The 70,899-nt window shown below is 30.2% G+C and overlaps 7 protein-coding genes across 8 annotated transcripts; 3 read left to right on the top strand and 4 right to left on the bottom strand.

Annotated features, from left to right (window-relative positions):
- The first annotated feature begins 7,117 nt into the window (after positions 1-7,117).
- LOC125856830 (F-box/kelch-repeat protein At5g43190) lies at positions 7,118-8,474 on the top strand. The gene has a single exon (XM_049536474.1). It carries the CDS (start codon positions 7,213-7,215, stop codon positions 8,320-8,322), a length of 1,110 nt encoding a protein of 369 aa, XP_049392431.1. The 5' UTR covers positions 7,118-7,212; the 3' UTR covers positions 8,323-8,474.
- Positions 8,475-16,752: 8,278 nt separating this feature from the next.
- LOC125856319 (U-box domain-containing protein 4-like) lies at positions 16,753-19,214 on the top strand. Its single transcript, XM_049535833.1, has 2 exons — positions 16,753-17,884; positions 18,855-19,214. The coding sequence occupies exons 1-2, from the start codon at positions 16,904-16,906 to the stop codon at positions 18,942-18,944; spliced, it is 1,071 nt and encodes a 356-aa protein (XP_049391790.1). The 5' UTR covers positions 16,753-16,903; the 3' UTR covers positions 18,945-19,214.
- Positions 19,215-30,046: 10,832 nt separating this feature from the next.
- On the bottom strand, positions 30,047-34,753 carry LOC125856380 (probable strigolactone esterase DAD2). Its single transcript, XM_049535912.1, has 2 exons — positions 34,310-34,753; positions 30,047-30,898 (listed from the first exon to the last, which is right to left on the bottom strand). The coding sequence occupies exons 1-2, from the start codon at positions 34,678-34,680 to the stop codon at positions 30,466-30,468; spliced, it is 804 nt and encodes a 267-aa protein (XP_049391869.1). The 5' UTR covers positions 34,681-34,753; the 3' UTR covers positions 30,047-30,465.
- Positions 34,754-48,000: 13,247 nt separating this feature from the next.
- On the top strand, positions 48,001-55,479 carry LOC125854259 (calcium-transporting ATPase 1). The gene is made up of 7 exons (XM_049533755.1): positions 48,001-48,598; positions 49,440-49,494; positions 49,576-51,515; positions 52,088-52,246; positions 53,930-54,101; positions 54,196-54,494; positions 54,824-55,479. Exons 1-7 carry the CDS (start codon positions 48,422-48,424, stop codon positions 55,070-55,072), a joined length of 3,051 nt encoding a protein of 1,016 aa, XP_049389712.1. The 5' UTR covers positions 48,001-48,421; the 3' UTR covers positions 55,073-55,479.
- A 455-nt stretch (positions 55,480-55,934) lies between these two features.
- On the bottom strand, positions 55,935-61,984 carry LOC125856333 (cyclin-D5-3-like). Of its 2 annotated transcripts, none has more exons than XM_049535850.1 (5): positions 61,702-61,984; positions 61,246-61,332; positions 60,858-61,158; positions 60,632-60,765; positions 55,935-56,014 (listed from the first exon to the last, which is right to left on the bottom strand). In XM_049535850.1, exons 1-5 carry the CDS (start codon positions 61,960-61,962, stop codon positions 55,967-55,969), a joined length of 831 nt encoding a protein of 276 aa, XP_049391807.1. In that variant the 5' UTR covers positions 61,963-61,984; the 3' UTR covers positions 55,935-55,966. The 2 variants fall into 2 exon arrangements, with proteins under 2 accessions (XP_049391807.1, XP_049391806.1); XM_049535849.1 differs by lacking the exon at positions 55,935-56,014 and adding an exon at positions 60,470-60,556.
- A 2,303-nt stretch (positions 61,985-64,287) lies between these two features.
- Positions 64,288-65,516, bottom strand: LOC125854728 (cyclin-D2-2-like). Its single transcript, XM_049534310.1, has 5 exons — positions 65,283-65,516; positions 65,122-65,208; positions 64,746-65,043; positions 64,457-64,593; positions 64,288-64,359 (listed from the first exon to the last, which is right to left on the bottom strand). Exons 1-5 carry the CDS (start codon positions 65,514-65,516, stop codon positions 64,288-64,290), a joined length of 828 nt encoding a protein of 275 aa, XP_049390267.1.
- Positions 65,517-67,339: 1,823 nt separating this feature from the next.
- LOC125856888 (uncharacterized) lies at positions 67,340-68,573 on the bottom strand. The gene is made up of 5 exons (XM_049536541.1): positions 68,301-68,573; positions 68,144-68,227; positions 67,782-68,070; positions 67,524-67,660; positions 67,340-67,405 (listed from the first exon to the last, which is right to left on the bottom strand). Exons 1-5 carry the CDS (start codon positions 68,571-68,573, stop codon positions 67,340-67,342), a joined length of 849 nt encoding a protein of 282 aa, XP_049392498.1.
- Between the last annotated feature and the right edge of the window lie 2,326 nt (positions 68,574-70,899).

Here is a 70,899-nt window from a genome sequence, read left to right as displayed (position 1 = left end):
GCATTGATCCAAAAATATATGTTTGAGGATACTCTTGCACCGCCAAACGAGGTTGACAAGGACCATTCAAAAGGTATGCTCTTCTAATAACATCACGGTGGTTTGGATGATAGTTCAATATTGATGTTCTTTCACCAGGATCAAACTTTAAAGAACTCAAATCAAATTCTTGAGAAGAATCTAACGACACTTCTGAATGATTAGTATTTTCTTTTTGATTAGATTGACTATGACTTTGAGAGGCTAAAGTTGATTTCGGTACTTGTGTAAAATACTTCTTCACTGAATATTGAGACTGAATCGTAATAAAAATTTAGTGAGAACTTACAAAAATTAAATATGCAATAAGGACCAAAACAAATTATAAACAATGAACAAAAGTTTGAATCTCATAAATAAAAGTTAATATCCATTTAAGAAATGTTGAATGTCCATAATAAACATATAAAATCAACAAATAAGGCCAAACAAATAAAATTACAACTTTCATAATCAATGAATAGAATTGAAATTTTTATATGAAAAATAAAAAATTGTTAAGAGAAGTGAATATCTAAGTTCAATTAGCTAAATAAAATAACACATCAATAAATACCATAATCAAAGCATAGAATTCTGAAAAATAACAATTAAAAAAAAAAACGAAAAAGAAAACTTACAGAGGTTGCCATCACAAATGGAGCTTGAAAGAGAGAATATGAGAATGAGAGTAAGAGGACCACCACTCCTCCACCAGGGCAGCAAGCAGCAGCAACAGGCTTGGTTTTCAATGTCTCTAAATTTTCAATGGTTGAAAATTTCTCTGTTTTGCTGACTTTCTTTGCTAGGGTAATTTTCTATTTTGTAATTAGAAAGAATGATTTAGGGCTTTAATTTAGGCTTTGTGGACATGGGCTGATCTGGGCCTTTTTTTGCCCCTTTTGTTCAATAAAAATGGGCTGGCCTATCTTTAACTTTAAAAAAAAAAAAAAAACAGCATGTAAAATGGCTACAAAATTACAACAAAAAAAAATGTTGTTGCTTGGACTCGATCCCGCGACCCAACGCTCACTTGAGCGAAATCTTGAACCCCCTCAACCATTGGGCTACTCCTTTGATATATATTCAGGTGGTTCAATTTTAAATATATACATGTACATAAAAAAATCAATCTTATATATATAGTGTAATTTTTTTACCGAGGGAGGTCGGATGACCCCCCTCGAAGCACTGTACATCCGCCCCTGTTCCAAGACATTGGCTTGCATAAAAATTATATTGATAAAATTAATATTATATAGATTATTGATTTTACATATCTTTAATCTAAGAAAAAACGATTTCAGAAGAAAACCTAAAGAAAAAGAAAGAAATAGAAAAGCTTATATTTAAGAAAAAGAAGAAGAAAAAGATCGACTATACCTATTTTTTTTTATTGCTGGTCTCATCATAATCCGGTAGTTTTCCTGTTTGGAAAGAGAAGAATGCTCTTTGTTGCGTTTTGTTTGTTTGTTAGAGAGACGTCCTATTTATGCTCCTCAAAATGATGCAGTTGTGTTTTTGAAATTTAAAATTATATCTCATATCTCATTCTAACAGTATAAAAAAACTGACATGTGTTTTTTTTTTTTAAAAAAAAACATATTTCTTTTTAAATTTGATTTTAAATTTTAAATACTGAAATTTGAAGATTAATTGTGGTGATGACACATATGCCATTTTTCTTTATATATATTGATAGATGTGGATGAGATGGTCTATTATCAATAGGTTTCTGTATATAGAAAAAAATGGTTCTATTTTTTTATATTTATTTATGTAAAATTTATTATGCAAAGGTTTTATTTTCTTCAAATAAATTGGCGGTTTATATTTTTTTGGTATTTGTAATTATGGTGCAGAATGATTTTTTTTTTCAAATAAATGGCAAATGAATTTGAGTATATTTTAATATTGTTAAAAGTTATGTCGTAGAAGTTTTTTAAAGTTCCTATTTTTGGTCTTTGAATTATTTTATTTTATTTATTTTATGTATGAAATATAGTCTATTAAAAAAAAAGGATTTTTTTAAAAAAAAAACTGCTCATTTTTTAAAGGAATTTAATTTTTAAGTATTTTGTTGTTACTTGAACCTAAAATTTAGCATCATTATCTATATATCATGTATAATTTTAATTTTAGTTTCAATTTTAACTTTTATATTTTTAAAATTTATTTTAAAAAAAGGCAGTTAGCATTTTATTTGGAACAAAAATATTAATTTTAGTTAAACAAAAAAAAAAGATTACGTTAAAACAGTTTTTAACGTAAACAATTTTTTAAAAACTGTTTTTAATTTCTGTTTTTTTAAAAATGTTTTGTTATTTAAATTGTTATTTATTATTTAATATATCTACAAATTTTGTGGTGCTGACACGTGTCACTTTTTCTTCTCCTTTTATATATAGATAGATTCTTTTGTTCATTTCTTCAGGCGTGAGAAAGCACAAAGCTACGGGCATACGTTTTGTTTTTTGAGAGTCAAATTTTATAGCGTTCGACTAACTTCTACAGATATATTTTTATCATATTTATATGAGAATGATTATAATTTATAGTATTTTTTGTATAATTTTCAAAGATCTAAATTTAAATTTTAAATATTAACTTAATCTACTCTAAATTTCAAAAATTAGTCAAATTTACTTTCCTAAAACAAAACATGACAAGTAAAAAGAAATATAAAAAATATTAGTTATGCTATTATTTTCTATCGTTTGTTTGATTTTTTTTGTATAAATTAAATAAATAGGATGTATTATCAGGAATAAACTCATGTATTGTTAGTGCCTTACTTTATTATATATAAAAATAGAGTTGTCAATATGGGCTAGGCCGGCCCAGCCAGCCTAGCTTAATCCGTGATTTGATAGGGTTGGGCTACGATTTTTGGAGCCTATTTAATAAAAGGGCTTTTTAGCCCGGTCTGAATAAGCATGTCGATTTGTGGGACTTGAGAAATACGGATAGGGCCGGTGGGTCAAATAAAAATTAATTAAAAAATAAAAATAAAATAGGGTATTAAAAATAACAAGAGTCTAAACTCAAAATCTGTTTAAAGTTTGAAATATTACAATTTAAATACAAATTATGTTTATAATTTATGTACTACATAAAATAAAAATTCCCTAGAATTTCTAGATAATCACTACATTGGTCGTAGCCTATGGAATATTGTCAAATTTTTTGTGTTTTATTATGATCATTGGAAAATAATTCGATTAATATTTCTATTTAGCTATTTATGTTTTTACTTGAAATCAAACTTAATAAATATTATAAAGATAATTTTGTTTGTGAATTTGACCAACAAGTAGTAACAGTGACATTATGTAATATTGTCTTGTCGATTTTTATAATAATATTTTTAAATTATAATTTAATTTAAAAAATTATTAAAAATATACTTTTTTTAAAAGGGTTGGCCCGGCAAAGCCAATAGCCCACGTACTTGTGAGCTGGGCCAACTATTTTCTGGCCCACCCCAAAAATGGGCTAGCCCGGCCTGACCCATCAAATTTCAAAGCTTGTATGGATTAGCCCGGATGGGGTGGATCAGCCCATATTGACAGCTCTATATAAAAATAGTATCATCAAATAAGATATANATATATATATATATATATATATATATATATATATAAACAAAGATATGGCATATATTAACTAAAAATTGCATGCTCATTATACTTGTTTGTCTATCTATATCTTCCTCGCATAGCCTCGGCTTCATTTCATTTATTAACAATTAATTGGTTATGTTGGTTGCAATCCATCACTTATAGCCTAAAATCTCGAGTTCTATTTTAGGGATGAAAAACAATATTTTTTTGTAGTAAATAATATATATCCCTAAATGAGTTTATTCATGATGTCAAAGGAAAATGGACCTCGAATTTAACTTAATTGTTAAAAAACTAAATAATGAGATGAAGACTAATTATGATATTATAATAAAAGAATAGATTTTAAACTTAACTCTATTATAATAAAAGAATAGATTTTAAACTTAACTCGATAGTCAATACTAAAAATTAACTCATAAAGTAAAGATGGTTCGAGACTATACTAGAAAACAAATTACCAAATCCATGCTCAATATGGGATACTAACACGATGTGAACTCAAACTAGTCAAGGTAATATATATCTAGAATATCATATGGTTAAATAAAAAGAATTTATTAAGGAAAAAAAGGATTTATGCTAGCTTCCTCTTTTGCTTTTATCCATATTCTTTTGTTCATTTCTTCAGGCGTGAGAAAGCACAAAGCTACGGATATACGTTTTGTTTTTCGAGAGTCAAATTTTATAGCGTTCGACTAACTTTTACATATATATTTTTATCATATTTATATGAGAATGATTATAATTTATAGTATTTTTTGTATAATTTTCGAAGATCTAAATTTAAATTTTAAATATTAAATTAATCTACTCCAAATTTCAAAAATTAGTCGAATAAACAAATGTATTGTTAGTGCCTTAGTTTATTATATATAAAATAGAGCCGTCAATATGGGTTAGGCCCGTTGGACTGGCCTGGCCTAACTCATGATTTGATAGGGTTGGGCTACGATTTTTGGAGCCATTTAATAAAAGAACTTTTTAGCCCGACCTGAATAAGCCTACCGATTTGTGGGGCTTGAGAAATACGGATAGGACCAGCGGGTCAAATAAAAATTAATTAAAAAATAAAAATAAAATAGGGTAGTAAAAATAACAAGAGTCTAAACTCAAAATATGTTTAAAGTTTGAAATATTACAATTTAAATACAAATTATGTTTATAATTTATGTACTACATAAAATAAAAATTCCCTAGAATTTCTAGAGAATCACTACATTGGTAGTAGCATATGGAATATTGTCAAATTTTTTGTGTTTTATTATGATCATTGAAAAATAATTCGGTTAATATTTCTATTTAGCTATTTATGTTTTTACTTGAAATCAAACTTAATAAATATTATAAAGATAATTTTGTTTGTGAATTTGACCAACAAGTAGTAACAGTGACATTATGTAATATTGTCTTGTCGATTTTTATAATAATATTTTTAAATTATAATTTAATTTAAAAAATTATTAAAAATATACTTTTTTTAAAAGGGTTGGCCCGGCAAAGCCAATAGCCCACGTACTTGTGAGCTGGGCCAACTATTTTCTGGCCCACCCCAAAAATGGGCTAGCCCGGCCTGACCCATCAAATTTCAAAGCTTGTATGGATTAGCCCGGATGGGGTGGATCAGCCCATATTGACAGCTCTATATAAAAATAGTATCATCAAATAAGATATATGACTAAAACATATATCAATTATATCAAACGTAAATTTACAACCAAACATTATATATGCTACTAAAAACTAAGTATCAATATTATTTTTATACACCATATCAAACCAATAATAAATAAGCAAACTGAGATAACGTGTGTTACAATGTTAATCTTGATTCTTGCCGTCCCAGGAAGTAAGCATCCAGCAAACCAAGTCCTCTCATCACTTTTATTTTCTTTCCCACTTGGTGTTTAGAAGTCCATATTAGAGATTTGATTAAATTTGAATCGCATATATTCAGGGATGACATTTCGGGGTGACACTCTCAACATGATTTTCTCTATATTCAGGACTTGAATTCGAGACCTCTAATTAAGAATAAAACAATCTCACCATTACACCACAATCCATGTTGGTCTCCTATCACTTCTGTTTTGCCTTTCTTTTACTCTTCTAATCTCAAATGCTTAAAAAAAACATAAATTATCTACTGATATTAAAAACTAAATTCGGAGGTAATGAAAGGAAAAATGGGGGAAAGACTATGAGGTGAAGAATTGAATCGTCACTAACAAAATAAAAATGTAAATAATCAATCAATTGAGCTACTGAGATTCTCCTGCTAACTTAAATTTTATATGAAGTTTGTCCTTAGAATAATCATGTTATAGCTGATCATATGTTTAAATTATAACTTCAAAACTAAAGGTTGTTACAGTTTGTGATTTTTTTTATAATTTAAGCTGAATATCTTTTATTTTTATATTTACGTAATAAATAACTAATTTATTTATTTTTCCAATAGGTACAGCAAGGATCACGACCTATTTGTCCTGCAATAACTGCTATTTTGCCCTTTTTCCTATTCAATATTTGATCACATAAATGAAATAAATTTATAAAATTTTAGGTGGTCAAAATCAAACAAATGGTCAATGTGATCTGTTCAAATTTATCGAACTTTGGCATCATCATTTCAAACTTTCATTTTCAATCTTCAAGTCAACTTCAACTTCCCTTTACAATTTAAAAAAATAGTACCAGCATCAGTATCAATTACTATTAAACTAAAAATAAATTTCATCTTTTAATTTGTTTATGATTTTACAAAGTTTAGGAAAATAAAAGAATTTTTAAATTTTAATTGTCTTATATTAAAGATATGCATATTTTTTTACTTTAATTTAATTGTCTGTTTTAAATTTAATACGATATTTAAGAAAATAATAAAAGTTTTTTGATCTTCTGATAATAATGTACCAAACTGTCATTTATTTTTATAATAATATATTAAACCTATCATACAAAAAAAAAATTAAAAGTTTTCAAAGCAAATAGATATTTTTTTTAAAAAACAAACTAGAAAAAGATTAAGAAAAAATAAAATTCAAACTAACATAGTAGTCTATATCTATGTCACCCCACATACAAAATTAAAATTAAAAATCATGAAAAGACATAATTATTTTTAGATTAAAAAAGAAAGGGGGACAATCACTAAAATGGAGAATGTATTAATCAATGAGATAATACACATATATTATTTAATTTGATCCGATATACACAACTAGATACTTAAATTTGTATAAAATCAAATATTAGATACACATATTCTTCATAATATAATACATAAAACATGAATTGCCACATAAAACATCAAATAAAACATATATCTAGACATAAATATTAAATAAAGTCAAATTAAATTACACGTTATTCATGTATTATGTCATTTATTAATTGTCCATTTGTGTTCTAAAACTTCTAGTTATCTTGTTTAGCACCTCGAAAATCACGTCAAAATCCAAAACGAGTTGCTTACCAAATCACAAGAACTTAAAAAAGCGTCCAAATTTGTTCTTCATAAAAACAGAGCATTACGACAAAAAAGAACTACAACAGATATTCACTAACAATGGAAAACAAGAAAATGATACAATCAAATCAAATGGATCCCAAAATATGGAGTCGATTACCAGAAGATGTATTAGAGCATTTGCTTTCATTTCTTCCATTAAAAACATTCTTGAAACTCAGATCAACTTGTAAGCATTTCAAAACTCTTCTTTTTTCACCCCCTTTCATTTCTAAACACTCCCCTTCTTCTTCTTCTTCATCTTTTTCTTCATTTTTCTTACTTTCACATCCACAATTCCCTAGACAATACCCTTTATTCGATACTGTTCATAACAACTGGCGGAATTTATCTCTGTGTATTTCCCCTGTTTTGCCATCTTCTTCCTCTGTTCTTTTATCTTCTTCTAATGGCTTGCTTTGTTTCAGTCGTTCAAGTTCTAGTTCTTTCATTATAACTAATGTTTTAGCTAGATCTTCTAGGGTTGTAAAATACCCAAATTTGCCTTTTTCTTTTGAGTCTGTTACTTTGATTTCTTCAGCTAATAATGGGTATAAGCTGTTTGTGATGTCTGCTTTTGGATCTTCAAGTCAAGTTTTTGTTTATGATTCTTTGGTTCATTCTTGGAGTCAATTTGGTGGATTTGATCTGATTTTAAATGAGAATCATCATCAAGAAGGGGTTTTTCATGATGGGTATTTGTGGTTTATTACACCAGAGCCTTATTTTACAGTTTGTATGGATCTTGATAATGGGATGTGGAAAAGATCCAATTTTGAGCTGCCTAGTGAGGTTACTTTTGCTAGATTGGTGAGTGATGGGGATAAAAAAATGTTCTTGATTAGTGGAAATGGGAGTAATGGGATTTCAAGAAGCATGAAGTTGTGGGAATTGAATGGGGATTCTAAGATTTGGGTTGAAGTTGAGAATGTGCCTGAATTGATTTGTAGGAAGTTTTTATCTGTTTGTTATCATAACTATGAACATGTTTATTGTTTTTGGCATAAAGGGTTGATTTGTGTTTGTTGTTATTCTTGGCCTGAGATATTGTATTATAAGGTTTCTAGAAGGACTTGGCATTGGCTTCCTAAATGCCCTTCATTGCCTGATAAATGGAGTTGTGGATTCAGATGGTTTTCCTTTGTTCCTGAGCTATATGCCTTTGTGTAATAGTAACATCAATTGACCAACTGGGTTGTGGTGCAGTGGTGGGACTGCTCCACCCTTTATTAGAGGTCTCGGATTCGAGCTCTGGGTATGGAGAAAGTGTCATTCCTGAATGAGCCCTGCAGTGTGTGGTCTAGATTTAGTCGTGGCTCTAGTGCAGGCTCTAGACATCGGGTGGGGAAAAAAACTTAAATTGGTTCTTGAAGTTGAAATCGTGTACTTCTGAGGAGGTCTGACCGGCAGTGTTTGGTTTTTGTTTCTTGACTCTCTTTATAGTATTTGTTTTGTTTTGGTGTATATAGAGTAGCATTATTTGTGTTGGATTTGTAACAGTTAGCAGTTATCACATATCTATGTAGGAAAATAAACCTTGTAGAAGCATTGTTTGTTTGAAAGAATTTGAGTGTTGTTGAATTTTGGTGTACTTTGAGAAGGAACTAAAAAGGCAGTTGAATTTCTTGTCTTGGTTTGATAACTTCGTATGACTTTATTGATCTTCGAATGTGATTGATGTCTCCATTTTTGTGCAAAAAACTTGTTATGAACGTGGAGTGCTACTTGCGCGATACTTAATTAGGAAATCTACCCAATTTTGATTACATTTGGTGGTCATTGGATCTTCATGAAAGGTTCTTTAGAGAAACCTCAGAGCTCAAATCCTAGAACTATAGTTTCTCTATAGTTGAAAGTTGAAGCTGAAATCACTGAATTTTAATGAATCAAAAATATCAGATAATGACACTTGAGTTTTTTTTTTTTTTTTAAATCAAAATATGGCAAAGCCTTTTATTAAATAGCAAAGTAACTACAAGAGAAACAAAGCAAATTTGGGCCTATTACCCAAATCCACTAATGAAACAACAAAAGCAAAATAAGGGCATAGGAATCCATCCCATCAGATTCCCATCCTTTAAACACATCCCTCAAATATAGGGTTTCCTAAAACAATCCACCTCCACTCTTCTTTCCTTTCAACCCTTTCCATTGTTGCTGTGTTTCGTCTTTGGATGATCAAAGGATTCCGTCTCCTGTTGCTGTGGATCATTTAACATTATGTTGTGGGATTCTTGCAAAGTTGGATTTGGATTTCAGCTTAGTAAGTGTGTCCTTTTCAGCTCTACTCCCTTTCCATTTGTTTTTGCTTCTGTCATCTTTGTTCATAGCTGAGTTCTCCGGTCCAATGAGTTGCGTTCTTCTAGTGATCCGTTGAAGCCATTTGGATGACTCATTCACTAGGTATTTTCACCTTATTAAACTCCTTTGTTGCCTTGTGCTTTACTAATTTGGTTCACTTCATTTCTCCAGGTGATGCTCGCCTGGGGTGCCTTAGTAACTGCCTTCCGTCACTTCCAAATGGTTAATAAGCGTTTCTTCCAGGTTCACTCGCCTGAACCTTGTACCCCCAAATTGCCGAGTCCTTATTGTTGACTGAGATAGCCATGTATATTTAGTATTTCACATCTTTTGTCGTAGCCTCCCCTTCCCCATTATCTCCTTAAGGAAGATATCCTTAAATATGGGCTTTGACTTTTATCACTATTTAAGATTCTCTTTCCGTGTGATTCAAAGCTATTGAAATCTTCATATCTGCAGGTCCCCTGTTCTATTGCTTTGTTTGCTATGTAGTCAGCAAGTTGATTTCCCTCTCTCAAAATGTGTTGAAATGTATATTGTTTATCTTGTAAGCATGCTTTGATTTCTTCCACAATATCTGAAAGTGCCCATGGGGTGACCCATTTTCCTTTTAGCACTTTGCACAGTAACATAGAATCAGTTTGAATAATGACCTGATTATATTGAGAGTTCTTGCAATGTTTGCTGGCTTCTAAAATTGCAACTGCTTCTGCCATAGTACTTGTTGTATTTTCAATCCTGGCACCTTTTGCAAATATAATGTCTCCATTCTCATCTCTTAGACAGTAGGCATATGAACCCAATCCATAACATCCTTTAGCTGCACCATCTGTGTTATATTTGATCCATCCAGCCGGTGGGCTTTCCCATTTAACTTGAATGGCCTTAATTTTAGGCCTATATTCCTCTAGTTCCTTAAGCATTTTTGGCCAGCTTCCTCCTCTCATGGTAGACCTGTTCACTTTAGCAAACATATTCATATGACACTTGAGTTGATGGTCTATCAGAAACAACCCTTCTATCTCCACGAGGTAGTGATATAGTTTGCATACACTCTATCCATTGATGTCATATTGGTATAGGGATCTAAGACTGTAAGAAGATATAAACCAGATGTATGATTTGATGAAATGCAGATCTGTCCATACTCATGCTTAACGTCTAATTGTAGTATCAGAAGCTTTTGAATGACGGTCAAAAGAACTAAACAACAACAACATATCTAGTGTAATCCATAAGGTAGGATAGAGTGTAAACAGAACTTCCCCAATCTCCATACCTTGTGCAGGTAGAGAAATTGTTTTTGATAAACCCTTGGCTCAAGGTCACAAAGTAAGCCAGCGGCATCTGTTCCTACAAATGAAGATCACAAATAGTACAAAGCTGTTCTTGCTGGGATGGAACAAAATGAGTAGCACCAAAAAGGGCAAGTGACATTCTTCTGGCCCCTGTAGTATATGTTGCAACACAGACCACAAAAGGATTTCTGTAGTCATAATTCAACTGTGTAGCATCCCGCAAATCATTCTCAGCTGCTTGCACAATACCCCCTTGTCCACATGTGTCTGTAGCGTCCAGACGACCTTCAATTCAAATATCTCTTTTGTCACCTGTTTTAGAAATTCTAAATTCGCCTCTGCGTGCCTTCAAATATCCTTCTTTGTCACCCAAGATGGGAGTTGCCAGTAGGGGCAGCAACACAGATGCTTTCTTTTCCTTTGGCAAAGTCACCCTTTTCATTTCCTATCCATCATTTTAATTATTTCACTTCAATAATCGAACTATTCAAGATATTGCCTATACCACACAAGTACTATTCCATCTACTGGGTAACTAACCAAAAGAAATAACAATGTTCATAAAATCCCCCAAACGTTTGTTCAACATCATCATCAAATATCCTCAAAAAGCATCATTGAGTCATCACCTAACTCAACCACTTCAAATTACTAAACATTTCAAATCTGACTACACATCATTTTCACAAGTCTATCACTTTCACCTTAGTACTGTGTCTAGCATCAAAGTCATATACGAAACACCAACTGCTCACATGATGAACTACGCACAAGTCATCATTATAAGTGAGAGTGAATGGAGTGAAGCGATAAAAATCAGAACGGACAAAGGATGCACGATAGAGATTCAAGAAGTGATTTTTTTTTTCTAAAAGTCACTATAGCCTCTCGAAGATAAGTACAGACGTCTCCGTACCGATCCTCGAGACTCTACTTAGACTCGGCTTGTATACACGTGAGACCTATGAACCNCCCCCCCCCCCCCCCCCCATCCCAAAAAAGAAGTTTCATTTTTTTTTTAAAAAAAAGACTTTCTTACTACCTCGTCCTTTTATCATTTTTTTTTTGTTTGTGTGAATGCACATCTTTTACCCATTTTATCCATTTAACTACCACTTTTAAATGGATAATACGAGTATTATTCGTTTTACCCACTTTTAAATGAGTTGGATATCCAACCTATTTAAAATGAATAAATATGAGTGAATATCCATATTAATTATCCATTCTGACACCCCTACTCAACACTATGGCTTAAATCATTCTATTTTACAAGAATATTTTCCTGATGCTTAATAAATGCATCAAATGCCTTAAACCATGTATTTTGCACATGTTTAGATGAATGCTCTATGTTATGCTGTGTTACGGGAAACTTGGGCAAGCAATGGCATTGAGTGTTTTTTCTATGAGGATATAGGTTTGGAGCATGACACAGAAAAACAATTTATTATTTGCTAGTTCTATCATGAAGACAAGACTAATTGTTTTAGTTTAAGCTAATGGAAAAGGGAATTGGCTTAGACATATAAATTATCAAACACTTCGTGTCACAAGATTATTCACTATATATAAAAGAGATTAATTTATATTGAAAGAAATTATTTTTTTGGTAGTTTTTTATTCTTCAACTAATTTGGAGTTGTTATATTATACGGCGTTGTTGCATCTTGGAAAGGACAAGTCTAAATTATAGTACTGGATCGGTAACGATTATTCCGCGATGGACTTGAAATTTTTTTAAAGAGTGCAAGATATTTGGATCTCAACTTGAATGTTTTTATATTCAATTTTGTTCCATAAATATTTTTTTTCATCCGTAATTATTGTATTATAACCAGCAAAAAACAATACCAAGGCAAAGTTAGTGTTTTAATTAGTATATGTTAAACCCCATCGTTTGTTCGGATATTCTTGATTGTTATAGCGAAATGTTATTTTTATAGAAAACATATCATATAGCATTTTAAGAAAATTGATTACATAAAAAAACATAGTAGTTAAAGGAAAATATTACTCCATTGATTTCAATTTGTTTGTCTTACTATTCTTTTAAGTCCGTTTAAAAATGATATCACTTTTCTTTTTTGACAGCTCTTTAATTTTAATCTTTCATTTACATTTTTTATACATTTTAAATATTTTTCATTTAAAATTATAACATTTAAATGTCTTTTATATTTTCTTCTTAAACACCAACTTATCTTACAAGTAGAAAGTAGAATGTAAGAGGGACTAATCATCTCTTTGCTTTGTGGTCCACAATATATCTACAAATTCATTAAAAATTAGCCTAGCTAAGATCTTGTATTGACTTTTCTTGAGATCGATATGGCTAATGTACCATCATGACTTTAAGACAACTTAAACATCTATTCATCCAATATTAAACATCTATCCATCAAATTTCATCTTTAATTATTTTCAAATCCAAAATTTTTGCATTCAATTTTGGGTATGTATACTTAGCTTATGACATTTGTGTTTTGTCACTTTCAAGGCAATTAAAAGAGAGCAGAAAACAAAGACTACTCTCTCTAGTTCAAAATAAATATTTTTTTATGGATACGAAAACTTTTGATCGTCCTTGATATATTGGTCCCCTCTCTTGGGGTCTTTGTACGACATTAACTTATTTTAGGGGATTTGGAGATCTTTGTTCGATATTAATGTAGTGGGATTCGAACTTTATTACTAATAGAGTGAAGGTTTGGACAGCTCTTTAATTGAGTTATATCTTACATATGTTTAGCTTTAATTTAGTTAATGTGATATTTTCTTTGTGAAATTACTTTTAAACCCTTACTTCAATATGTTCTTCTAAATTATTCTTCCTTTCTCTTTTCCTCTCCATCTTCGAGATACAAGAGTAACAAAGTGAATTGTACTTTATTTGTATATAATATTTTTTTAATTTTTTTAATTTGTATATAATATATACGTTATTCGAACCAGCTATAGGAAAATGACCTATACATTATATTTCTTCATTCGGCATTATATGGACTACGTCAAGCTGAACACGCATTGTCTACGTAGTATTTTATAGATTTAGTAAAGTACTCACAAAATATATGACGACAATTAGGGGTGTGAAAAAATTAAATCGACCAATAAATTGAATCGAAAAATATTATTGAGTCATTGCTATTGGGTTAACTGTTTTATAAAAAAATTATTGGGTTATCGATTCGGTATCGATTTGATATCGGTTGTTAGCATGCGGTTATTGGGTAAATCGCTAACCCATTAAGGCGATAGACAGGGAAGCTGTAATATTTTAAAAAGCATTACCAAAGAAAATGAACAAATCACAAAGGGAGTGTTTGGGGTGAAAGGCAATATTTTTGTGAAAATTAAAGGGTCTTCTCTTATGTAGTTTTAGTGCTTGGTAGATCATAAATAGAAAATATAAATGTACCAAAAATTATATAATTTAGATAAACACAGTAAAGATGGAGTAGGGCGAAGAGTGGAGGTGATTTGGAGTTGGTTAAATTAGCTAGGACACTATGTTGTGCTTAATCAAATAACGAACATTTTATTATTACTATAGTCAATTCTTAAATACGACATTTAACTAAGCACGTGAAAATTGAAAAATATTTTGCATCATGCCAAACAAATTCGTACATGGTGAATGATGCAAGTAGTAGAAATAAACCAAATCTTTTATTTCTTATTTTATGGGTCAATTCAATAGCGTCGATCTAATTAGAGGTCGTTTTTCCATTACAGCAATAAATATTAATTTGTTGGCACTAAGATATAAATAAAATATATAATCGTGTTTGGCCACTACTTCTCTCTTTTTCCGTTTTTGGGTTTTGCCTTTTTGCTTTTTTAAATTAATGATACCCACTAAAAAAAAAAACTAATTTTAGAAAGAAATTAATATCTCCATAGGCCTAAAATTTTAGTCCATAATTTCTTCACATGTGAACACAGATTAACATAAGCTTCTATCTATCCACGTGGCAATTTTTAATACAGTGATAGACCTGTAATTTCTATAATATCATCGTTGATGAAGCGGTAAATACTTATCTATCGTTCTTAATTAAAGATTTCGACTATCGAGTTCAGACCTTGAATATAAAGTATAGTTTTTTTTTGTAAAATACATTGTACTTCTCAAAATGAGATTTTTTATGGGAATTTGAATTTATCAACGTAAACAAATAAATAATGTGTACTTTATATTCTTTTTTTTTTATCATCATCCATTTAACTTATAGTTAGACTTTGATAAAGTCAATAATAGTTTTATCGCTTTCTCTCGTCTACCGTTCGTAACACGCCTTTAGTTGTCACAACAGTTAATTATAATTAATTAATATACTTTTTACATCTGAATTTATGATTTAACTATGCGATTAAGTTTTTACTTATTCTTTCACCGTGTCCCATGAATTGTTCGATAATTATTAGTCAATTACTAATTATTTTTGTGACATAAACCTTATAATAAAAATAGTTTTGCCAAAAAATTAGACCGACAGACAAGGAAACTGAGTGTTGGTTGATGAAAGATCATTTAACTACTTCGTAATCATAAGTTAGGTACAAAAGAAGAAAGTTTAATTATCATCATAATTATATGCCACGTATGCATGAAAAGTACTAAATCATAATTTAATAAAAAAAAATACCACATTAATAAAGAATAACAAATTAGCTCTTTCTTTAATTATTTTCTCTGTTACCAAAAACTTATGTAGGTCCTTTTATTAAATTCAATAGGCATAAAAAGGGAATCTTCATAAACCTGATAATATCAGCTGACCAATATTTTTATTTCCTTTTTATACCCACATTTAATGTGCTAAAGCAATGATTTATCAAAACAAATCTTTCTATCAAGAAAATAAAAATGAAAAAAAAATTTCTATCAACGAAATAAAAGTAAAATATGTACGTACACTCTATGATCTCTCCAGGCTGTGTTAGTTTTAAAAATGGATATTTGGTATGGACTGAGAAAAGAACTTGGGAAGGGTAAGAAAGCGAAAATAAAAAAAAATAGTTTATTATAAAACGAGGATAGTATTAGAATATTTCTTTTATCTTAATAGTATCAGATAAATAACAATTGTTTAGTACAGATTTTATTTCCATTTGGAGCAAAACAATCAAATTTCAACGTATCAATTATCATACTTCTATTAAATCGTACATAATTTTGCATTAAATTAATTGAATATGTTTTTGTACTATATTTTATTTCTATGAATAGTAAATTAATGGAACTTCAATCTAGGCATTGATGTATCTTAATTGACATATACTAAAACAGTTTTTAATCAGATTTAATTTCAATAGACGTATTAATTTATATCAAACTAATAAATACAATTGTTAATAAATAAAAAGGCAAAAATAATCAGGCGGAACAAAAAAATCTCAAATTGATAACTTGAAAAATAGAAAAATTAAGATGAAATTATGTATAAATCTCAAATTGATAACTTGAAGCTATGCATATTTTTGTTAACATGAGACCGATCCTGACTATCTTGGCTCCAAAAATTTTGTGAACATGATCGCTATCATTGATCACACTAAAAAGACAGTACTTGACGTTATTCCTACAAAGATGATACAATTTTGTGAACATGTAGAACATAATTCGCGACAGATGATTAATTTGAGGCTAATTCTATTTAAATAAAGATTTTTATGCGTGCTATTAAACTTTATAAATTCTCCTAATAGTGTGTACATTCTTTTTTTTTATAAATGATATATATAAATTATCAAAGTATTATAAATCATAATAATTAATAATTTAAAATATATTAAAATTTACAATAAAACATAAATTTAATTAAATTTTAAAATTTAAGAAATTCACGTAAATTAGAACGATCGACGAGTCTAGTGAGCACCTTCCAGGCACGGTTTTAAAGAGACTTTCACACGTGCGGTCACCCACGTGTCTTCTCTTTCTCCTAACCCTTAATCCACTCCCTAATATATTCCTCCTCTTCCCATTGACCAAAAAACATAACCTCTTTCCTTTTTCTCTTTCACGCTTTCAGTCACCTAAACGTGGTCGTTTTAAGCCTCTCATTTTATTCCCCACACACTCGCCGGAGATTATTTAACGGCGACGACGAATAGTTGATTAAGTGAAAGCATAATCTCCGACGATGGAGACTGAAGTTCAATCGAATTTCACATATATGGGACGGACCTTCACCAATCTCAGTATCAATGGAAGTTCCTCAGCTTTCAGCGATTGCAACAGTGATATATCCGGTGAGTTTCCAGCCGCTTCTTCTCAAAGCCGGCGGTTGTTTTTGTCTTGTGCGTCGGAAAATTCTGATGAATTAATCGAACAACTCGTTTCCGATCTCGAGTCTAGTTCAATCGATGAACAAAAACAAGCGGCGATTGAAATTAGACTCCTCGCGAAGAATAAACCGGAAAATCGTATCAAAATAGCTCGAGCTGGAGCAATTAAACCGTTGATTTCGCTTATCTCCTCCACCGATCCTCAGCTTCAGGAAAACGGCGTTACGGCAATTCTCAATCTGTCTCTTTGCGATGAGAATAAGGAGCTTATCGCTGCATCAGGAGCGATTAAACCACTAGTTCGAGCGCTTAAAGTTGGAACCTCAACAGCCAGAGAGAACGCCGCTTGCGCTCTTCTCCGGCTATCGCAAGTTGAGGAGAATAAAATTGCAATCGGTCGATCAGGTGCAATTCCTCCACTAGTGAACCTTCTAGAAACTGGAAATTTCCGCGGCAAAAAGGATGCATCAACTGCTCTGTATTCTCTATGTTCCGTGAAAGAGAACAAAGTGAGAGCAGTACAAGCTGGCGTGATGAAGCCTTTGGTAGAACTAATGGCGGATTTCAGTTCAAATATGGTGGATAAATCGGCGTTCGTTGTGAGCGAATTGATATCAGTGGCGGAGGCAAGGCCGGCACTGGTGGACGAAGGTGGAATTCCGGTATTGGTGGAGATCGTAGAGGTCGGATCACAACGACAGAAGGAGATTGCCGTTGCCATTCTGTTACAGGTATGTGAGGATAGCGTGGCGTACCGTACTATGGTGGCTCGCGAAGGAGCCATTCCTCCCCTCGTCGCTTTGTCACAGTCCGGAACCAGTCGCGCCAAACGAAAGGTAAAAACAAATATATTACTATATTTAAAAAAATATCTATTTTCTATTGCGTAGATTCGAGTATATCAAAAACGAATATTGAGAATTCAAACATATCTTTAAGTGGCTTGAGATTATTAGATTAAGATATTATTAATTGTTAATTGATTGCACTTAAATGTTAATCCATTTGTTAACATTGCCATATAATAAGTAGTTATTATCACGGAGACTCATTTTATTTGTTGAAAAAATAGAATTAAGAAGAAATGTGACTTCGTGAGATTGCGAAAAAAAGTTATTGGTGTTGGGGAACTGAACTGAACATGGACATATCTTTACTGTTAGGTGGATGAAGTAATCGTTTCTGAACAATGTATTCCCATTTGTCTATAGCTTTTTAGGGAAGAAATTATTGGTTAAATTTCGTTCATTTGTCTAATAGCTTCTTAGTTTTTGATTAATACTCCTATCTAAAAGTTCAAATTGTAGTCCTATTACTTGGCCTTCTCTTGGCCACACGGTTAGTGACCAAATTAAGACTGATTTATGTATACTCCTAACTTTTTCTCACACATATATTAATATATTATAGTATAATAAATATAATGAAATGTATGGCTGACTCTTTCTTTTATCCCAAAAGTACATCCTTCTACCTGTTACCTAATGATTAAGAAAAGGAAAAAGAGAAGACAAAACATAAATAAAAAGAGTAAAATGTACCCACATTATTTAGAGATTGAAAGTAAGTGGTATAGGTGAGTGTATAAATAATTTGATTTATTTGCTTAAACCTTCGTTGTCTGGTCAAGTTGTCCCAAAACCTCATGAATGTTTTCTCGGCTTGTCTAGTGTTATTTACCTCTTTGGTATGATATGCGATTTATAATATTGGAACGGTATTTTATTATATTAGATTAACAAAATTGTTATTTTATTATAGTATACTTGTATAATGAGTGTTTTTGTGTGTTGTAATTGGGGACAGGCGGAGAAACTGATTGATCTTCTACGGCAACCAAGATCCGGTAACGCCGCTGCAACAGCAGTAGCAAGAACCTCTGGTGTGCCAGTCTGAACTTGTGTCCCTACATGTTTCTCTCTTTTGTTTCTTTCTTTGTATCATACCAGTCCAACAAAAGCACAAATTATCATGGACAATATACACAAAAAAAAATATTAAAAGTTTAAAAAAAAAAAAATGAAAATTGTAAATGCCTTCTGTTAGTTGTAGTAGTGTAGTAAAAAGCTTTGTAAATTTGGTGGGTTTTGATTTATGGCCACGGCTTGTGTTTACTTCTTTTCCTTTCTTGAAATTGTGATATGAAATTCTACTTTTTTGTTTGTTTGGTTGGTTGGTTGATTTATACTTTACCTTTTACTTGTATCCAGATTGTTCCTTTTCCTTTTGATAAGTGGCGTATTGTTTAAACAAATGAAGGTCTGCTACGTGAAAAGCAAAAGTAAAGTCTTTGTTACACGAATCCTTTTATATAATGCCAATATAAACAAAGCGTCTCGAAGAATCTCTTTGGTTTTCTTTCTTCACAATTAATCGACTACTTACACCACCAGCCCCATGAATTGCGTCAATTGACAAGTTCACTCCAAAGCCTCTATATATAAATTAATTATATTTTTGGTCTGGACCAATTATTCTTTTTTGCGTCTTGCAATGATGTCTTACCAATTGCCGCCGTTGACATAGCCACACAAGTGTGAGAGTAGGTAAAAGTTCACTTACCATCTACTTATCTGAATTTGGACAATTTTTCTCTCACGATCTAGCTTTTAGGGTTGAGTTACATTCATTATCTTATCTTTATTAACAAGTATATTTTTTCATCACTAATTAAATTTTATGTGCTAAGAAATAATTTTTTTTTATATACAACCAACCTATCTAAATGTATGAATAGTTTTTCACATGAATAATATAATAATATCATTTCCTTACATTTTGACCCCGTTTTATTGGTCGAGCTATTGGCAAATTGAAGTTTTACTATTAATTCAACTTTCAAATAATATTAGATCATTCCTGTTTTCTATGCATCGGTCGGTTCGGTTCGGTTTTAAGTATTATTAGCTCGGTTTATCGATTTTTGATTTTTAAATATGTTAAATCAATAACCAAACCAATAAGCTATTTTTTATCAATTTTCGGTTTATCGATTTTGGTCCTTAACGATTCGGTTTTTGGTTTAACCAATAAGAAAATACTTATAAAACAAATATATGACTTTTCCAATAAATTTGATGCGAAAACACAATAATGTAACTTTACAAATGCTCATAAAATAGAAACAATAATAACAAACATGAAAAGAGCTATACAAGTGTAACACAAAGAGAAATTAAGAAGAATAGGGTTCTTACTTTATATTTTAACATTTTGGATAATGTGAAATTGTGAAGTGTGAATTGAAGGCTAAAGGACCAAGATAGTTACTAGCAAGATATTGAGATAATATTTATGTACAGGTAAAGGTAGTAAATTACTAGTCTTAATGGGTTATCGGTTTACCCAATAATACAATATTAAAAATCAATACCGAACCGATAATCCAATAAAAAAAATTATAAAACCATTAAAAAACCGTTAACCCAATACCCCAATAACAATAAATCAATAACACTTTTATCGGTTCAATTTATCAATCGGTTCGATTTTTGCACACCCCTAGGACATAGGAGAAAATAAAATAAAGGGTAGAAATTAGAATATTGATTTGGACTTCAAACAAAGATTTCAAAGTTAGATATGTAAAGATAGATCTTGGGCCTAACTCAACCTCAAAAGCTAGTTTATGAAGGGAGGATTGTCCAAGTCCATAGAGACCAAATGCCCATTTCTTTTACGATGTGAGAATTCTTAACAAGATATACTTTTAAATGTCACTTTGTTCGACATAATTTAAAGTTTACGAAAGAAAGAAATGTCTTTTTTTACTTTTGGCAAATCGAAGTTTTACTATTAATTTGCTTGCTTTACCTTCTTTTTTTTTCATTTAAAAAGGATTGTCTTTTTATTTGGCAACTTTTTAATCTTTTAAATGCATCACAGAAAGGTTTGATGATTAACTTTTTAATTCTAATTTTCCACATGAATTATAAGGTTAAAAAATATTTTTATATATTTTACGTATTTTTATCATCAAGTTAAAATCAGACAAACAAAAATTAACACGGACGGATCATAATATACCAAAGAGTATGTAAGTCTATTCATCACATGGGTGTGCAACATTATAAATCTATATTATTGATTGGACATAAATTGAAAATTATGGAAACATGTTTTTTGTTGAATGAAGCTTGGTGTGTGTATGTATTTTAGTGTCTTCTTTGATTCGAAATGACTCTTCATTGGGCCCCTTATATTAACCTATCTTCGTTGGACATGTGAACAGATCAAACTTAAATCAAATGTATCTATGCCTTCTTTAATTTTTCTTTTAAATCTTGGGAACATTTGCAATCTATTATCATATTTGTAACCATACTAGATCAAGAACGTGTTTGTGGATCTTTGCACCCTTTAATAGAAACATATTTCTCTTCCCGCTTCAATTCGTTTGTCCTATTTTTCTTTCTAGTGTGTTTTAAAATTAATGTCTTTTTTTCTTTTTCGGCAGTTCTTTAGTTTTAAATTTCTATATGACGTGCTAATAGAACATTTTGATATATTCTATGTACCTTTAGTTTGATACCACAAGATTTAAAGTTATTCATTTTTTTTACTTTCTTAAATTTTGTGTTAATTTAAAATCAGATAAACAAATTATTTTAGAAGGAATAATAATTATACTTAGTGTACTCGAATTTGAAATATGAAAAGCATATACAAAAAGAACTCATTAGAATCAGTGATCGGTCAATGGAGGGATTGAGGCGTTAGGTAATTTTTTTCGAGTTAGGAAGCTTCTGGAATGATCGATTGTAATATCTTAGATATTTATCTTGAAGACAAATTTAAAAATTCTAGAATCTTCTTAAGATGGTTGAAAGATAAAGTTATCAAAAAATTTCTTGTAGATATATCTAGAAGCATCTGTAGACGCATCTGTAGACATGTATAAATAGGGGCGACATTAGACTTTTGTAATCAATTCAAGCTAACTCTGGTTCTTTTCATTACAAAGTTCTATTGTCTCAAATCCTCTTTCTCCTTTCATGCCTCCTCTTCTTTAGTTAAATCTTCCGATCCTAGTTAACAATCTAGAGCTTCTAAAATCGTTAGCAAGATCGAAAAATTTAACTAAAGAGAGGAATCCATGAAGGAAGAACGGGGATTTTGGATAAGAAAACTTTGTAATTTTTTTTGGCTATGAAGTATAGGTCTTATCAATTCCGTCGAGTTTTGTTACTCTAAAATGGCTGTTGAAATTCGCTCGAGGGAGTTTCCTTCTTTATGCTCTGGCCTAGTCTTCACGATAGAGGAGGAATCAAAATTTTATTTTTCTTGATTATAATTAATAAAGTTTTTTCGCATTGAATTTATTTTATTTTTAAAATTATGAATTTATCATTTATTACAAAATTTTGTTTATATTACACATAAATTTATCCTTTATGTTAAAAATACCGTATTCAGAGAAACCGATGTCACCACTCTCCACCTGCCACTGGTTAGAAATGTACATATATCTCATGATGATACTTGCTACTACTTTTACAATTTCTTAAATTCTCATTTACCATGATTGCCTTGTTAAAGCTATTTCATAAACGTCAAATATCATAGTATAAGGAGTTGAAAAAATGCAATATTTAAAGCTTTAATTATGGCATAACATGTTCAAGTTGTGTAGACGTTTTACCTATTGAAATTGAAAAATACACAATTGCGGAGAAAACGCCTTGATTTAAACAAGTAAACTACTACTATAGATTACTACCACTAGTGCTACGATTTGACTCTATTGACAATAAGCAACTACAAACAAAGCTAAGGGTCCCCTTTTGAAAATTCGTAAGTGATTTTTTTCCCTTTCTTATTCGGTGTATGATGTCCAGTATTCACATTGAAATATGAGAAAATATTCTTAGTTCGCACGTAAGTGGTATTTTTTTCCTCTTATCTGGTGTCTAGTACTTGCATTGCAGTCTAAGTAAATCCGAATTCACATCAGTAAAATATTTCCTAACAAAGATGACTCAGTGTTTAGCAAGATTCAAATTTAAAATATCTGATTAAGGACGAAGAAATACATATTATTCACGACACCCTTATTAGTGTAAGTAATGCACTATACTACTATCACTTCACAACTATTGGACCACTCAAGTATTTATTTTGAGTGATATTTTTAATTTAATATTAATAATAAAAGAATAATAAGTACAAATAGGGAAAGTTAAGTTTTACCTAACAACAAATTTTAACGAAGTCAAATACCTCTACTATTATTAGCATTTAGCAAGCATATAATAATTAATAAGAACTTGGAAAATCAGAAAACCAGATACTCTATTGATCACAATGTTTATATTACACACTATAATAATATTAGGGAAAAGGGTCTGAAAAATACTTCAACTTTGGCCGAAATTGCTTTTACGATACTAAATTTTATGGAGAACCTTTTACCCCTGCACTATCTAATAGTGTATTTTTAAGGTATATATGTGTCCACGTGGACACGTTGCTATTTATAGTGATGCAATATTTATGATGTCCACGTGGGCACATATATACCTTTAAAATACACTATTAAATAGTGTAGGGAGGTAAAAGGTCATTATTTCCAAAGTTCGGTATTGTTACAGCAATTTCAGTCAAATTTCGGATATATTTTAGACCTTTTTCCTATAATATTACAAATAAAATGTTGATAAAATGGTATTAATATTGCCTTTTTTTATCTTACTATTTTCTTTTATAAAATATTTTAGGTGTGCGTTTCTCAAACTAATAAGTGATAGTTTAGGTATGAAACTTACATTCTCAATAGTTACAATATGAAACTAAAAAAAAAGATAGTTTAAGTGTGTTTTTTATCCTCATCTCTTTATAAGTGTCAAAAACACACCTAAACTATTCTTTTTTTTTAATTTCATACCTAAACTATTGGGAGTGTGAATTTCATACATAAACTATCACTTATTAGTTTGAGAAACACACCTCAATGATGTGTGTACTGTGTAATAGTTTAGATATATTTTTTACCCTTGTCAAAAAAACATATGGATGCTATTATAATCTAATCGGTACATTTTTATAACAAAGAAGTGGTAAACTCTTTTGATTGATCCGTAGCTTGTTGGGTGAAATATAGAAATAGATAGCCATTACGAAAAAAATCAATGAAGATTGAAAAGTAAAAGACTTTAAAGGCTTTTTCAAAAGTTTTTTAAAAATATACTTTTTCCTTTTTTTTTTTTTTTGAATAAAAACACAAGGCTGTCCTAAAACTTTGTAGACAAACAATGTTACACGACATCAAAATGCTTCACTAGATATCCCACATGCTTCATGTCCTATACAATCCCAATTTTATTTGTCCCTACTAGGATTTCTATGTCGTTAACTTTATCATATTTTGTTAAATTAGGCTTGGGCCTAGCTCATTCATTTGTCATCGATATGGACATCCCCCTCTCCTCTCCTCCTCTCATTTTCAAATTCGATTTTTTTTTCATTTGAGATTCCATTGTCCGGTACGATGCATAGTATTCATTCATTTCCTCTCCATCTCTTCTCCCTTGTGCTTGTATCTGGATATTCTTTTTATTAATACGTGATATTCATTCATCACCATTCACCCCTCCCCTCCTTCTCCTGCATATTCGGATCCAAACATTCTTTTTATTCTAAATTCTACTGTCTGATTCAATGTGTGACATTTATGGATCGAAGATATTTCCACCATCGCAATTATCTAGAGGGGAGGTTGGGGTGGGGGGATGGGGGGGAGGGGGCGGTGGACATCAAATATGGCTCTAATACTATGTTAAATTAGACTTGGACCTAACTTACATTGTAAAAACTATATCTTAAAGAAGAGAATTAGTCAAACCGTCAAAAAATAAAACCTAAAATTCTTTTTTTTCCCATCGACGTGGAACATTTCATTCATCATATTGTAAAAGTAAAGAAGGTAGTGGGGGAAATTTATGTCAAATTGACAAGACACAATATAGGGAAGGACATTACGTTAATTGGTGAGGCCACACGTACATAGTTAAATATGGTGTTGTTAATTCCACGTTAGGGTATTTTAAACAAACACTTCAAATTAAAAACGTGGAAAGTGCGTAAAAATTAATAATTATTCTAACAACCAAGGAGCACTATGATTATGTTGTACTACTTGTTCTTATAGTATTTGGATTCTCATTTTAGGTGGCTTTATATGCTTAATTTGACAAATAATTACCTAGAATAATATTGGACTTCAATTAATGATGATGTTACCATTAGTTAAAAAATAAATTTTAGCGGCAATAACAATTACAATTATATTATTTACTGTTCATATCTTATCTGGTTATTCAAAGGTCGCTAAAGCCTATTGCGGTTATTATCACAAATATTGATAAATTAAGGGTGTGACTTTTTGTCGCTAAAATTTATCAACTTTAATGGCGATTACTTTAGTTGTTAAATCCAATTCATAACGTTAATTATGTTCTTGCAGCGTTTATTTTTATACTAGGTATAATTTGTTATTATTCTAATACCCAAGGAACACTTCTTTTATTTAGCTTCTCATTTTAGGTGGCTTTATTTTTAGTTTGACAAATAGATATCTAGAGTAATGTTGAACTTCAATTAGAGATGATGATGTTACGACGTTGTCGTTGTAGTAATAAAATTGATGAATTTATTTAATTTACTCTTATATGTAAAATAAAATAAAATTATTTATTGTGTTAAGAAAATTGACTAGGTGTTTCCTAAGTAAATATCTAATACCAAACGAATCAAATCAATAACTTTGTGCAAGAAAGATTAAATTATGTCGATGACAGACCGAAGATTAAAAATGAAAGATTTTGTGTTTTTGAAGAAATTTAAAGATGATTAAGAAAATGGATATCGGTATATTCAGGTAAAAATATTATTTTTTGAAGAAATTCAAAGATGATCAAGAAAATGGATATCGGTATATTCAGGTAAAAATATTGCTTTTTGAAGAAATTTAAAGATGATCAAGAAAATGGATATCGATATATTCAGGTAAAAATATTATTTTTTAAAGAAATTTAAAGATGATAAAGAAAATGAATATCCGAAATTTAGGTAAAATAAGACCTATTTCAAGCTTCACTTTGAAGTTATGAAGCATTAATCAAGGGCTAAAATCAGCAAAAACAAACGGGATATAATATATAAAGATCTTGAAATGGAAACTAATTATTTATTCGTTTGTCAAGCTTATAAAAAATGACATATAGTTACTTCCTTTTAGGGCTATTTTTGAACATTATAAGTATTTGTTGAAAAATGAAAATCAATATGATTACTAAATATTATACAATATTTAAACAGAGTCAAACAAATGTACAGATTGTTTAGCAAATGAAGGACAAAAACATTTTTAAAAAAAAAGATATGATAATTCAGGATATTATGCTCAAGGGAATAGAGAGTTGATTTGGAAAGATTTTAAGTAATTTTATTTAGTTTTTCTACTGTATTAAAAAAGTAGTAATCTTTACTATTATTATTATGAAGCATATTCAATACTGAACTACTTAATTACCCAAAAAAAATATAAAAAAAATACTGAACTACTCATATCTATTCTTTTTTTCTGAAATAAAAAGGTTGCTAGACAAGTTAAAAAATGTCAATAGGAAGTTGTTTCAATAAAATCAAATTTAAAATGGCTTATTTGAGATTGCTGGGAAATGTCTATATCATGCCTATGGCAAGGCCCACGAGGGATCGGGTGGTGGATTTAGTTAAGATATAAAGTTACGCCTTGACTATCAGTTATAGCTTTTGGTACAATGCAGTAAGCACTTGATCCTAACAAGTGATATCGCGTTTGATCCTAACCGAGACAGAAGATATATTTAATAAATAATCTACCTAGTTTTCAATTCATTTGAAACACAAGATCTACATTTCAATATTTTCCATGTGACAAAAGATAAAACTAATGAAGAAATACAACAAATTAAAAAGGAAGACAACATGCCAATGTCAAGTGAAACTTTAGGGAATTTTATCTAATAATATTGCCAATAATTTAAACATTGCAATAATTATTTGTAGTGGATCTGAAGTACATGTAACATGTATCATAAATCATGGAGTAAGTACGAAAAGGATAACATATGTATGGTAGTCCCTATAAAGCCGTATTCCATGAAAGTTAATTATATCTAGATTAAAAGAGTTTCATATTTTTCAAGGTCCGTCTTATTTATACGTATATCATGTATCATAAATCGTGGAGTAAGTAAGAAAAAGACAACATATAGAGGCCCCATCATGTTGTCTTTTTCTTACTTACTCCACAATTTATGATACATGATATACGTATAAATAAGATGGACCTTGAAAAATATGAAATATGACAAGCATATACAAAGCTCTATTTTTCAAATTCGTTTTGTATGTGCTTGTTATTTTTCATATTTTTCATGATCCACCTTGTTTCTATAATTCTTTAGAATTATCAACATACTCTTCAAGATCCACCTTGTTTCTATAATTCGTTAGAATTATCAATATTGAGTATTAATTTTTCTATAGTTAGTTTATATCCCAAGAAAGAAAAATGTAATTACTTTAATATGATTGCATTACCAAGGAAATAATTAATAGGCTACTATATTAATTTAAGAAAGAAAACGATAAACTTAGTTGCCCTTCATTTCGTTGGTCATCTCATACCAATTGCTCTTGATTTATTAGGTTAATTAAGTTATATATACATATCTATTAGAGAGAAAAAAAGAAAATGAAGATGGTCATTTTTAAAGATTTTCTTTTGTTATATTTAAGTCCAATTAAGTAACATATAATAATATTACACGCAAGAGTTCTTAGTTTCTAACTTCTAATACAAGCCATCATTTAAGTTTGTGATACAATCAAGAATATTGATTTATTACCAAAAATTGTGATGTCTTTTAATCTTAATCAGAGGTTTCGATTTGTCCAAAATATGTAATCGTCCTTACTAAGGAACACTTTACCCCCAAGTTGAATATTCCATCTTGAATCTATCTTGTCCATAACACCATCTTATATCAGCCCATAAGTGAGGACAAGTGGCCCATAGATATTGTCCAAACCCGAAAAAGGCAAAGGCCCGAATATCCACACCAAATTTAACTTGTGTCTGCTTTTAAAATTTATTGATGTATGTATCGACGTTGGAATAACTTCAAATATACGATACCTATAATAAATTTTGATAAAATTTAACTTTACATGCAATGTCTGAAATTATATATGGCTGGCATTTAGATATTTTTGTTTGATTTCAGTTATTTTAATCTGAACTCCATGCACATATGGATGAAATCCAAACAAAAATGGTTGATGTCAGGCAAAATTGATTGATCTTTAGTCATTCAAAAATTATTTACTCATTTGTACTTTAGTCATTTTATCTGAAGTTTAATTTGGTAAACTCAATGTTTAAAAACTGTATATAAATTAAATGGTAATGTCAAAATTGACTCCTTTGAAAATTTTGCAACCTAAAATTAGCTGAATGTTCACATTGTAATGATATGGGCCCTTGTGAATACCCTGGGCCTGAAACTATGGCTTATATTATGGGCTATATATCCAAAACACTTGAGAGCTCACAGCCATCAATTATGACCGGGTAATTAGCCCAAGAAAATATGACTCGCTGGGCTCAAATTCTTATTATAATGATTTCTTTTTGAAACGGAAGAAATACTATTAAAGATAATTACAAGGAACGAAGCGGTGAGAAAATCCCGTGATATTCAAATTTGATTTTGAAAAATAAAAGATTGACCAGCTATTAAAGATAGAATTGCATATGATAGGTTCTTTTTAATTTAAATTAGGTAATAAGACAGAAAGTATAATGGTCACAAAAATCCATAACAAGACCATTCAAACTTTGTTATAAACAATTCACATCATGGTAAACAACAATAATATATTCAATATAATAGAGTCCGATGAAAATAAGATATACACTATTTTTAATAGATTCTCAACTCAAGAAATAATTCATACATCTATTTTTCTTGAACTACATAAAAAAAAGTCACAAAAAAGTATCACTAGATCTATTTACTTTTTTTCTTATAATGAAAAATTAAATATAATCAAATGTTAGAATCCCACACGAAATTGTTAATTAACAGCTCATTACATTAGTACAATTCTATCAGTTCAAGTCTTAACATGGCAGGTCCTTTATATAGAGAACAAAATAAACCGTACACAAAAGAGAGTATAATTTTTGTTCCTATTTTAAAATTCTAACAAAGACTGACACTTCTATTTTGTACCACATGACTTTATGTTTTTTTATTTTTTTTGAAGATGCAAACTCTTCTTTACATAAATACCAAATGAATTTAAGAGAAAAAAACAAAAGTGGATTTGAAAAATATAACCCTAAAAATAAAGAGGAAAGTGGAAATGGTCCAAGAAGTGACACTTTCTCACGTGAAATTTATCAGTGCATCTTCTTATCCTCTTTTTTGGATAATCATAATGGACCCTTCCTTGCCATTTTGCCTGGTGTCACCATCTCCTTCAAAATTTATTTTTCTCCCTCATACAACTGACACTAATTATGTGAGATTTTTTTAGTCTCATAATAAATTAATACTCTAATTTGGGTCAATTAATTTGTGNCCTTGCCATTTTGCCTGGTGTCACCATCTCCTTCAAAATTTATTTTTCTCCCTCATACAACTGACATTAATTATGTGAGATTTTTTTAGTCTTATAATAAATTAATACTCTAATTTGGGTCAATTAATTTGTGAAATAAAAAAAAAAGCACGCACATTATAATATGTAATGTTAATTATGAAAAGAAAAAAATCATATTCTTTGCTTTATTCTCACATAGTAAATTGGAACAAGAAAATTAAACCAAAACCTCTTTTTCTTTTTTTCGTCTCATAATAAATTAATACTCTAATTTGGGTCAATTAATTTGTGAAATAAAAAAAAAAGCACGCACATTATAATATGTAATGTCAATTATGAAAAGAAAAAAAAATCATATTCTTTGCTTTATTTTCACATAGTAAATTGGAACAAGAAAATTAAACCAAAACCTCTTTTTCTTTTTGGATAAGCTACACCAAAGCAAAATTTGAGGAACAAAAGTCATCATACATTAGTTTAAGTAACTTGTAATGCACACAAAAAAAATAAACTCAAACTTTGTGTATTCAAGTTTCTTTTTTGCAAGGATTGTTATTCTTGAATATTGTCAACATCCTATTTAGTAAAAATCCAAACTTTTTCCACAAATCCACAAAGTGTATCAAAGGTTCAAAAACTAAACAAACCATGCATAGCCCTTTTTCTCTTTGATTTTGGTTTGGTTGTACGAGGAAATGAAATGAAAATTCAGGATTTAAATTCTATGAGTTCAACCACTCTGTACCTGCTTCAATAAGATCGATCACCTATGAGAAAGAGCTCTCCTTAGCTCTTGAGCCAATAAATTCGGGGCGCTAAGGTGTGGCAAATGACCTTCAATATTCAACCAATGCACGGTGTTCCTCCCACCAAGGTTGTTCCTTAAATACGTCGCGACTGAAGCAGGTACTGAGTGGTCCCTTGCTGTCTGAAAAATGTGACATGGTACTTTCACAAGACCTAAAACTCCCCTCATGTCACTATTAAACACTGTCCTTGACACAAACAATGTTATGTCCGGTCTCATATTGAACAATGTCCTACTGAATTCTCGTACAGCCGCCGGAACGTCGGCTCCGACGGCTAACGGGGCAAAACCATTGACCCATGCTTCATAATTTGCCTCCATTGCTGAAAATACTTTCTCTATTTCTCCAAGTTCAAATCCACCATGGTAGTCTTCATCATTCAAGAATCTGATGGTGTACAACATTATTTTATTAAAGATTTGGTGGAGAAAAAAAGAAAAACAAAAGATTTGTTGTTTAGTTTTAAGTTTAAGATAAGGATTCTGATAACATGAAATGTCAATTGATTGATCATAACATTCTTAAGCAAATAAATTCATGAATTTTGTCAAAACATAAACTTAGGATAAGATAAGTTAGTTTGACAATAGTACTCTTAACTTTATGGGGAATTGAGAAAAAGTAAAAGAAAACAATAAACAAAAGGACCACGTTAAATATTCCTATTTCTAAGTCAATCCTATCCTCTATTTTACACCCAAATATAGAGTTATCTGATTTTTCAAACAATTAACTCTAATTCAATTCTCTATTTTATTTTTTAAAAAAAATAAATAAATTCTCTCTCCTCTATATTATATTATTATTTATATTCCATTCTTATTTTCTTATTTCATAGTAATATAAATCATTTCTTCTTTTATTTTTTGCAATAATCACTCTATAAATTTTTATGTAATACAACATTTTATTATTTTTCAAATTCTCCATTCAATATAAAATTATATTTTATTCAAAATTTCTAAATAACATAAATTACAATAAATATTATATAATACACATTAACGAACAATTCAAATAAAAGTGATTTATTGATGAAATATAATTAACATTATTAATATTGTATCATCGTAAAATTTATTTTTAAATTTTACATAAATACTTAACTTTCAAGACTATTACGTTACTCTCATAAATGTTCTATTAATGTATTACGGAATTCAAAATGAGCATTTTGCCCTAAAAATTGTTTAAATTTAACAATTTCGTCTTGTATCCAATCATTCCGTGTACTAATTTACTTCTGCTATTCCATTTTGAACTATTGCATCAAATATTTTCAGTCTTTAAAAAGTGTCGTTTAATAACTTATCACTATAACATAAAAATAGATTGTTTGAATTATCATGTAAATTTTGTACACACTTCATAATGAAAAATAATTATAATTTAAATTACATATTTAAAATGACAAAAAATAATAATAAAATAAATTAGAAAAATTGTTAATTCGGGATGAAAGTAGTATACTTATCAATAATATGTTCTAGATGTTATATTAATTAGAAAATAATTACAAATATTAGAGACTTAATTAATAATCTTATATAATATAAATAATAATAAAATAACTTTAAATTACACATTTGAAGTGACCATTTCCTTTAAAAAATTAAAATAGAAAAATTATTAATTTGGGTGGAAGTAGTAACTTGTTAATAATATATTTTTAGATGTTGTATTACATTAGAATATAATTACAAATGATAAAGACTTAAATCGTAATATAATAAAAATAATATTAAAATAATCAAAAAGTAAATTTGGAGATCTACTATTCACCTCACTATAATTGAAGAATAGAGAGTGATTGGAGAACCTATTCTTTATTTTACTCTCTAAATATAGAGAATGGAGAGTAAAATAAAGATGGGTTAGAGATGTCTAAGTAGGCCAACCAAACTCAATATTATATGTATGTATAGAAACTTAAATATTATACATACATATGAACAACAATAACATAGTCCATGTATTATGCAAGTGAATGTAATATGCAAGTGAAGTCGAAGGAAAGTAGGATATAAGCAGATTCTATCCTTACTTTGTGGGGTACAGAGTCGATTCTGTAAATTTTTGCTGAATAAAAGATACTATACATGCATACAAACAATAATAATATAGTCCGCGTAATATGCAAACAATATCTAAAGATAGTACGACATAAGTAAATTCTACTACTACTTTATGAGGTACAGAATTTGGTTCCAATAAATTCATGCTCAAAAGGATATTATACATACATATATCATATAATAACAAGAAATTATCTTTAAAATATCCTCGATTTTTTTTAAAAAAATATCTCAAATGATATTTCGACTCTCCAAAATTAGACTACATAAATGAGCTATATATTTAAATGTCATTTGTGGACTAAATTTTACCACAATCCATTTACCCATTTCATTTGAATACATGTGTGATGTGTCTATTAATTTGGCTTAAATATCAGATGTAGTTTTAAAAAAAATTAAAAATCCATATTCCCCAATAGGGGTGTGCAAAAATTGAAAAGTGTTATTGGTTTACTGTTATTGGTTTGTTTTATTGGGGTATTGGGTTAATGTTTTTTTAAAAAAAAAATTATTGAATTATCGGTTCGATATTGGTTTTTAATATTGGGTTATTGGATAAACCGATAACCCATAAAAACTAGTAATTTACTACTTTTACTTGTACATAAATATTATATATTAATTTCAATATTTTATTAGTTACTATATTTATCTTTTAGCCTTCAATTTACACTTTACAATGACTTTGAGTTCATAATTTCACATTATACAAAACGTTAAAATCTAAAGTAAGAACTTTATTAAAACCTGAATTAACCGTGGTGCACTTGCGGGAAACTCCTTGCCGAGGGCCTGTGCACCCCCGGGATTAGTCGGGGCTCAAAGAGACTCGGACACCCGGTGCAAATCAAAAAAAAAGTAAGAACTTTATTATTTTTAATTTCTCTTTGTGTTACACTTGTATAGTTCTTTTCATGTTTGTTATTATTGTTTCTATTTTATGAGTATTTGTAAAGTTACATTATTGTGTTTTCGCATCAAATTTATTAGAAAAGTCATATATTTATTTTATAAGTATTTTCTTATTGGTTAAATCGAACCGTTAAGGACCAAAATCGATAAATCGATAAAAAATATCTTATTGATTTAACATATTTAAAAGCCAAAAATAGATAAATTGAACCAATAATACATAAAATCAAACTGAACCAACCGATGCACACACTCCTATTCCCCAAGTATTACTTTTTCCTATCCTAATTTATTTGCCACTTTTTATTTATCAAAATTTAAATTCCATGAAATTTGATTAATAATATAAATTTTTAAATATCTATATTTTAATTTTAATCCAATTTAGTTTAAATTAACTCAAATAAACTTAAAAGTGTCACCATGGATAAATTCACCCTGCTAACACCTTACCTAGTAGATTTACATTTCTCCTATGATTTGTGAGCTATTACAGCAACAAGAATACCAAAAAAGAGAAAAAGTTACTCCAATTCTAAATTATTGAAAACTAAAGTAGTAGTGATTGTTTGGTTGGGAACAATTAACTATTTTGAAATTAGTTATTCTGGAATAACTTAATCCACCATGTATATAGATAACTTATCTCATCACTATGCTATAAATGGTGGGATAAGTTATTCCAAACATGTCAACCAAACAAAACATCTAAATTGTATTTCAGAACTATTTATTCTTATCCCTCACACCAAACGAGTCCTGGGAGCAATAAAAGTGAGAAAACTCAAAATAATAAAAAAAAAATCACCTGGGAGAAGCTCCGATGAGGATGAGTTTAGAAAAGAGTTCAGGGCGGCGAATCGAAGCGAGAATTCCGATCATGGCGGAGACAGAGTGTCCGACATAGGAACAACGATCGATACCAAGAGAATCGAGAATATGTAGAAGATCATCAACATATGGGTCAAGTGTCGTATAACGTCGGAAATCGAAGAAATCAGGATTTACACTGCCGGCACAGACAAGGTCATACAGAACAACACGGTAATCTCGGAGAAAAAAAGGTAAAATTCGACTCCAAGCGGATTGGTCTGTACCGAACCCATGGGCTAAAACCAAAACTCTTTCGCCGGAACCGACGACCTGAACGTTCAGAGCGTCTAAAAGGGTCTGACCCATTTGAGTTTTTTTTGCCTTTTTTTTAATTGGAGGGAAAAAAATGAAGAATACTAAATTTTTGTAGTCTTTTTTTTTTGTTTAATGATTGGGTAGGAGTTGTGTGAATGGGAAAAGTTATTGGATGGGTGTGGTACTTATAAAGTTGCCAAAAGACATCTAATTAATTCATCTGTATTAATTTAATTTGATACAAAATTTAAGAAAATATTTTTTTTAATTATCTTTGTTCTTTTTTAGTTTGCATGTTGTTTTTTTTGAGAGTTAATTTAATTAATTTTCAAATCTTTCGATTATATTTTAAAATAAAATTTTAGATATTCAAAAACTATATAGAAACTATTTGTAAATCAATATAATGAAAAAAAAACATCTTCAAATGTTAGTCGAAATTTATATTGTTTGAATCTCAAAAAGGAAACTATTACAACTAAAAAGGAACGTAGGGAGTAAAATTTATGGTCTAAAATTTGACAATAAATCATTTATTAAGAATAAAAATAGTCATTTCAAAGTTAAATTGTTTTGAAATATAGAATTATTTTAAGATTAATTAAAAAGAAAAGTGATTGTGTTTTTGGATTGAGGACTTTTGGTTCTTTAATTATAAAAAAAAACAATTTTGTACTATATTTTAAAGGTATATTGAATTTATTTTTTGTACGTACTTAATATTACATGATTAGTTATTATACTTTACAAAATTGACTCGTGAAAAAACAGTAAAACGTTTAAACCGAAAAAAAAAACATTTCGTCTAAATTATATCTCTATTGACTATTCATTCTTTTTCCAATTTGTATATTTTAAAGAAAATCAGCACTAGACATTTCCTTTAAATATAACTATGGCCCACTTATTGTTTATTGTAATGGAGTATAAGGCCTCATTTCTTTAGGAGGTTTGAATTTGAATGGTTCAATATTAGACGATTAAAATAATTTTCAGTACCATTTTATCAAAATTATTATTCATCAGTCACCATCATTAATTATTTTTACCATTACAACTATTATCACTTGTCAACCATTCGTCGCTAACCATCTTTGTTATCACAATCATCACCACTATCAATCATTATTGTCACCTTCATCAATATAATTATATCCACAATTGTCGCCGCCACCTCCATTACCACTATCAATCACTTTACCATTGTGATCTCTAGTACCAATCACCTCCACTATGTCGTTTGGTTGAGAACAAGTTATTTCAGGATTAGTTATCCTAGGATAAATTATCCCATTACTATAATATAAATGGTGAGATAAGTTATTTCAAACATTGCAACCAAACAAGACACAAAAAATTTATCTCATCACTATTTTTTTTATTCCATGACTATTTATTTTTATCCTTCACACCAAATGATCATATAACTAGCATCGCCATCAACTACGTACTACCAACATATCAACAACCACCACACATTCTTCAGCAACTACTAATTAATTATTGTCGACCAACCTCAACCAAAATAAATAAGGCGTAAAGCTACTCATTTTTTATAAACATAAAAGAATGGAAGTGTCAAACGTACTTCCTAAATTAAAAGATTATTTTAGACAAACTCCAAACATATATAATAATTATTTTTGTCAAGTTCTTTGTTTTTGTTCTATCCATATTTTAAATGGACGCCCATAATTTGTTGTACTTGTATAAACTCAATGTCAGAAGACTTGTCTATTGGCTACAAATTAATCTAGTGTACCTTCGTTTATTTGGACAACATTATCTATTTTAGATTTTTCGAAACCTTGATAAACGGAGTACAATAAGTCAAGAATTTTGTCGTTTCCTAATAGGGCAGTTCAACTGTTACTTTCTTTGGTTCATAATGAAATATCCTATGAATTTTATTTTGTACAAAAAACTATTCCAAGGGGATAAGAAAAAAAAGAAAGGTACCTTAATATGTTAAAGGAAAAAGTTGAGGAAAATTTAAATAGATTATCGTAATTATGTTGATTCAAGTGGATATTTAAATTTTGAATTCGACTCTAACCTAATCATATTTTATTACTATATTCATTTGACGACTAATAAGATTGATTCAAAATTTATATTTGTCGAGGATAGTTCATCAGAGAAAAGTAAGCAACAAATACAAGAAACAAATAAATAGTTGTTAGAGTGGCTTAGAGTCTCACATTAGTTGAAAAATGATTTAGTGATCTGCTTATAACTAATACTTGAATAATCATTTCCTCATGAGCTAACTTTTGAGGTTGAATTAGGCTCAAGTGCATATCTTTATATGATATATTCATTCATGTTTGGCCTCCTGGTCCGCGCTCTTGTTGGGCTAGGGAGTGAAGGGGTGTTAGAGTTTCATATTGGCAACGGATAGACCCATACTTTGCTTATATGGACTAAGACTATTATTTTCTCACGAGCTAGATTAGGGGTTAAGTTAGATTCATATGTCATATTTTTACAATATATACAGTATTTCCTCATTATAGTGCAATTTTTTTTAAAAAAATATTTAATAAATAAAGATAACTCAATAAACTATATCTTATATTTTTTGAATGGTCATAAAAAGTTAAAAATGATCGTTAAAATGGGACGGAAAGGGTAATGTAGAGTAGATAAAAGCCAAAACACTTTAATGAGTTTGTGAATTGTGAGTCATTGATGGAGATGATATTGCATAAAGACCACGAGGGTGTGTGCTGTCATTTATGAATAACCAACTAAACTATCAATATCCAGCAGCTTCCTCATAAATTTGCATTGTTTTCACTCTTTATCTCACCAAACATATATACATGTCATTAATATTGTTTTACAAAATAAATTAATATGCACATATATAGTTGGGCTAAAAGGACAGTGGGTGATCAAGGGGGGGACCCAAGAGAATACTTATCTACAAAAATTTCAAATCTAGTATCTTTAATAAATCCTTATATTGATTGATGAAATCTACCACTCAAAGCTAGTCATATCTAGCACTTGGCCTCACAAGTCAGAAAGCATTCATGACAATTTCTAGTACTACGTTTGTTTCCCCTTGTTATAATTTTCTTTGTTTATAATATCACGCTGTATGAATTTTGATTAATTAAGATTTACATAGTATAGATCTAGACGAAACTTCGTATATTCATTCCATTACCGTTCTAATTAGTTTGTTTTTTTATTGACATGATACATAAATATGTCATTTAATTTGTAGTCAACTCACATTTATGGTCTTCAATTTTTGGTGTGCATAAGTAGATACTTAAACTCGTATAAAGTTAAACAAGTAGACACACATGAGTCATATGTGGCATAATACATGTAGGACACAAATTGTTATGTAGGATGTCACGTAGGATGTATGTGTCTATTTGTTCAACTTTATACACTTTTAAGTGTCTATTTATACTCACCTAAAATTGGAGGACATAAATATGAGCTAAGACCAAATTAAATGACATATTTATATATTATGTCATCTTTATTTGTTTGTACTGTATATATTAGTGTTTATGTCGATTTTTTAGGAACGTAGCATGGACAAGTCTCATTGCATGTCTTTAGCGGATTTGGCTCCCCTCCGTTACTTTTTTCTTCCATTTCGTCAAGTACACATCTAGAGGTGAGACATGTGTACTATTCAATTATTAAAGATCAAGATCATATTGCATTAACTAGTATAATAATCATAGTTAAGTGAATAAGTTTTGGAAAAAATTCTCTCCAAAATTAGGAAGAATATTTAATTCTTCTCAATTTTTGGTATCCATATATTTATATCATTAATTTATTTTATATTTTATATTTAAATATTGAAATTATGGAACATGAACTTAACAACGTTTAATTTGTTTAGCCTAATAGTAGTCTTACAAAATATTTTGCCTTTAAATTTATGTTTTCTTTTATTTATTTTTAAAAAAGAATATATATATTTAATTTTTTGGATACTTTCACCATTGTAATTCTAATGCATTTTTTACTTCCCATTTTTATTATCTGATGTCTATCCTCAATGATAATTCTTCCTTTATTTTTTAAATATCTCAACATAATATTTCAAGAATAAATTTGCTAGCACAGGAAGCGATTAAACAATGTACAATATTAATATTTGAATATAGAAATATAAAATGAAATCAAAGGGTTCTAAGATTTGTAGGAACATTTTTCTTACCAAAGTTAAAGAAATTATTTGTTCAAAACTTATTCACTTAATTATGGTTATGATACTAGTTAATGCAATATAATCTTGACCTTGAACAATTAAATAATACACATATCTCTCATTTAGAAGTGTACTTGACGAAATGGAGGAAAAGAGTAATGAAGGGGAGCCAAATCCGCCTTTAGCTAGTGTCTCACCAAATTCACTAAGAATATGACTATAATCATGATCTTAATTAATCATCCCAGAAATTATGTTCGTATTTTAGTATAATTAACTATGTCAGTGATTAATTAAACCATTTTGTTAATGGGATAGATTAAAAAAGGATTTTCCTTTTCAATTAATTTAAAGTAATTATATCCGACCACTCTAGTAGTAATATCATTCGCTTTGGATTTAGGCACATACACCTTTAAATTTACCTAGGTATCACATATATACACCAACCCTTAAGAATTCAATATCGTCCTTATTATTAAAGTTTGATTAACCAGTAGTATCTTAAAACGTGGGATTCGCCTAAACTCAGTTGCACGTTAAAATCTACCCCAATATCATCGTCCAAGGTTGCAATGGAGGATGAATGCGGCAACAAGAAAAAAAAAATGGACCATAGAGTATATTCTCATTTCTTTTTTTGGAGGGGCCTATAGTATAATTTGAAGGCAACCTCCAATATAATATATAGTGAAAATTACTAAAGTTTGAATCAGATTCTTATAATTATAATATGAGTTCCAGCTGATCTCTCTAAGATGAGAATATATTTTTATCTTCATGTCCAAAATAATATAAACATCAGTCATATTGCTCCTCTTTTAGCCATTTTTAGCCCTGAGATTTTGTCACTTCTCACAATTTGATCAAACTGTCTTTTTTTTTTGGAATAAATTCAAGTTTTTTTTTTATACGGAAGTACTTTCCAGCTACTTTATTCTTATAATTATAGACTTATACATCATGTATGGATAAGTGCGAGATTGATATTTAGTATGCATAATACGTGTCGTTTAATTTAGCCTCAACATACATCTATACTGACATCTTACGTGACAATTTGTGTCCTATATGAACATGTATTAACCAATCAAAAGTTGTTCTACCTATTATTGGAAAATATTAGAGATGGTAATTAACACTGAGAATTAAGAACATTTAGTCACCAATCAAGTACACAGTTGTTATTATTTTTAAAATACATAATATAGTTTAATTTTCTATATATGTGTGTGTGTGTGTGTGAAAATCTGTTCTAAGCACGTTATAGAAGACAATGATCTCAAAGTAGATTTCCATCATTAAACTGCAAATAGTATAAAGTGGCTTCCTACTCTCAAAATACAATAAACCACTCAAAAAATATTCTAATTGCACTCTAATCCATAAGTACTATTAAGAGAACTTAATTTGTATTCTCATATAAACTAAAAACACAAAAAAGGAAAGATAGAGTACATATAAAGCGCTCATTTTACGACAGATAAAAGAATAAATTAATTTTGAAATTAATTTTAAAATGAATTTATTTCATATTTAGTTAGAACAAAATCACATGATAACTTATTTTAAGATTAATTATTTTGAGATTATAATGTTATTTTTATTCCATATAAAAACGAGATAATAATTCTATAATTACTAATCCTAAAATAATTTGTTCCTAACGATACGAGATGTGTTGAATGGGAGTAGTTGGCAAGGGACCATTTCACGTTGAGTGGTGTTATCTATTTCTTTGTATGTTTGGTTGTGAATTGTGATGCCACGTGTCCCTTATCTACTCTCACCAAATTGCACTAGTTTCTCTCTTTTCCGTTGTTAGCTTATACCGTAAGCAATTGCATCACCTCCCCTTAACTATGCTTATATCATCACCATTAATATATATTTTTATCGTATCAACGCGGATTGTGATGGATTAGAAAGTATTTTTTTCTTTATTAGAGATTTTGGATTCAAATCTTCTTAAATATAAAGTTATCTTTGTTAGAGGATGCTTAATTAGTTACCCCTAAAATTTGAGATATTTTCAGCGTAAATATCTTAAATTTAATCAAACTTTAATATATTATATTGAATAAAAAACAAAAAGGAAGTCACTTATTCACCATATATAGAGAGATTAATAAGTTACCATATATATCTTGCGCTTCAAAGTTACTAGTTTCAAAAAATATATATATCTCGTGCCACTAGGGTGTGCATCGATTGGTTCGATTTTATGTATTATCGGTTTTTGATTTTTAAATATGTTAAACCAATAAGATATTTTTTTATCGATTTTGGTCCTTAACGATTCAGTTTTCGGTTTAACCAATAAAAAAATACTTATAAACAAATATATGGCTTTTCTAATAAGTTTGATGCGAAAACACAATAATGTAACTTTACAAATGCTCAAAAAATAGAAACAATAATAGCAAACATGAAAAGAATTTGATTTTAACGTTTGTTATAATGTGAAATTGTGAACTCAAAGTCATTGTTAGGTGTGAATTGAAGGTTAAAGGACAATAAGATAGTAACTACTAAAGTTTTGAGATTAATATAATATTTATGTTCAAGTAAAAGTAGTAAATTACTAGTCTCAATGGGTTATTGATTTACCCAATAACCCATTATTAAAAACCAATATCAAACCGATAACCCAATAATTTTTAAAAAAAAAACTGTTAACCCAATAATATTAAACCAATAACTATTTTATCGATTCGGTTTATCGATCGATTCGATTTTTACACACCCCTACTTTGGACTAACTTAAATTGATTAATATAGACCATACTATAAGGGTTTATTTATATGTTTGTCTTTTCCCCCTATATTAGTTCTAATGATTAATTTGGTGATTTTACGAGTCAAAATTCAAAAATATCATTAATCATATGATATTGCAGAATAAATTTTTTTAACATTCTGAGTCTTAATAATATTATTCTATAATATCATTCAAGTATTCCCTCCATTTCAAAATATTTATTTTTTCATTTTTCGAGATTTAAACTATAAAAAATTTAATTAATAATTTAAGATATATTTACTTATCATATTGATATGAAAATAACTGTAATTTATAACCCTTTTGTATACCTTTCGAACATTTAAATTTTCCTTTTAATATGTTAAATTAATTTCAATTATTTTAACTTAATTAATTTAATTAATTCTCTAGAAACAAAAAATATTATGTATTTCGGGACGAAAAAAGTACTCAAAAGCTCGTAAATTATTATTACAGCTTTAAATTATTGCCGTCACATCGACCCCTAAATCGAGTCTATTTATTTATTACTATATTTTTCCTCTCATTTTTTAATATATTTAATTTCCTTTTTAATCTTTAGTTGCTAGTTATCTTTCATATCCTAGTATGGAAAGTATAGATACGTAAAGCAAAAACATCATATCATAATTAATATAATTATCCAAATGTTGAATGTTTTCTTTAGTGGCATGCGCGCAAGTCATCTTAATTCATGAGTGCATTGAGTGGGTTCTCCTCTTACTTTATTATAAAAATTATATATATATATATATATGCCACAAATCACAATATGCTAATTAATAATACGTATATATTGATATACATGCACTGGATAAGGTGGAAGCTGACTTAACATGGGGTATTAGATATGATTACAATAACAGTAATAACATATTCAATGAAATTCTGAAATTTTGTATGAATGGTGTGTATGTGTGTGATTTTATTTTTACCTTTGAATAATAGACACTCAGCTCAAGTAAAACATACCAAAGTAGATGTATGAGGAATTGATATATGTACAACATAAATTAAACTACTATGTAAACATAGATTTAAGGAACGTCCCATTAAAAATTGGCTCTTTGTTAAGAGACTTTCAATGAAAAGCTTGTCTGAAATGTTTTCTATGAGCCAATTTTCGTTGAAAAATCTATTTCTGTAAAGTTATGGGGTTGTTTGGTTGTTGGTTAATTAAGAAGTGAATTGTTGATCATATATTAAAACGAGCATACTAAGTACAATATTTGTTAGTATTTTAGTTTATTATATGTAAAAGCTAGTGTTTGGTTTTCTGTCCAATTGATTATGCATAACTAAATTGTTTATAAGTTGTGAGTCAATTTTATGCAGGATAGAACATACATATGAAATAACTAACCCTTATATACATAATAATCAAGCTCTATATTATCAATACATGTATAACTTTAATGAACGACAACCGACCCGTCAAATTACAGTTACTTTAACTAGAATAGTTGATTTAATGCTTGAGGGAAATGTGCTCCATGCGCAAAGCTTATCACCATATCCATCAATAGAAGTTTCAATCTTTAAGGACCAATTAGTCAAGGGATTCAATCATAAGATGTTGTACCCTCTTACATGAGGAATAATTGAATTTTGAAATTGTGAATAATGAAATGGAACTCATGCATAAATTTCTATATTCACCAACCAAGTTGTCATCCTTCTTTTTCATTCGGTGTTTGATACCTGCATTGAAAGTTAATTTAATTTGATCAATTTGTGCATTACATGGCTTAGCTTATTTCTGAGAATGACACTCTCAACATGAATTTTTCTGTTCTAAAAAAATAAAAAACGATATTTTTTTCAAATATATTTTTTGTCTTTTGAAAGTAGTACCTATTAGTTATTATATAATTATAATTATAATTATAATAATGAGTTGGACAAGTATGTGGTTGTCATATTAACTTGTGCTTTCTACCATATTGACGAATATAATGAACATGTGATGCTAATTACTCATAATTTGAAAGGGGAACAAAATCAATATATGCTAATCTTTCAAGAAAGTAAATTAAATACTACGAGTAATACCTAGCTAAGAGTAATGACTTTGAGATAAAATAATATATTTCTAGAATTAAGAAAGCATTCTAGAGTAGTGTATATATAACATCCTAACGGGTTGTTTTGTTGGAGGAATGAGATAAATAAGAATATCTTATAAAATTATCTTATTTCACTTTTTATATAGTATAAACGAATCCATTATTTATACTAAAATATAGTGTGGAATAAAATAATTCTAAAACTATACTTCGTGAGCAAAATATATGATAAAATAATTTCATAGAATATCCCGAACGAATGGATATTTGATACATGCATCGGAGAAATAACTTTGTTTGATTAAAAAGAAAATCAGACAGAGGTGCTTTTATGTTTAAGAATCTAATCCTAATCCGAATTACAGTGCTAAAGAGACAATCAGACAAAGATAGATTTAGTGGTGGAGAATAATGTACTTATTAAATTAATTAAAATTGAAAAGTCAAATGACAAGAAATTTTGAAATAATCATAGAGAAAATAATTGTTTCTAAAAGGTAAATGGATTAGATTAGATTAGTCAATGCACGCGTGATTTTATAATTTACATCAATCCACTCCCATTATTTGGCATTATTTCTAGGGACATATTTTTATACGAGGGAATTATAGTTTTATTTATAGCAACATAGTTCTAAAAATAATATTATGAAGGTGAATTTAAAGTTTTAATTAGTATGTACAAAATAATATTATATTTAATAATAAGTATATACAATTAAATCTTGTTATAGTAGCAACGTTTATCTGGAAAGTTCATGACTGTCTGTTATAGTGATGTATTGTTATATATGAATCTCAAAAATACTATTTACATTAATTAATATTAATTTATTAATTAAATAATATCTCTATAAAAAAAAGATTTTATGGTTACGATAATATTAATTTGGAGAGATTTTACGGTAAATTACTCTGTTACCAAATGATGAACCACACTGCATGAATTGCAGCAAACCCCTAAACGGGCTCTAAGACGTTGGCCCATTTGTTGTTATCGAACACCTAACTGGGCTCTAAGTAAGATGCAGGCCCAGTTTATGCTGAGTTTGAGAAAAAACACGGCCCACCTATTTTGGGCTTGTGGTTGCATATTGGGCCTTAGCCAGCTCTCCATGAAGCACAAAAAAGGATCTTCTTTAAGCAAATTACATATCTTTGTTTGTTTCGTTTTGACTTGACAGAGTTAAAGAAAGTAAAGAAATTTTTTGGATCATCTGGTCTAAAATTAAAGATATGTAGAATGTATCAAAATGATGGTCATGTTGTGTTTAACATGTTATATGGAAAGTTAAAATTAAGGAGTAATCGAAAAAGGAAAAAGACTTTCTTTTTGAAACAGACTAAAATCGGAAGAGAAACAAATTGAAACAAAGATTATTAATTCAAAAATGGAAATAATCAATGTAAGTACCATACTTTTTTTTTCCAATTTTCAGTTGCTATAATGTTGCAGTTTAAGTGATTAACTGCAATTTTAAATAATTGTTGATGATAATCATTCAAGTATGTTCCTTTTACTCTATTTTAAAACTTCAATCTTGTTATGTTTTCATAAACATAATATTTTCATAGGATCTCAAATAAGCGAGTGGGATTAAATTTAAGAATATCAAAATAAACTGAGTTTATAAATAGACGATTCATTGATCCAGTTAAATATGATTTGATTTTTCCATTTTTCCTTGAACATAATCAAAATTAATATTTTAAAAACACAAAGAAACAAGAAACTTATGGGCGGCCAACGTAAATGTCGTCCACTCTGTCATCACGTGCTAAGGCAATGTATTTAACTTAGAAAAATCAAGTATCCAATAATTATTTTTTTTGTTTTTTTTAACTAGCATCCAATCAGATCTACAATAACAACACCGTATCAATAATTCAAGATAAAATATACGCAAATTTGATTTCTATATTTATAATTTTTTGATAGATTTTCGATGGACATCCAATTAGATCTACTATAAAAATAAAACAACAATTTCAATACGATGTATTTATAACAAAAAATAAAATCATAAAATACGTTACAAAATTACCTACTATGATTTAATTATAGGCAAGCGCAATCGAAATATCTTAAAATAAACAATTATATCATTAATTTGGAAGCATATAGTGATAATGACAATTATACATAAGTTATTGTGGGACTCTGACAATTAATACACGTCTTATCGTGTCAATGTCGTTACGTTTTTGTTCTCTGTATGCTTGTGTCCACTTGTATCGTTAATCAAATAAATATATTCGTGATCTCTTTGTTTCAATTTATGTAATGCATATTTTAAATTTGTCAAAGAAAGATTGTTTAAAATTCTCTTCTTTTTTTTTTTACTTTGTGCAACATCTATATATTTTAGTCCATAAATATAAAAAATATTTATTTTTATAGGTAACTATACAATATCATACTGATATAATATTCACTCGTAAATGATTGATATCCGAATATCTCACTAATCAAATGTGAACGGAGAAAGAATATCATTTGTTTCACTGTGATAGGCAAGCAATATAAGTGTAAGATGGTTTGAAATAGATATTTATCAGTCATAAAAATGATTTGAAATTAGCATTAAGAACATACCTATTTATTTTCATTATCATATTATCATGACTTGCTAATTTTTATTTACTTTTTTTTGTTAATACATGACTTGCTCATAAGAGTTATGACATATTGTTGTAATTAACAACAAAAAGGAAAATTCGATTCATCATTACTTATCTTTTTCAATCAAATTCTATCGTTGATATTGAGATTAATAATAACATAACTCATAAAAAGTTACAATTATTCTACTTCCTTTTTAAGCATTTTTTTCAAGGGCAACTTTATACAAATTTATAATATTGTGTTAATTCATATTTTCTAATTATAAATTCTGTTTTAATAGCTTTGGCATGTTTTTAATTTACTAAAATCCAAGCTATAACTTACATATTAAAATTATCGAAACAATGACTTTTTTTTTTTTTTATCACAATTCATGTGATATGTTTTTTTTTTTTACAAAAATACATATTTTATTTTAATTTATTTCTATCCAAATTAATTTATAGAGAAAATGACATAAATAGTCCCTTAACTATAGTAGTATGTCTAAAATGGTCCCTTAATTATACACTTGACAGATTTAGTCCTTTACCTATTCAAAAACTTATCCACTTTGGTCCCTTAACTATACACTTATTGATTTTAGTTCCTTAACTATAAACTTACCAATTTTAGTCTTTTAAATATTCAAAAATTTATCAGATTTGGTCTTTGTCCATTTTTTAAATACAAATAGCTTATGTTTATATTGACGAAATTCATGCCTGGAGAAATTAAATCATTTAGCAACTTTTTCTGATGTTTCTTTCTCCACTACTTTTTCTTTAAATTAACTTTATGCGAAGAACCTTAACCTTAACGATTTAAAATAAAATTCACTAGGAAAGAAAATATAAGTCCTAATTTTATTCAACAAAGGATAAAATGAAGCATATTATTGCTACTAATGACTTGAATATGCTAAACTTTATTATAAAAAGAAAAACATTATTACCTGTTAAATCCAAAGTTTGTACTCCATCAACTTCATTGAACGAAATTTGTTTAATTTTTCAGAAATTGAAATTTATAAAATGGTTTACATTTTTTTTTATATTTTTTTAAATAGATCAATTTTATCATTTTATTTTACATAAAGAAATTTGAGTAAATTAAATAAAATCCGCACTGATTAGCATATTCAAGTCATTAATAACAATTATATGCTTAATTTTATTCTCCATTGAATACAATTAGGACTTATATCTTCTTTCCTCGTTAATTTTATTTTGAATCGTTGACGTTATTGTTCTTTTCAGAAGATTAGTTTGAAGATAAAAGGATGGGGATAGATAAACAATTTAAAAAATGGGTTAAAGATTTAATTTCACGAAGATTTTGGTTAATATAAACCTAAGCTGATTTTTATTAAAAAAATGGACAAAGACCAAACCTGATAAGTTTTTGAACATTTAAATAACTAAAATTGGTAAATTTATAGTTAAGAGACTAAAATCGATAAGTGTATAGTTAAGAGACTAAAACTGATAATTTTTTAAATAATTAAAAGACTAAATTCGTTAAATATATAGTTAAGGGACTATTTTAAAGCTACTCTTATAGTTAAGAGACTATTTATGTCATTTTTACTTAATTTATAGCAATATTAAATTATCAAATAAATTGAAACGAAAAAATACGTAGACTATAGTGACACGCTTCTAAATAATTTCGGAGCAATAAAACTATAGACCTGAAACGCATAGAATCTAGCGCCATTTTACTGTTATCACTCGTCCACTTTCCACTCCTCCATTACACTACACCAACAATTTCGGAAACCGCCCATTCCACCAGCTGATCGTGGCGGAGCACACGGCGGAGCACCTCCGTAACACAGATCTGCTGTACTATCTCTTCTCTCTACATTATCAATTTGTTCTCTTTGTTTTTTCTTCAAAAGAAACTTCTATTTGACTTGAACAGTACGTTTTCTAGTCAATTAAAGCGAAAAATAGTCACTATCATCAACTGCTTTTTCTAAAGTTGTAATGCCGTATTAGGTACTACGGAATATATAAACAACGAAAAAGCTAACTGATTTTTTTTGATCTAAGTGTTATTAGATTAACGATTTTCTCGATCTGTAAATGAGATTAACTTAGGATTTCGAAAAAATCATCTGTATTTTGAGAAGTTTAAGAGTTATGGAGGATTACATTAAGGAGAATTATGGAGAAGTGAAACCGAAGAATTCATCGGAGGAAGCACTTCAGAGATGGAGGAAGCTGTGTTGGCTGGTTAAAAATCCGAAACGTAGGTTCAGATTCACAGCGAACCTATCCAAACGCTTTGAAGCTCGGGCCATCCAGCGATCCAATCAGGTTTACAATCTTATTCTTCGTTTGCATCACAAGTAGGAATATTTGTGCAATTATTAGTTACTTTAGTTGACTTTTTCGTCTCATGCCTTGGTTTACAATTTCGCCCTGGCAAAAAAGTTTATTAGATTGAGATATTTTGCCGGGACGGAGATTTTCTCTCCCTGCCTTGTGTAACTTCTAGGATCTGCAGAGGAATGCTATTTTTTCATACTGATACTTTGTTTTTTCATACTGATACTTTGTTTCAGTGTTTCTATTGAAGCAGTAAAATAGAGCAAAATGAATATAGATGATTCATAGTTCAAAGTAGTATATATTCATTCAATTTACTTTTACTTGTCATGTTTCGATACAATTTGACTAAGTGAAATTAAATCAGGTCAATTCAATACCTAAAATTAAAATTTAGATATTTGAAAACTATATGAGAAAGACTACTAGTTGAGTGAACGAGGAAGTATTTAGCTAAATAGGAGCTTTAATGTCGAGTAAAATCCTAAAAATAAAAACGTAGTTTGGAGTAGAAGTTCCTTTAATGTCTCTCGAAGAATGTGCTGGTTCTAGTTTCTTGTCTGCATACGTCCTTCCTAATTCTCCTTAACAAGTTAGGATCACGTTTTTTCTGCAATTGTCAACTCGTTAAGTTTATACTGAAGCATTGAAGTTGGTTATCTCATGGGTGTAAATTTCTAGCATTTCAAGTAGTGTTACTCTGTTGTGCTCAAGTAATTGTTTTCTCTAAAATAAGGAAAGAAGTCTACTGCACTTTTTGACTCCAAAGAGCTTGTTTCTCTGTTCTTATTTCTGAAAATGGGTATAATCTGCATTTTCACTAATGTAGGAGAAACTAAGAGTTGCTGTTCTGGTTTCACAAGCTGCACTTAGCTTTATTCAAGGTACGTGATTGTGTATTTCAATGACCAGCTTCCAGTATTTAAATTTTCATCTTTAACAGATGTTCAACTGAATATATTCAGGAGTAAGTTACACTGTCCCGGAGGAAGTGAAAGATGCCGGGTTTCAAATATGTGGTGATGAGTTGGGATCAATAGTCGAGGGCCACAATTTGAGGAAGCTGAAAGTTCATGGTGCGGTTGAGGGTATTGCAGAAAAGCTATCAACATCAACCACCGATGGTATTTGTACTTCTGCTGATTTGCTTAGCCGACGAAAAGAAATATATGGGATCAATAAGTTTATTGAGAGCCCACCAAGGAGCTTCTGGATTTTTGTATGGGAAGCTCTTCAAGATACAACCCTCATGATACTTGGTGTTTGTGCTTTTGTATCGTTGGTTGTTGGCATAATGACTGAAGGATGGCCAAAGGGTGCACATGATGGACTTGGTATTGTTGCAAGTATCCTGCTGGTTGTATTTGTTACTGCTACAAGCGACTATAGACAGTCTTTACAGTTTAAGGATTTAGATAAAGAGAAGAAAAAGATTACAGTTCAGGTCACTAGAAATGGCTACAGGCAAAAAATATCAATATATGATTTACTTCCTGGTGATATTGTTCATCTTGCTATTGGGGATCAGGTACCAGCTGATGGACTCTTCCTCTCTGGTTTTTCTTTGTTGATAGATGAATCTAGTTTAACAGGGGAGAGTGAACCCATTAATGTAACTGCTGAAAATCCTTTTCTCCTCTCTGGAACCAAAGTTCGTGATGGCTCGTGTAAAATGCTTATCACTACTGTTGGGATGAGAACCCAGTGGGGTAAACTGATGGCTACTCTTAGTGAAGGAGGAGATGATGAGACCCCATTGCAGGTTAAACTGAATGGAGTGGCAACTATTATTGGTAAAATAGGTCTGTTTTTTGCTGTCATCACATTTGCTGTGTTGGTGCAAGGCTTATATAGCCGCAAACTAGGGGAAGGGTCCCAATGGAGCTGGTCTATGGATGATGCCCAAGAAATGCTGGAATACTTTGCCATTGCAGTTACAATTGTTGTGGTTGCTGTTCCTGAGGGGCTTCCTTTGGCTGTGACATTGAGTCTGGCATTTGCTATGAAGAAGATGATGAGTGATAAGGCACTTGTGCGCCATTTGGCTGCTTGTGAGACAATGGGTTCTGCAACTACAATCTGTAGTGACAAGACTGGGACATTAACAACTAATCATATGACAGTTGTAAAAGCATGCATTTGCGGTAAAATCATAGAAACTGAAAGCTCTAAGGATGGTTCTAATATCTGCTCTGAAGTTTCTAATTCTGCATTGAAAATACTAATCCAGTCTATATTCAATAATACTGGGGGAGAAATAGTAAAAAATGAAGATGGAAAAATTGAAATTCTGGGAACACCGACTGAAACTGCTCTTTTGGAGTTCGGTCTTTTGCTTGGAGGGAATTTCCAGGAAGAGCGTCAATCATCTAGACTTGTAAAGGTTGAGCCATTCAATTCAACGAAGAAGAGAATGGGTGTAGTTATAGAACTTCCTGGAAAAGGTCTCCGTGCACACTGTAAAGGAGCATCTGAAATAATTTTGGCTTCATGTGACAGTTTCCTAAACTCTAGCGGTGAGGTTGTTCCCCTAGATGAAGCTTCAATTAACCATCTGAATGATACGATTGACCTATTTGCTAATGAAGCTCTTCGAACTTTGTGCCTTGCCTACAAGGACATCAGTGATGAGTACCCTGCTGAAACTCCTATCCCCTTTGAGGGATATACCTGCGTAGGAATTGTAGGCATTAAAGATCCCGTTCGTCCTGGTGTTAAGGAGTCCGTCGCAATTTGTAGATCAGCTGGAATCACTGTGAGAATGGTCACTGGAGACAACATAAATACTGCTAAGGCTATTGCTAGAGAATGTGGAATTCTGACTGATGATGGTATTGCGATTGAAGGTCCAGTATTTAGCATGAAGAGTGAGGCCGAGCTGCAAGAAATAATTCCAAAGTTACAGGTGCCTTCAGAAATAATTATTTCACTTTGCTATATGCATATGTTCTTTCCGGGATTGCATTTTCAAGTTGTTGAACTTGGATTGCATTTTCACTTCACCTATCGAATAAAGATATTTTGTTTTTTTGTTCATGCACAGAAGGTGATGATATGTTGTATGCATATGTTCTTTCCGGATTTTTGAGTTGTTGATCTTGGATTGCATTTTCATTTCACCTGTCAAATAAAGATATTTTGTTTTACGTTCACGCACAAAAAGTGATGAACTTCTAGTATTTTTTACTTTAATATTTATTTTTATCCCTATTATTATTTCATATAATGTTGGCCTGAGATGAGGTTAGATGGAGAAACATGGCTAGTGAGGATTCATTTAGTCAACCCAAACTTGTTTGGGACAAAGGTTCAGTTGTTGTTGTCGTTGTTCATGAACAGAGAGCTGATTATCTTAATCTTGAGGTCGTTTGTGTGGATTGTCCTACTTTCCTTGCTGGATTATCTCATCTCATTTGTTTGTTTGCTGTGCTGATTGGGTACCAGAGAGATTAATATCTTCTTCATATATTTGCTTAGGTGATGGCACGTTCTTCTCCAATGGATAAACATACGCTAGTGAAACATTTACGTACGACCTTTCAAGAAGTTGTTGCAGTGACTGGAGACGGCACTAATGATGCTCCTGCCCTTCATGAAGCAGATATAGGTCTTGCTATGGGCATTGCTGGAACTGAGGTGATATTTAGTTACTGTTGTAGTATAAATTATCTTCTCAAGTGTGGTTTGACAATGGGAACTTGTTGATTTTTCAAGCAATTGCAACCTTGAGAGCACCGCCCTCTATTTCAGCTGCAAATTATCCAATGTGAAAAGTACTGGTATCCAGTGCATGTTAATTGAATAAAACATCAGAAGGAAGACTGTGAAAGCAATGTTTCCTACTAACTAGTAAATAGCAGATACTTAAACCATTTTTTTTCCTTGAAAGGATAATTGTGTATAAAAGAGGATGAGTTCTTTATGATTTTCTGTAGAAGAGCTAGCATAATTTGTTATATTCCACTCCATTTAGAATTGCACTTTCCCTTGATTAATTTAAGTGAAGTATTTCCCATAAAAACTACGGCTGTTTCCGTGCAAAAATTTGATGTAGCATCTTTACGTTAGAAGAAACTTCTTGTAAAATGACTGATTGGTTAACCATGTCGAGTGTGACATTAAAATGTTTGACAGAAAATATTGACTTGCATCTACATAACTCCACTTAAACATGTGTGCTAGTCAAAGTAGATGATTAAACTGGGAAAGTAAAAAAATTGTTTGTCATTGCTAATCCTGGCCTGTTCTCCCAAATACGGACTGTAAATTTTTTGGAGGAAGTTTCTTTATATGATTTGCCTCCCACTTTTATTAAGGAGATTAGTTGTGTGTATTTTGGACCTAGGAAGATCCTGAAATTTTTCTTCTACAGTGAAGCAATTGTGATCATTTTCTGTTCACCACCTGTTGTTCCTTCACAAAGAATTTACTTTACAAAAATTAAGAAGTTTTGACATGGCTCTACTTTCTTTTTTTCTGCTGCATGCTTATGGATTTCCTCTCTTTAGTTATATGGAGATCATGACCTTTTTCTTCAACAACATTATGTTCCTTCACAAATAATTTACTCTACAACAAAATAAGAAGTTTCATCATGTCTCCACTTTCTTTTTCTGCCAAGGGCTAATGACTTCTCTCGTTTTATATCTTCCTTCTGTAATGCCATAAGCAACTTAGCTTCACTTGCACTTAATCTCCTATTAAGGATTTTCTCTGTTCTATTTAGGCATTTCATTTGATCTTTGCATTCCTGGTCAAAGATTGTAAATTATACTCTATTGATTCAGTTATACAGAACGGTAATGAGTACAGATATGATTATTATTTTGTTAATTATTGATGATGAATATGTATAGCCTCGCAAGTGCTGTTAGTGGGTCTTCCCTGAATGACTACTCTCCTGATGTGTATTAGTTTTTCTTCTTTTTAACTATATAAACTTCTAAACTAAATTATTTTTTTGGTAAGGAAAATTTTGTAATGTGTTTTGGCAGTTGTACTGTCAAACAATGAATTCGTTGTTTTAGGATCCTACTGATTCCTTCTACTATTTCTGGCTTAATAAAACTAAAGAGCTGCTATCCATCAGCACTTAGAGAAGCTGGAAAATTTTCATTCATCAACTTGTTTGAACCTCCCGTTTTCCTCTCTAAGATTAGTAGTGCCCATAACTAGTATTCCATTCACAATTTGGACTTTGAAGTGAAAGTGATTTTTTTGTCACCTTGCTTTGTGTAGTAGGACACAAAGATTTTATATGGTTACTTGATGTTTATTTGTTTTCCTGGATTCATCATGTTGTCTGGTTTTTGGTTCCAGGTAGCTAAAGAGAGTGCGGACGTTATAATTTTAGATGATAATTTCTCAACAATTGTGACTGTGGCCAAATGGGGACGCTCAGTTTATGTGAATATTCAAAAGTTTGTTCAATTTCAGCTGACCGTAAATGTGGTTGCCTTGATTGTCAACTTTTCTTCAGCCTGTTTGACAGGTAGCGTATCTTGACCTAAGAATTACTTTTTACTACTTTGAACACATTTTCCCCAGAAGTTGTAATTTTGAGATGTTCTTCTCTACATTTTCAGGGAGTGCTCCACTTACTGCTGTTCAGCTTCTATGGGTCAACATGATCATGGACACACTGGGAGCTCTTGCACTAGCTACTGAACCTCCTAATGATGACTTGATGAAGCGAACGCCTGTAGGAAGGAAGGGGAACTTCATTAGCAATGTTATGTGGAGGAACATTTTGGGACAATCTTTTTACCAATTTGTAGTCATATGGTATCTTCAAACTACTGGCAAAGCTCTCTTTCATCTTGATGGATCAGATGCTGACTTGATTTTGAACACAGTCATTTTCAACTCTTTTGTGTTCTGTCAGGTAATTTACCAGTTTGGCTTTTCAACATATAATCTTTCACTCTTCCTAATGCATTAAAGCATATTTTATGATTTTTTTAGTTGATTCACATCTTGTTGCTGTTATTTGATATATGTAAAATGAGTTAAAAACACAGATAGATTACTGCAAGTTTACATGAAGCTTTCTCAGTATTGTCATTTTGTTTCCACAATGGAAAAAAAAACATGTCACTGCCACATTTAAATCAACCGAGGACGTTGAAAATGCCAGGTCAAACTTCTGCTATTTATAGGACTTCACCAAATCCACTAGTAATACCTAAGTGTAATCTTTGTGTTCTCTTGCAGGTTTTCAATGAGATTAGCTCTAGAGATATGGAAAAGATAAATGTCTTCAAAGGTATATTGGACAACTATGTTTTTGTTACCGTCCTCAGCTCTACAGCTCTTTTCCAAATCATTATTGTTGAATTCCTCGGTACCTTTGCAAGCACTTCTCCCCTTACATTCCACCAGTGGTTTACAAGTGTTGCAATCGGATTCCTGGGGATGCCGATTGCTGCTGCCATCAAGATGATCCCAGTAGGATCAAGCTGAACTCAACTTGGAGGAAACTAGTAAAAGTTACAACTGGCTTGAACTTCACTCAAGGGCATCGACTCAAATGTTTGCAGCGATCAATCATAAGTGTCAAAGCTCAGTCTTGAAGGTTGGAGATCTTGACATAAATGCGCAGCAAGAGTTGGTCAATTTGGTCAATTTCCAACAGCTTCTTATAATGTTTGGAAGACCGATCTGAAGATACTGAACTGCTTGGTTCTCCTTAAGTACACTTTAAGGGAAACTGAAATTCTTGATCAATGACTTGTGAAGTATTTCTGAACATGCCATGGTTGTAATTACACCTTGATATGGTATGATGCTGGTTGGGTTTTGTTTCATTGCATCATCATATCAATATTTTGGGAACAATCATATTCCATTCTCTTTTTGTTTGCTCTCTATTAACTCATTTCAGCCATTACTAGATCTTTCAGTCAAGTTACTGTCATTATCGCAACGATTTCAATTAACAGTGGTTCCTCCTATCTACATCTCCGTCTTAAGTCTGAATGGTGACTATATCAACTAGCAAGCATCATATGGACAACTATGTAAGAGCTTGTTTGATTCTGAAATGAGTTATGCATGAATTGTAATGTAGATTTTGTTTATGCTGCTTCTACAACAAAAGAAAGAGGGTTTTATTTATCAGATATCTTTTATAATACACATATAGTATTTCTCCTAACTAGCTACCAAACGACCTTCAAGTTCTCTTGATGTATTATGAACACAGAGAGTAGAAGCACACATGTCCACTAGTACTAACAATGAATCAGTTCAACATATACCAACAATCAATGAATCAACCTATTTGCTTATCTAACAAAAATAAGCTAATTACAATCTCACTAAAGTTTCTTCTGCTGGGATTGTTTGTCATCATCCTCAATTGTTCAGCTCTAGCATTCTATTGTAGCAGTAACTCACATCAGCCTGAATCAACACAAAAACTCCATTAGACTATAGAAATAGGCAAAACATTTAATCTCAATCATAAAAAAACTTACATGAAGGTATAATCTTTGTGTTCTCTTGCAGTTACGTTACATCCTTCTCATTATCATAGCGATTTTATTTAACAGTGGTTCCTCCAATCTACATCTCTGTCTGAAGTCTGAGTGGTGACTATAGCAACTAGCAAGCACCATATGGCCAACTACGTAAGAGCTTGTTTGATTCTGAAACGAGTTATGTATGCATTGTAATGCAGACTTTGTTTATAATACACGTATAGTATTTCTCCTGACCAGCTACCAAACGACCTTTAAGAAGTTCTTTTAAGGTATTATTATCAACAGAGAGATAGAGAGAAGAACCACACATGTACTAACAATGAATCAGTTCAACATATACCAACAATCAGTGAATATTACAATCTCATGAAATACTAAGAAAATTCTTGCCCAAAAATTCATCAACACTAATGTTTCTATTGCTGGGGTTGTTTGTCAATTATCATCCTCAAATGTCCAGTTCTTGCAATCTTCTGTAGCAGTCACTTACATCATCCTGATTTAACACAGAAATTAATTCCATTACACTATAGAGCTACAATTAAAAAAAAAAAAAGAATTTAAAAATACAAAAAAAAAAAATCATAAAAGACTTACAATTTGAAGAAATCCATTTATAGGCAAAGCATTTATCTCAATCACCAATTCTTGTATGGTGACATTTCCGTGTACTGCTAATAATGTTGCAGCAGCTGCTATTACAGATGGCCTATGATTCGTTATCCTCAAATCTGCTTAAACAAATTTAACAACAATTAATTACTCCTTATTAACAAATGATCAGAAAACAGGGTATATTAATTAGTACTACAAATTACCTCTTAAAACACTCATGATGATTACAATAGTATTCATTCTAGTTATGTCTATTCTTGTAACATCTCTGCAGAATCTTGATATGAAAAAATTTCTAAAATCAAAAGGAGTAACACAATTCATATCCCAATTGAATTCAATAAGAACCAAAATCTCCATTCTCCTTATGGCATTCACATTAATGTTGTAAGCTCCTACTGGATAGTCTGATAATGGTGGCACATCATCAATGTTTTCATTCATTTTTGCAGATAATGATAAACAAGTCACTGCTAATAACCTCACTGCCCAGAACTGTCCATTCTACAAATTCAACAACAAAAAGAAAATAATCAGAAAATAACCGAATCAAATGAAAATATAATAATCGAATTTTTTCTTACATCTATTATTCGATGGGAAAGAAATCTGTCAACATACATCACTGCTCTGTAAATTGTTCGTCTTCTCAATCGAAATTGTGGCGCTGTCTGTATCAAAATTGAAAAAAAGATCAGTCTTTTTTTCATAACAACAACAAATTCAGTGTAATCACACAAGTGGGGTTCGGGGAGAATGACCAGAGTTGGTGTTTTTTTACATGCTCTGTTAATTTTATGAAAATGAAGTGAATTGAGTTCTTGATTACTTACTCTGTGAATGTAACGGATTGCATGAGCTCGAATTTCTTGATTCCAATTGTCATTGACAAGTACTTCAACTTCTTGATCATTAAGTCGAACGTCGGTGATTTCTCGGCTGATCAATATCCGTATGTAATTCATGTCATTATCATCATGGTCATCATTATCATCAGGGTCATCAACGTCGTCGTCATCATCGTCATCATCATTGTTGTTGTGGTCGTCGTCATCACCATCGCCGCCATTTTCTTGTTGCATTTCTTCATCATCTTCTTTAGTCAGATGTTCAGAACAGTAGAGAACCGGACTTTCCATCTTTTTAGCTTTTTTTTCTTCTTTGATTGCTGTCCCTTTTAATTTTGTACAAATTCGTGTCATATTAATACTTGTGTGAATAACCGTTTATATAATACTAATAACTGAAAAATAACAGGAAAAAACTGGGAAGTGCCGGAAGGTGGTGTCATGAGTAGTATTGTATTGTGTTGTATCGTATTGTATTATATTTTATTGTTTTAATGAATAAATTGTTCGGATAGATTGTATCATTCTCGTCGTTACATAATGTCACATATACATAATTTGAATGATAAACGTACAAGATAAGTAGATAATGGGGTAGAGCTATTATGAAAATGTTGGGTAAATTATAAAATAAAATTATCAAATAATAAGTAAAGATGGTTAGGGAGCACTTTATCATCCAATGTGTGGAACTGTATGACACGAATCTGAATTTAGTCGGGCTCAAATGTGGATATCGGACACTGGGTGGGAAACTCAAAAAAAAAAAGTAAAGACAGATTGAGAAGAAAATATTAAGGTAACAACACGATCACACCAAATCGATCATTACCTAAAATTGATCTTTTCTTCGTTATTTAATAATGAATTTAAACGATACGATACAATTAAACTTAATTAATAGTCAAAATAAGCATCGTATCTAAAGCAGGGGCGACTCAACGTAATTTGAGGCCTAAAGCGAAATTTTAATTGAGACCTAAAATCTATATACTTCAAATATAGTTGTTTGTTTTTTAACTTTTTAAGTGCAAATTATTACTTGATATCTTTTTTTAAAATGATTTTTTTGAATATTGTTTTTAATTATTAATTTTAGGTAATGTTTTATCAATTCAACATTGAAAAACATTCTTTTACTGAGGCAATCATTATATAAATTGTTAACATAATTCTATAAGTAATAAGTTGACAAACTTTACATAAAGATAAGAGTTAGAACTATAAAATCTAATACAAGAAATTGCTAACTTGGTATAATCCTACTTTAACATGTTTATGTAATACTTGAAAATTTAAGAAGAAATAAACAAAAGAAAACTTGTAAGTCATTTTGTNTTAATACTTGTGTGAATAACCGTTTATATAATACTAATAACTGAAAAATAACAGGAAAAAACTGGGAAGTGCCGGAAGGTGGTGTCATGAGTAGTATTGTATTGTGTTGTATCGTATTGTATTATATTTTATTGTTTTAATGAATAAATTGTTCGGATAGATTGTATCATTCTCGTCGTTACATAATGTCACATATACATAATTTGAATGATAAACGTACAAGATAAGTAGATAATGGGGTAGAGCTATTATGAAAATGTTGGGTAAATTATAAAATAAAATTATCAAATAATAAGTAAAGATGGTTAGGGAGAACTTTATCATCCAATGTGGAACTCTACGACGCGAATCCGAATTTAGTCGGGCTCAAATGTGGGTATCGGACACTGGGTGGAAAACCCAAAAAAAATAATAAGTAAAGACAGATTGAGAAGAAAATATTAAGGTAACAACTCGATCATACCAAATCGATCATTACCTAAAATGGATCTTTTCTTCGTTATCTAATAATGAATTTAAATGATACGATACAATTAAACTTAATTAACAATCAAAATAAGCATCGTATCTAAAGCAGGGGCGGCTCAACGTAATTTGAGGCCTAAAGCGAAATTTTAATTGAGGCCTAAAATCTATAAACTTCAAATATAGTTGTTTATTTTTTTAACTTTTTAAGTGCAAATTATTACTTGATATCTTTTTTTTAAATGATTTTTTCGAATATCGTTTTTAATTATTAATTTTAGGTAATATTTTATCAATTCAACATTGAAAAACATTCTTTTACTGAAGCAATCATTATATAAATTGTTAACATAATTCTATAAGTAATAAGTTGACAAACTTTACATAAAGATAAGAGTTAGAACCATAAAATCTAATACAAGAAATTGCTAACTTGGTATAACCCTACTTTAACATGTTTATGTAATACTTGAAAATTTAAGAAGACACAAACAAAAGAAAAATTGTAAGTCATTTTGTTTAATATTTTTCGACTATTAATTTATAATTTTAACAGTGTATTACTCTAGCTTATAAAAAAATTTAAAAAAGAAAGTGCAAAAGAATTTTAAAAAGATAAATAATATGAGTGCTAGCGAAGAGAATGTAAACATACAAAATAATGTTTTCTTAATTTCTTTCTATTTGAATGGTGTTAAAAATAATAAAATATTATATTTGCTTAAAATTATACTTTTTAACCAAAAATAATTAATTTTTTATTAAAAAAGTTAACACATAATTTTTTCTTGATTAAATTTGAGGCCCCAATAAGGCATATGCCTTAAATTTATTAAGCAAGAGCCGCCCCTGATCTAAAGTCTAAACAAACAATACAATACAACTAATAATAACCATCATAATAATGTGTTTTATAATACACGTATAGTATTTCTCCTGACCAGCTACCAAACGACCTTCAAGTTCTCTTGAGGTATTATGAACAGAGAGATAGAGAGAAGAACCATACATGTACTAAAATATTACTAGTACTAACAATGAATCAGTTCAACAATCAATGAATCCCCTATTTGTTTATCTAACAAAAAAAAAGAAGCTAATTACAATCTCACTAATGTTTCTTCTGCTGGGATTGTTTGTCATCATCCTCAAATGTTCAGCCCTAGCATTCTATTGTAGCAGTAACTCACATCAGCCTGAATTAACACAAAAAACTCCATTAGACTATAGAAATAGGCTAAGCATTTATCTCAATCATAAAAAAAACTTACAATTTGAAGAAATCCATTTATAGGCAAAGCATTTATCTCAATCACCAATTCTTGTATGGTGAAATCTCTGTTTACTGCTACTAATGTTGCAGCTGCTGCTATTACAGATGGTCTATGATTCATTAACCTCAAATCTGCTTAAACAAATTTAACAACAATTAATTACTCCTTATTAACAAATGATCAGAAAACAGGGGAAATCAATTACTAGTACTTTACTAATTACCTCTTAAAGCACTCATGATGATTCGAGCAGTTGTTATTCTAGTTATGTCTAATCTTGTAACATCTCTGCAGAATCTCGATACGAAAAAAATTCTGAAATCAAAAGGAGTCACACAATTCATATTCCAGTTGAAATCAACAAGAACCAAAATCTCCATTCTCTGTATGGCATTCACACTAATGTTGTAAGCTCCTACTGGATAGTCTGATAGTGGTGGCACATCATCGATATTGTCATTCATTTTTGCAGACAATGATAAACAAGCCACTGCTATTAATCTCACTGCCCAGAGCTGCCCATTCTACAAATTCAACAAAAAAAATTCAGAAAATAACTCAATCGAATGAAAATATAATACCATTTTCAGAGGAATCAAATATTTTCTTACAGCTATTACTCGATAGGCAAGAAATCTGTCCAGATATATCACCGATCTGTAAAGTGTTCGTCTGCTAAATTGAAATATTCGCCCTGTCTGTATTGAAATTGAAAGAAAGATCAGTCATTTTTTCGCAACAACAAAATCAGTCTTTTTTTTCACAACAACGACAGATTCAGCGTAATCGTAATCACACAAGTGGGGTTCGGGGAGGAATGAGGATGATCAGAGTTAATGTTTTTTGACATGCTCTGTAAATTTATGAAAATGAAGAAATTGGGTTCTTGATTACTAACTCTGCCTATCGAAAATGAAAAAAAAAAGATCAGTTCTTTTTTCACAACAACAACAACAGATTCAGCGTAATTCCACAAGTAGGGTTCGGGGAGGATGATCAGAGTTGGTCTTTTTTGACATGCTCTGTAAATTTACGAAAATGAAGAAATTGGGTTCTTGATTACTTACTCTACGAATGTAACGGATTGCACGAGTTCGAATTTGTTGATTCCAATTGTCATTGACAAGTCCTTCAACTTGTTGATCGTTAAGTCGATCGGTGGCGAGTTCTCGGCCAATTAATATCCGTATGTAATTCACGTCATCACCATCAGGGTCATCGTCGTTATCATCATCGCCATCATAATCGCCACCATTTTCTTGTTGCATTTCTTCATCATTTTCATCATCCCGAATTGGAAGAATGCGGAAAACCGGAAGTTGTTCCATCTTTTTAGTTTCTTTTTTTATGTTTGTTTCTCTTTCTTTGATTCTTCTCCCTTATATAATACTAATAACTGAAAAATAACAGAAAAAACTGGGAAATGCAGGTAGGTGGTAGCATGAGTGAAATTGATGAGTTGGTTTTGAGTCAAACTTGTTGACTGAGCTTTGACAAGAGAACACAAAGGATATGCGTGGGTGGGTGTGTGTGTGTGTGTATGGGGTGGTTGGGGAGAGACAAACTAAGATTTATTCTCGTTTGCATATTATTTCATAATGTATAGTATTACTTTCTCAGTCTCAATAATTTATGTGATATTTTTCATTTTTCGAAAGTCAAACAATTTAAATTTGATCGACAATTNCATCATTGCCATCATAATCGCCACCATTTTCTTGTAGCATTTCTTCATCATCTTCATCATCCCGAATTGGAAGTATGCGGAAAACCGGAAGTTGTTCCATCTTTTCAGTTTCTTTTTTGCTTGTTTCTCTTTCTTTGATTCTTCTCCCTTATATAATACTAATAACTGAAAAATAACAGAAAAAACTGGGAAATGCAGGAATGTGGTGGCATGAGTGAAATTGATGAGTTGGTTTTGAGTCAAACTTGATGACTGAGTTTTGACAAGAGAACACAAAGAAAATGGTTGGGTGTGTGTGTGTGTATGGGGTAGTTGGGGAGAGACAAACTAAGATTTATTCTCATTTACATATTGTTCCATAATGTATTGTATTATTCTCTTTGTCTCAATTTATGTGATATTTTTCATTTTTCGAGAATCAAACAATTTAAATTTGACAGACAATTACACATGGAATCTTTAAATTTTTTGAAATGAAATTTATATATTTATAAACAATGTAAAAAGTACTATAAGTCACAATAATTGACAATTCAAAATATTTAAAAAATGTATGAAAAATTTACGGTCAAAATAGACTTGTTTGAATCTCAAAATTCAAAAAACTGCCACATAAATTGGGACAGAGGGAGTATATTGTTTCCCTGTCTATGTTTCTCCATAAGTCTATTACGGGGTAGAATTACTATGAAAATATAGAGAATGATAAAATAAGATTATCAAATAATAAGTAAAGATGGTCAATGAATGCTTTACCACCACCCGATGAGCGATTTTTCGATGCAAATTCGAATTTAGTCGAATTCTAATGCGGGTACCGAACACCAGGTAGGAAATTAAAATAAAATAAGTAAAGACAAAATGAAAAGAATTTATTAAGATAACGACGCAATCACATCAAATCAATCATTATCTAAAATGAATCTTTTTATTATTATCTAAAAATAAATTTAAACAATACGATATAATAACATTTACATAACAATCAAAATTAAAAATAATAGATTCAGATGAATTCAATATCATCAATCTGCATCCCCTCCTGATTGGAGAGGGGTAGGGTGGAGGGGGTTTGTCACTTTGTGTAAGAAAGATAGGGTGTGAAAGGATAGTCTACTTTTTGGAGTATGGTCAAAGTGAAGTACACGAGGATGAATTATTAGATATGATGTGACATACAATTACTTTTACTTTTATGATTAAGTGATGCATCAAAAAAGTTGTTACATCATTTAAGCTTTAATTTCTAATGGTGTGGGAAAAATATTTTCTAAGAAAATGGCATGTAAATAAAAAATATTATTTGAATAGTATCTATTTATAATTTAAATAAATACTATAATAGGCAGTAGCATTAGTAGTGAGGATAGGCTGACAAGGTAGATGAAGAGGATATTATAATCAATATGAAATGTCATTTGTGAAACTTTTATTTTATTTTGTTATTAGGAAAGTCATTTTCTCATTTTAAACAACTTAATTTTCCATATAAAATGTTTTTTAAATATCTTGATCAAACAAATATGAAAATCTAAAAATATTTTCTCATACCCACACACCCTAAATGTTAGGTCTTTTCTTGAAGATCAAACAGTTCGTCAAGACGCCAAAATTTATTAGTGTCAATATTATTTAAGGTAAATTTAAATAGTTTTTGCTATTAAAACTAATTACTTTATGACGAATACCACTTTGCAAGACTAAAATATTCTTGGTCACACATCTTATCGTAAAAGTAGTGAAATAGAACATGAAAGTGTAAGCTCTCAAGCAGTAGAAGCAGTTTAAGATTCTGACCACGTGCCTATGGAAGAATGAGTAACAATATTTCTGCTTGTGTCTAAAATATTACAGAAATCATCTACTTACAGTCTATATCATTCACACTAACAATATTTCTTGAGAAAAAATATCTATAAATTTGGTCCTCATGCCTTTACTTTGCTTCCAGAATTGGTAGTGAAAATCAGTTCAAATTTATCTGAAGTTTGTGCCTGTTGGTCTCTAGCAAACGATTATAGCAAGAACACACCTCATCCTGCACAATCAATTTCCAACACATATTAATATCCAGAAAGACATTTACATAAAAAAAAAAAAAAGTGAATTATTGAAAAGGATATAATAATACTTACAAGTGGAATAAGCCAATTTTGAGGCAATGCATTAATTTCATCCCTTATCAGTTCATGTGTCAATATATTTGAATTTGATGCTAATAATGTTGCTGCTGCTCCTACTACAAATGCTCTCAGACTCATTAACCTCACATCTGCTTCAATAAACAAGTTCTTTGTTATATAATTTGCCCAAATTTAAACGCGTTACTCATAGTTACGTCTAATATTCATTTCTTTCAACACCATTTAAGCAATACATATTCATTTGACGGATTGAATTATGACTCGTTTATTGATGACGTACCTCCAAGTGTACTCATGATGAGTTCAACAGTTATGGATTTGGCGTACATTGTTCTTGAAAGATCTCTGCAGAATCTTGACAAGAAATATCTGATGAACTGAATAGGAGTAACAAAAGTGACAATCCTTCTAAATTGTTTAACAACACAGTTTCTCATCTTCGTTATGATTCTTCCACTACATTTCGTAGAACTCTCATAATCTGATAAATATGGCTGATCTTCATTTTCTTCCAATTGCTCAACAGCCAAATATAAGCATGCGACTCCCAGTAACTTTGCTACATCGAATCTTTCATTCTACATACAAAGAATAAATTTTTTTTAAAAAAAGGTGAAATGAGACGAACAAATTGAAACAGACGGAGTATTACTTACTTGTATTGGCATTGATGAAAGAAACCTATCAACATAAACCACTGCTGTATAAACTGTGACTTTTTTGACTCCAAAAGGTCCTCCTGTCTGCACATATATAGAAATTTTAAAAAATGAAAAAAATAAAATCGAAATGGGGTTTTCGATTTTCGATTAATTACATGAACAATGTGGTGAATTGCAGTATGACGAACTTCAAGAAGCCATGGATGTTGGGTTGTTCTTGAAGAAAGTTGGTTCGTGAGCCCAGCATTTGCAATTGTTTCTTCTGTTCTAAACATATTTTCGACGTAATCTTCATTATCTTCTCCAATATCAGTTTTTTCTTCTGCCAAAATTTGCTTAGCGGCGAATCCTTGAACACTTCTCAAAATATCACCCCAATTTTGTGCCATTTTTGAGAAGAATTAAAGAAGACAGAAAAATGGGTGGCTAAATCTTGAAACAGGGAGAGAAGCTTTTGAGCTCTAAAAACAGGGGATGTAACGCATTGAAAAACAGAGTTTTAGAGGGAATTTTGTAGATATAACAAACGGATAATGCATATATTAGTTATATGAGGGCTTTTAAATTGTTAACCAAACGTCATATTAGTTTATGCACATGAATAACTTATTTATGTCAACCTATCAAATGTTTTTATAAGTTATACTAAAATTAATTAATACATGAATAATTTATTTCTTCTCCGACTACTAAACGACTTCTAAGTGGCAAATTTTGCATAGCACTTCTAGGATTCACTAGTTAGAATTTCTAATCCTGTCATCACCCTTAATCATAGGCGAAGCCACCTTAGGTGAAGGGTGGTCCAATGCAGGGGCGGCTGATAAGGGTTAAAAAAAAGTCATTGGCCTTAGGCCCCCAATTTTAGGGGGCCCTATTTTTTAGTTAATTAGGTAGGATTAAACTAAAAAAATAAATAAATTTAGAACTAAGACAATAAATGCAAACGACATTAATGAAGTGATAGTTATGACAATTACTTTTTACCTTTTCAATAAAAAGTTGTGTATTTTTTTTTTTACCTTATTCTTTTTTTAATTTTATTTTTTATATTCTATCCTCCTCTCTTCCTATCTTCTATTTTTTCTATCTCTCTTATTCAAAGTTTAAGAATTTACTTGTTTTATTGATAGTTTATATTTTAAATTTATAATTTTTTAAATTTTTTTAAGGCCTCTAATTTGATTTTAGCCTTAGGCCACCAACGGCTTTGAGCCGCCCCTGGTCCAATGCACACCCTTTGCCCAAAATTATGAAGTGTAAAGAGGTTAAATATTAGTTATTATGAGTTTGTATTATTTTTTCACACTTTTAACATAACTAACAAGAAAATTTGTGCATCCTTCGCAAATTTCTAGCTTCGCCACTGCTATTAACTATGAGACAACTCTATTTGAAGTATAGCGGAGAGTAATTTTTAAATTGTAACCATAATTAGATTGATAAATTTGAACCCTTTTTTTGTAAAATATTTTGCGCACGTGAAATTCATTGTATCCATGCAAGAGTTCTATTGAGTTGACTTTCAAATAAGTTTTTGTTGATGTGAGAGAGTTGCTCAGATGATAGGCATTTTCCACCTCCAATTATTTAGCTCGAATCCCACCAAAATTCATTTTTATCATCTAACACACCTTAACTTCACTGTATCCCTCATTTTTAATTATATTTATTTAGATCATATACAAATATTTCTAAAAAAAATTAATTTATTTTTGATTGGTGAATAAATTATAATACTTGGTGAATAAAGTTACTTCGATATGCACATAAATTAGTTTAATATAACAATAACAATAATAACATATCCAATATTATCTCATAGTAGAGTTTGAAAAGGGTAAAATGTATTCAGTCCAATTCTTATTTCATAGAGATAGAAAAACTATTTTCAATAGACCCTCAACTTAAATAAAACATTTTCAAACTGTTTTAGAAATAAAATACAAATATAAGAGCAATAACAATAAGAAAATAATGTAAATTAGAGAGCACAACATACAATAATAATAACAACAAATAATACAATAATCAAAATTGATGAACATGAATTATCAGTAAATAGGAAGAGGTTTGATGAAAAAACTTTTAGAAGAATTCTCATTATAGTCCATGAAAGATCAATAGAAAAGGTCTAAAATAGTAAATAGTTCCTAATATTTCTGCATGTGTCCAAATTATTACATAAAACAGCTAATCACAGTCTAAAATATCAACTTATGTCAAGTTTGTGCCTGTTGGTCTCTAGCAAACAATCATAGCAAGAGCACACCTCATCCTGCACAATCAATTTCCAACACATATTAATATATAAATAATTACAACATTTAATATATTATGACTTATATAATTTCAACATGTAAGTGAATAATTGAAAAGGATATAATAATACTCACAATTGGAATAAGCCATTTTTGAGGCAAGGCATTAATCTCATTCTCTATTAGTTCATGTGTCAATATATTTGAGTTTGATGCCAATAATGTTGCTGCTGCTCCTACTATAAATGCTTTCAGACTCATTAATCTCACATCTGCTTCAATAAACAAATTGTTTATTAAAGTAATTATAGTTCACCACTCATTTGTTGACTTGAACTATAGTGTACCCAAAATTCAAATATTAATTTGACGGATTGAATTATGACTCGTTACCTCCAAGTATACTCATGATGACTTCAACAGTCTTGATTCTGGCATACTCTTTTCTTGAAAGATGTTTGCAGAATTTTGACAAGAAATATTTGATGAACTGAATTGGAGTAACAAAAGTCACTATCCCTCCAAATTGTGTAACAACACTGGACTTTAAATTCATTATGCTTTCTCTATAATTCCTACTGTTCACAGATGCTGATAATCCTCTTTGATCTTCATGTTCCTCAAAAGCCAAATATAAACATGCAAATGCAAGTAACTTCGCAATCGGCAATATTATTGGTTTCTACGAAAAAAAAAAGGTAAAGTTAGACGAAACAAATTGAAACAGAAGGAGTACTAACCAATGGAATACTTACTTTTGGCGCTAATGAAAGAAACCTATCAACATAAATCATAGCTGCGTAAACTGTGATTTTTCTGACTCCACAACGTCCTCCTAACTGCATATTTTCAAAAAAACAAATGAAAATAATAATAATAATGAAATGGGGTTTTCGATTTTCGATTCATTACGTGAACAATGTGGTGGATTGCAATATCGCGAACTTCAAGAAGCCATGGAAGGCTGGCTGTTCTTAATGGAAGTCGGTTATTGAGTCCAGCAATGGCAATTTTCTCTTCTTCTTTAAGCATGTTTTCGACGTAATCTTCATTATCTTCTCCAATATCAATTTTTTCTTCTGCAAAAAATTGTTTAGCGGCGAATCGTTGAACACGTCTGGAAGTAGGTTGTTGATATGCGCTCATTTGAAGATTTCTGAAAATATCACCCCAATCTTCTGCCATTTTTCTTTTGATTTTGAGTTGTTTGATCAGTTATTTCTTGGCGATTTTGTGTTTATATAGAGCAAAGATGAACTGTAAAAACAGAAAATCAAAGAGGACGGAAAAATGGCGGCTAAATCTTGAAATGTGGACTGGAGTTTTTGAGCTCTAAAAACAGGGGATTCTTTTTTTTTTATTCTTTTCAAAACAGGGGATTTAACACATTGAAAAACAGAGCTGGAGGGAATTCAGTAAATATAACAAACTAGTACTAATTGTTTTCTATTCTGATTTATTTTTACGACGAGAATCTTAATAGCTCAATTCGATTATGAAGTATACATAGTATTTATTTTTTTCGTTTATTAACATTATTATACATATAGTTTTAGTTAGTACTCACTCTATATGAATATGATTAAGCTTAAACCAATTTGATGACAGTTCAAGCAAATGACTTAATAAATGAAAATATAAAATATAACCAATGAATAAACGAAATATAAGCAGAGCTAGAGACTAACATGTATTATGGTGTAGCGGTGGAACTTCTCATTTCAAATTTGAAAAATCCTAGTATGGAAAAAGTTCTCCGAGGAGCATCATCTCCGAATGGACCCTGTTGGGAAGAAGCAGAACATATAAAGTAGTTTTGATGATTGATAAAGTGAACATGGTTCACTATTTGTTGTCTTATCTGTACTCTATCAGGTGAACCAGATTCTCAGACATGACTGCAGATAACCTGTACAAATATGAGAGATTGCGGCAAAGAAGAAAAAGTGTAGAAATAAATGAGCGAAAAAAGAAATAAAGAAAGAACTGAAATACAGGAGCAAAGAAAATATCACCCCCAATCTTTTGTCATTTTTTCTTCTTCTTGTTTTATATCTTTTTTTTTTTTTGAGCTATTTCTTGGTGATTTTGTGATTATATTGTAAAGTTATGAATGTAAGTAATGTAGGGATTAGTTATAAGTGAATTTATGTGTTACTTTATGTAAATATTAGTTATTCCACATTCTATCTTGCATAAAATAATACATAGATTCCTTTATAACTTATGCATATATTAGTTATGTGGGTTTCTAAACAGACAACCAAATGTCATATTAATTTATACATGAATAACTTATTTTCTATCTACTCACCAAATGCCATATAAGTTATATGAAAATTAAAACATGAATAGTTTATTTCTTATCCAGCTACTAAACGATTCGTAAGTGATTAATGTTGCATCCTAATAGCACTTTATCGGATTCACTTAAATTTTAGGTCCGTCATTGCCCTTAACTATAACGTAACTCTATCTGAAGTATAGTGGAGAGTAATTTTTAAATTGTAACCAAAATTAGATTGATAAATTTGAACCTTTTTTTTTCTAAAATATTATGCACTCGTGAAATTCATTGTAATTTGTATCCATGCAAAAGAGTTCCATTAAGCTGACTTTCAAACAAGTTTTAGTTGACTTTCAAGCCGTTTGAAAAATAAAATACAAATATGAGAGATTGAGAGTAATAACAATAACAAAAACAAAATAATGTGAATTATATTAGAGAGCATTACACAATATACAATAATAAGAAAAGTAATAATAATAATTAAAAAAAATCGAAGAACATGAATTAGTCCAATATTCTTCAGAAGAAAAATAATAAATAATTTCATAAGTAAATACGGTACATAAATTTTCAAGTTTCAAATTTAAACTTCAAAATTTATAACCAAACATGGCATTTTAACATCATGAACAGTAATTAGAGGATGCAGGTTTTCCAAATGAATCATTAGTAAATTGGAAATATTAACAGAAAAGGTCTAAAATAGTACTCCCTCTATTTCAAAAAGAATGTCCTAGTTTGACTTGGAACGAAATTTAATAAAAGAAATAAGACTTTTTAATCTTGTGGTTCTAAATTAAAGTTATGTCAAATGTACCAAAATGCCCTTTAATCTTGTGGCCTTAAACATGTCATGTGAAAAGTTGAAGTTAAAGTGTTGCTAAAAAAGGAAAGGGATCATTCTTTTTTAAACAGACTAAAAAGGAAATGAGGTCATTCTTTTTGAAACGGAGGGAGTAACTATTTCATAATATTTTATGCAAACCGAGTTTCATCAAAACCTTACACAAGAAGCCGAGCTAAAGAGTTTCCGCATTTCGATCTTGTATCAATATTTCTGCTTGTGTCCAAGAATATTACAGAAAATAGCTAATAGAAAAGGTCTAAAATAGTAACTATGTCATAATATTTCGGGAAAATGCATAAGTACCCCCAGCCTATGCCCGAAATCACAGAGACACACCCAACCTTTACTAAGGTCCTATTACCCCCCCCCCCCCC

Source organism: Solanum stenotomum, chromosome 2 (assembly GCF_019186545.1).
Source record: "Solanum stenotomum isolate F172 chromosome 2, ASM1918654v1, whole genome shotgun sequence".
NCBI lineage: Eukaryota > Viridiplantae > Streptophyta > Magnoliopsida > Solanales > Solanaceae > Solanum > Solanum stenotomum.
This window is presented reverse-complemented; position numbering and strand designations above follow the sequence as displayed.

Coding starts and splice junctions, on each gene's coding strand:
- LOC125856830 (XM_049536474.1), top strand. CDS start 7,213: ATGGAAAACAAGAAAATGATACAATCAAATCAAATGGATCCCAAAATA.
- LOC125856319 (XM_049535833.1), top strand. CDS start 16,904: ATGGAGACTGAAGTTCAATCGAATTTCACATATATGGGACGGACCTTC. Junction 17,885..18,854: donor CCAGTCGCGCCAAACGAAAG/GTAAAAACAAAT, acceptor AATTGGGGACAG/GCGGAGAAACTGATTGATCT.
- LOC125856380 (XM_049535912.1), bottom strand. CDS start 34,680: ATGGGTCAGACCCTTTTAGACGCTCTGAACGTTCAGGTCGTCGGTTCC. Junction 30,899..34,309: donor CTCATCGGAGCTTCTCCCAG/GTGATTTTTTTT, acceptor GTACACCATCAG/ATTCTTGAATGATGAAGACT.
- LOC125854259 (XM_049533755.1), top strand. CDS start 48,422: ATGGAGGATTACATTAAGGAGAATTATGGAGAAGTGAAACCGAAGAAT. Junction 49,495..49,575: donor TGCACTTAGCTTTATTCAAG/GTACGTGATTGT, acceptor GAATATATTCAG/GAGTAAGTTACACTGTCCCG. Junction 54,495..54,823: donor ACTCTTTTGTGTTCTGTCAG/GTAATTTACCAG, acceptor GTTCTCTTGCAG/GTTTTCAATGAGATTAGCTC.
- LOC125856333 (XM_049535850.1), bottom strand. CDS start 61,962: ATGGAACAACTTCCGGTTTTCCGCATTCTTCCAATTCGGGATGATGAA. Junction 61,159..61,245: donor TTGCCTATCGAGTAATAGCT/GTAAGAAAATAT, acceptor TTGAATTTGTAG/AATGGGCAGCTCTGGGCAGT. Junction 60,766..60,857: donor CATCATGAGTGCTTTAAGAG/GTAATTAGTAAA, acceptor TTGTTTAAGCAG/ATTTGAGGTTAATGAATCAT.
- LOC125854728 (XM_049534310.1), bottom strand. CDS start 65,516: ATGGCACAAAATTGGGGTGATATTTTGAGAAGTGTTCAAGGATTCGCC. Junction 65,209..65,282: donor CAATTCACCACATTGTTCAT/GTAATTAATCGA, acceptor ATATATGTGCAG/ACAGGAGGACCTTTTGGAGT. Junction 64,594..64,745: donor CATCATGAGTACACTTGGAG/GTACGTCATCAA, acceptor TTATTGAAGCAG/ATGTGAGGTTAATGAGTCTG.
- LOC125856888 (XM_049536541.1), bottom strand. CDS start 68,573: ATGGCAGAAGATTGGGGTGATATTTTCAGAAATCTTCAAATGAGCGCA. Junction 68,071..68,143: donor TTCTTTCATTAGCGCCAAAA/GTAAGTATTCCA, acceptor TTTTTTTCGTAG/AAACCAATAATATTGCCGAT. Junction 67,406..67,523: donor AAAAATGGCTTATTCCAATT/GTGAGTATTATT, acceptor TTGATTGTGCAG/GATGAGGTGTGCTCTTGCTA.